This window comes from Musca autumnalis, unplaced genomic scaffold, assembly GCF_047663935.1.
Source record: "Musca autumnalis isolate F117 unplaced genomic scaffold, ASM4766393v1 scaffold_1, whole genome shotgun sequence".
Classification (NCBI taxonomy): Eukaryota; Metazoa; Arthropoda; class Insecta; order Diptera; family Muscidae; genus Musca; species Musca autumnalis.
Window position 1 is genome coordinate 165,692,693 of NW_027411644.1, and position 72,089 is coordinate 165,764,781.

The following is a 72,089-nucleotide window of genomic DNA, read 5'->3' on the forward strand; positions in this document are numbered from 1 at the left end:
AAATTTTATTTTTTGTCCATATTTTAAATCCTGGCAAAGTAGCCTACATGTGGAAAAATAACTATTGACCTTTCCCCTGATGCAAATTGTAACAATGTGTCTGTTAGATAACGGGCATACTGCCTAATATATAATGGATTTTGTGTAGAGAACCACAATTTCCTCCCATGCTACATGGGATTGTCTCTATGATGAGAGAGAAATTTTCAGTTTAGTTGTCCAATTGGATTTTTTACATAAATATTGCAACATGGGGTCGCCTCGCCATCTATTTTATACCTCAGGATTTACAGTAAAGGGGATACATACAAAATACGACCAAAGATGTGTCTCATCGAAATAATGGTATGTTTGAACGAAATTCGTTTAGACAATTTGAAGTCGATTTAGCCCTGTCCGTTCATCTGTCTCTCTTACGGATCTCTCGAACGGATCTACCGATTCGAACCAAATTTTATACTTCATAAAATTTTGCCCAAACTTAGTTTAAGTTTGAATATAGGCAATATAGGTCCACACCTCCCCAACAAAAATTCAAAATTTTTTTCGAAAAATTGTGTGAACGATAACTAGCGAAGTGAGCAATCGATCGATAGATCGGGTAAGAAAATATCTGTCCACACCTTCGGGTACGTCCCACACAAAATTCGGAAAAGTGAAAATTAAGAGTCCTATCGAATAGTTTTGAATTTTTTTCAGCTGATTTTCCTGGCGGTCCCCTTTGCGATGGTACAATTGCAATGGCAAGTCCATACTTCCTGAGATTATGACCGAAAAGCTCCGAGAAACCCTGAAAAACAAATAAGAACCTAAATAAAATTGCAAATCCGCAAAATAACTGTCAAGAGGATTTTCTGATTGGTCCAAACTTTGCACATCGTATTATTTCATTCAGTCATGTATCATTGGGATATGGACTATATTGGTCCCCTCCTTCGAATACATCCCACACAAAATTTGGGAAAAGTGTTGTTTGAGGACTCGTATCGGGTCTATTGGAATTTTTTTGAAGAAGGTTCTTTTCACGGTCCTTATTGCAACGGTACAATTTTTCCGGATAAGTCTATACTTCCTGAGATAATGGTCCAAAAGTTCCAAAAACCCCTGCCGGGTCCAACTAAAATTACAAATCCGAAAAATAATTCTCAAACTTTTTCAAAAATCAGAAGTTAGCTTACTAAAATTGATTTGGTATAGCCCCACATTACGATACCTACAGATTCCACGTATTTTGAAGCAAACCCGTTATACAAAATCAATATATTTTTATACGGCATAATTATTGTGCTTGTTTCTTTCTTTGGTCAGAGGCTGAGGGTATAGCTGACTTATACTATCTTCTTTGGTGTGTAATTGAATATGAACAATTTTGAGATTTATAAATTTGTTTGCATGCAAATTATATGAATTTCTATTCATTATTAGTTATTTCTACCGCTATAAAATATATATATTTTTTATATCACAATATATACCCATAATGAACTACTTTCGAAATACCCTGAAAAGCGCAAAACTACGTGCATTATCAAGCATATGTGAGGTACAAGTGCACAATTTTTGGACGATAGATCTTCAATAAACTCACAATTTTCAGAAATATCAAACATCAGAGATATAGTAAATTGCATTGTATATATATTTATTTATTTTAGGTCCAAAAAGGAACCTGATATTCAAAGACAATTTGAAGATGTAGGAGGAGGGGCTAATCACTGTGAATTTTCCAATGTTCGAATATTTTTTAGAAATGTATAATTTATATAATTGTCCAACAAACATCCCAGTAGGGACAACGGAGGCTTCTCTTATATCAATGGATTCATATTAAGTTATTGATATGTGACCTAGTTTTTATCGCCGAGTCCGAACGGCGTGTTCGAAGATGCTGTAGAGACGTTTTTCATGGCTGAAATACTCAAGAAATATCACCAACATTACTAAGGGGTATTTTGCCACCGTTAAAAATTTGATGTGGTCAGGCGTAAGAATTGAACCTGGACATTCAGCGTGCAAGTCGGTTCCACATAGCTAATTCCTAGAGGTTGTAGGGTATCACATGGTCGGCCCCGTCCGACTGTAGCCTTTGCTTACTTGTTTTAATATTTCATAGGAATTTGTGAAATAACTATTATTTAATTAGCGCAGTTGTTGTGCTGCTTACCGATCCCATGCTATTGATCGGCAACTGGAAAGTTATTTCTGATGCTGGTGACGACTAAATCCACAAGGGTCTTTGCTACGGGCGACAAAAGTGAAATCGGTCTGTACAATTCACATTTGCTGGCATACTTGCCAGGCTTCAGTAGCTGGGAAATTAGGCAGTCTTCGGGAACGATGTGGGTGGCTAGCGACATGTTGAGAACTTTAGTCGTCCGGCTGTTGCAGGTTTTCCTCCGCAATTGATTTTGATTCATCTTACAAAAGGTTTTTACTTCCCATCACCAGTGCAGCTTTCGACATGGACTCCAACTGTAAATTACTATTTCGTAAATTTTAACAACACCTGGAAATTTATACTCTTGTGTTTTGTAGGGATCTACAAATTGATTTGCTTATAAGGTTCTGTAGAGCAAGGTTCTCTAGACAAGGTAAGGCAACTTTTTTAATACCATAGAGTGCAGTCCGACTCTATTTTTAGCTCAATGATTGGGATTTCCTAGCATAATAAATCTTATATAGCTTTAGACGTACCCAGAAAAATTTTGGTAAGCACATGTCATTACTTCCTGCATTACCTGGTAATGATAATGCGGAGTGTAATAATAGTTTACACATAACTAGTTACTTCCTTACTTACTACTTACTTACTAAGTAATGAGTATGGTGACACAAATTCTAGAGTTGTGTGTTCAAAGCTCAGCGTCGGCATGGGTGTTTTTTGTTTACAAAATTACAAAAACATGTTGATGTACATGGATGAGTTAAACCAACCATTGTTGTTCGTGCGAGTGGCCTAGTGTGTAGTGTGTTTGGCTACAAATCAGAAGTTCCTTTGTTCAAAACTAGCAGGTATCGAATGAAAAAGAAAAAAAAAAAAACAAAAAAATGTGTAGTGTTGAATTTAAATATAATTTCACCCCAATTTTTTCTAAAAATAGAACTATGCTTTTTAGCTTCTTTTCGACTGCCGGTATGTGGTTAAGTATGTACTTAAAAAACATATTTAAGGAAGTACTTCCTTCCTATGACATCCCTATGTAAAAATAATCACTTTTACGTTATATTTGTAAGTAGTTACTGCTGCCAAATTTTACTGAATGACTTTTTTTGCTGGGTATTTAGATAAATAAAAGAAAATATACATGTGTATAAATAAAAGCACAAAATTCATCTCTATTGGATCGGTGGAATGGGTTCAAATGCTGATCAAAAGGTTGGATCTCTTACGACTTCATTTAAACCAAATGCAAAAGATCCATTGAAATCATGACATCTCATGGAACCACTTCCATAAAATTTTGCTGGGTAACTCTACATACCGTTAAATAACCAATGTCGAATATACAGAAAAACCAAACATATTTTTTTCTGAACCAAGACTGAGGAAACATCAAAAAGGACGATGAAAACGAGACAATATTGATTTGTTGTCAAAGAGAACCGTACCTAAAATCATTTTTGCACAATATTTGGATGGTGAAAAATCTCTATTTTCGCAAGGATTATAGGGGAAAACTAAAAAATGACATCACGCGATATCTCAGAAACTTGACCTATGGCAAACATTTCCTTTTGAGTTCTTAATATACTCACCAAGGGCTTTCCACCCCACAGACTTTGTGTCACAGTGTTATTAATCGAGCTATATGAACTAAGGGGATTCTATTGCAAAATTGATACGATTGTTTCGTTAATTGGTTAGGTTAACATCATCAGGCATATTAGATATTGTTGTTGCTAGACAATTTTCGTCGCTGTATTAGACATTGTATTGAATACTGAATTAATCTCATGCACAGTGTGCTGTTTTGTGTATAACAATCTATTTTTTATTGTATTTGCATAAAATAACATAACATACTTTTAACAAATGATTCCCCAGCAATTTTAATGCTTTTGAACTGGTGGCAAATAAGCTGAAGAAGTGGCACTTTGTTGCAGACCATCCAAAATGCCGATAACAGATTTCACAGCGGAAATACCTTCATCAGAAACAATGGTACTACCACCCAAATGATCATATTCAGCCTGGATGTGGTGTTGAACATGTTCAGCTTCTTCGTTGGTGCGATATTTGATGAAAGCAACTTCAGGTTTGCTGGTAGTGGTTACAGGTTCTTGAACAAATGTTTCAACAATGGGAGCATCAGCTTTCTTAGACAGAACATAGACGGCAGTCTTTTCCTCATTAACAGCTGGTGTGACACGCACCTTGACTTTTTGCTGTTTCTCGGAAGGAACCTTAACAAAAACAACATTGAAGTTTTTGCGTGGTGTGCCAACAGCAATATCATGTTGTTGAACATCTACACCCCCTTCTTCAGGTGCTGAATGGATAAAAAATCGTTTAGTAATTGTTGCTGGTGCTCCATAAAGACCACTGCTGGCAGCATTGTTCTGATTAGGATAGTCGTATCCTTGATGAGAGGCGGAGCAAAATGCAACCAAGCACAAGAGCTAAAATGTAAAGTATATTTAAATATTAAAACAAAAATGTACAATGTTTTTTTTAATTCTCACCATAAATTTACGCATTTTTATGAGTTTGAAATTAAAAAAAGACTATAAATTGTTCTACGAACACTTCGAACTGAAATATGTTTTATCAGTTTGAACACTGCTGTATTTATATTAGCACCAGATAAACATTTAGGTATTGTTAAAAAATCATTTAAATGACCCTCGAAAATTTTCTGTGTTGCCGAGGTTAATGGCTTTAACTTTCGTCTTTTTATTTTGCTTTAGAGGTTAAGCTAAAGTTCTGTGTAAAACATTAGGCTTAATTGTGATTATAGAATATACATAAAATTGTTGCACGAGTATACAGTGTTCGAAAATATTTTGGTAGAGGTTTTGTCGTAATTTGTGTTTTTAACAGCAAGTGTAACTTATTTTGTGAATTAGACTAACGAAATAATAATTTCAGATAATTTGGAATATTTTTAGCCCATCGCACTGTGGGAGAAATTCAAATCTAGCGGGGGAAAAGTCCGAAAACTGACCAAGAGTAAAATTCATTAGTGCTGTATTATTTCAAACATAAGCTCTGTTCCTTGACGTGCAAGAATCTTCAAGTTTTACCACTTTTTACTCGAACAGCGTTCCTTTACTTCAGACACCCTAAACCACTGCCCCTGGGAATTAGCTTTCAGCAAACCAAAATTCCTTTATGGAACAAATAAGCTTATTGTAAACAAGTAGGAAAAGCCTTAAATTCGGTCGGGCCGAACATTTTATACCCTCCACCACAAATTTCAGCCATTTCGGTGGATTAATGTGGCCACAACCTTCAAAATACCGAAAATCGGAAGGTACCGTTCTATGGGGGCTATATGATGGCGTGGACCTATACCTAAAAATTTCTGGGGGAAAGTTTTATACCCACAACGAAGACTAAATACCAAATTTCAGCCATCTCGGTGTGATAATGAGGCCAAAACCTTCAAAATACCGAAAATTGGAGATATTGTCCTATGGGGGCTATATCAAAACGTGGACCTATATAAACACTTTACGGTGGAAATGTTTCGTAGCCTCTGGAAACACAAAATACAAAGTTACAACCGATTGTGTTGTCAAATGGGACTAATACATTCAAAATATATTAAAATGACGCGTACTTTATATGGGGCGTTATATGGGGGCTATACCAAAACGTGGGCCTATATAAACCAACTTTGGTAGGAATGTTTTTTGTCCTCTGGAGACACAAAATACCAATTTACAACCAATTCGGTGGTAAAATGGGACAAATATCTTAAAAATTCCTTAAACCGATGACGCGTCACGCGTTATTTTGTATGGGGGCTACACGAAAGCGTGGACCTACGTATCCCGCTTTCAATACCAAAAGTCCTACGTACATATAATAGATTTTCCCAAAATGTCATCCACCTACGTTAATCCGTTCGGACGCTAGAGTGATTTCCACAGACGGACAGACGGACGAACATGGCTATATCGGATGTAGAATTGCACGCTGATCAAGAATATATATAGTTTGTGGGGTCTACAATGATTGTTTCGAGTAGTTACAAACGTAGTGACAAACTTAATATACCCCCATCCTATGGTGGAGGGTATAAAAATAACTTTGTCGATTCTGCCACCTTATCACATTAAGCTTGGGACCTACAGTTTATCGCAGAGTCCGAACGATGTGTCCTAAGACAACACTTTTAGAGAAGTGTTATATGGGTGAAATACTCAGAAAATGTCGCCAACATTACTGAGGTGTATTTTGCCACCGTTGAAAGTTTGATGTTACCTCGCCGGGGAATCGAACCCACGACATTCTGCGTGCAAGGCGGATGTGAAGTTGAAATATAGCTCCACTCTATGGAATAAAACTAGAAACGAAGATACGTAATGATTTTTTTGCTTTGAGCATATTAAATGTCTCCGAAGTCTATTCTTCAAAAATCAAAAAATGTAAAATTTCCATGTTTTGACATATCTAATTGTGTGTCACCGTGGTCCAATGGCATGCACACGCGTCTGAATTCCCGGGTTCGGTTCCTAGGCCAGGCCACATGAAATTTTCAACGGTGGCATAATACCCCTCAGTAATGATGGTGACATTTTCTGAGTATTTCAGCCATGAAAAACTTCTCTACATGCGGTGTCTTAGGACACGTCGTTCGGACTCGGCAATAAACAGTAGGTCCCTTATCATTGATCTAGTATGAATAAGGGTGCACTCATTCATATGAGAGACGCATCCTTTGTCCCTACTGGGATGTTTGTGGAACAATTATGTATATCATTATACATTTCTAATAAAGGTTTCAAAATTAGAAAATTGACACTGGTAGTCCCTTCTGATATATCTATAAATTTTCTTTGAATATCAGGTTCCTTTTTGAAAAATATACCCAATGCAAATATACCCAATTACTGACCGTGAAATTTTCGACAGACGGACACTGCTCCAATTTTATTGAACACTACAAATGCTATATACAAATTTTCAAAGGGAACATTGTGAGTTTAGGTGACCTAGGGGATGGAAGATACCAAGGAACGGTCCTGACCGGTTTTAACATGGCAAAGCCCAGGATTTATCTTGGTCCCTCTTTCATCTCAAGTGGAAACTGCCTTTAACACCCGTTAAAGGTAGTGAGTTAACATGTGTCGCGCGTTCACCGCGCACAGCCTACTATGAAAAAACGAAATAAAAGAAAAACAAACCCCTCTAAAGTTGACGAACTCCGCACACGTTTTAAGGACCATGATCTGCGAATCTGCACCTGGAATGTTCGAACTCTTTATAGAGAAGGTGCAGTCTTCGCATTGGCAGACGTACTTGAAAAGTACAAGGCCGATATTACTGCCATACAGGAAATACGATGGACTGGGAAAGGCGTCACAACAACACCTAAAGGTGACGCACAGTATTATAGCTGCCATGACGTAAAGCATGAGTTTGGTTGCGGATTCGTCGTTAGTCGGAGACTAAAATGTCTGGTATCCAACTTCACCCCAGTGAATGAAAGACTTGCTGCAATTCGATTAAAAGCTAAATTTTTCAATATCAGCTTTATTTGCGCTCATGCTCCCACTGAAGAAAAGGACGAACAGACCAAAGATATATTTTACGAGCGCTTAGAAGAAACATATGACCGTTGCCCTGCCCATGACATTAAAATCATTCTAGGCGATTTTAATGCCAAAATTGGAAAGGAGAATATCTTTGGCCCAACAGTCGGGAAATTCAGTCTCCACAGTGAAACATCTGACAATGGTATGAGGCTGATAGACTTTGCAGCTGCAAAAAACATTGTAGTTGGCAGTACCAGATTTAATCATCTCGATATTCATAAGGGCACCTGGCTGTCTCCAGATCAAAGAACAAGTAATCAAATTGATCATGTTGTGATAGATGGAAGACATTCATCGAGCGTGTTGGATGTACGATCGTTCTGAGGCGCAAACGTCCATAGAGCTCGGACCAACTGTGGAAGTTGGTACCTGTAATTTTGAGGTAGTTAAAGACTTCGTCAACTCGGCACTGCCATAAACACAACAAACAACATTAGTTGTGAAATAAGAAGAAGAATTGTATTGGCCAACAGATGCTACTATGGTTTAAGTAAACAATTTAAAAACAAAGCCACATCTCGTCAAACAAAATTAACACTATCCGTGCTAATGTATAGCTCCGAAGCATGGGTACTTGCGCCAGCAGATAAGGCAGTGCTTGGTCTGTTTGGGAGGAAAATTCTTCGAAAGATCTACGGGCCGATTTGCGTGGACGGTGAATATCGACGTCGTATGAACCACACGCTATATCAGCTATACAAAGACATGAATATAGTTAAACGTATCGAGATGCAACGATTGCGTTGGCTAGACCATATCATAAGAATGAGCGATGATGAAGGCGTATGAATACATGCCACTTGGCGGTGCAAGCAGAATTGGCAGGCCAAAGAATAGATGGCGCAAACAAGTGGATGAAATGTTCTGTAATGGGCCAGCTAAGTAAATAAGTAACATTGTGACTTTATTGAAGATCTATCGTCCAAAAAAGTGCACTAGTGCCATACATATGCTTGGAAATGCACGCGATTTTGTGCCATTTAGGGCATTTCGAAAATAGTTCATTGTGGATATGGTAAATTTCAAATTTCCTTTACAATTACATAGAAAAAAAATTAAAAACTTTTTTGCCGAGCACATCCGCCATTTTCGGTACATGGGTTAGGAAAAAAATCGTGGTTTCAAATCTGTTCGCGTTCACAAAATGGGATGCTGCACTCAAAAGTTATATGCGGTTTTACTCTCTTGTAAAGAAAAAATATTTAAAAATTCCTATTGTGTTGTAATAAGAACATGTATATATGAATCGTTAGCAGCATTTGATATCTATCCGTAGATGCTAAAATAGTTGCTAAATTTATTTTATTTTCGCGGAAAATCAAAAAATATTGAAGAAATCTTGGAATAAATTTTATTTATTCTAAATCAGAGTACAAAAAATCTCCAAAACAATAATTTAAAAATACGTACAGAATCTAGACAACGCGTAGAAAAATGTGAGACCAAAATTATAAAGATCGCGTTTATAACTTACATATTGCAGCAACAACAAAGAACGGAAAATTATTGTTGGAAATTTTTTCAAAAATATATTTTTGGTAAAATGCGAAAAAATTGAAAAATAAATTTTGGGAGTTATTCTATTATTTCGCTAAATTTCGATTCAAATCCTGAAGTATTTTGCTTAAACTTCTACGAGAAAATTAATTAGTCATCGTGAAAGTATATGTGCTTTCTGTGATAAGCAATAGAAATAAGAAGTAGAGAGTAATATTGAAATTACAATCAAAGAAAAAACATAGAAGTTAAAAACCGTATAATTCGCGAATTGGTTTAAATCGGTTGAGGTGCATGTGCTTTTCGGATACAGGGAGTCCATGTCTATCAATATGCATGGATTTTCCCATGTTTCATTCAGCGGCCAAAGTGTGCCATCAGTTGCATCTTACTATTCACAAAACCTTCAAGTGGGCAAAAATTACGCGATGTGCATATGATTATAAGGTGCATCCGATTTCAATGGTCGCCTATTAAAAATACGTCAATATAAATTATTTTAGACAGATTCGTCTAGAACTGCGGATGTGCCACCGCATTCTATTTTGGGATAAATAGGGATATTACTCCTGAATCTTTGTAATTTGTGACACACCTTTTTGGCAAATATTATAAACGCGTATAAAGATTTACATTTATGCAAATATAATCAAAGAAAATCGCGGTTCAATTCGCGGAATTGTCAAAATATATTTTTGCAGATTTTCCTACTTTCAAGGTATCTATATCCGGCGTTTTAGTGGATGGATTTGACCGCAGAAGAGCTCATTAGATCCGGCACGTAAAAAAAACTAAAATTACGCGGGGTTCAGGGGTACCTGTATGACAGTTGTAAATTTTAAAGCCAAAAAATAGGTTTTTTTCAGAAAATTTACGCACCAAATTTTCGCCTTTGGACTCCTATTACTAGGAAGCTGTACGGAGCACACTCATGAGATATACATCAACGACGTGGAATCGCGAGTTCTACAATCCTATAAACTAGTTTGGATTATTATCTAGTTGCACCATCTAGTTATAAGAAAAATTCGAAAAACACTGAAATCAAAACTTCAAAATGTCAGCATCGATTTTAGGGGGATGCAGTGTATATATCCAAAAGTCATACACTAGAACCATGTTGCCCAAGTGGTATTGTTTAGTTCTTTCTTTGAGCACTGGTTCGAATTTTGAGTGGTTTGGCCAGAAATCAAAAAAGAACACAAAAAAACATGTTTACTTCAACACATTTTTCCCATTTTTTATATTACCACTAACGCAGCTTCCTCGAAAACTATTTGTTATGGTCCATATTATGAGATCGTGACTAAAACACTTCAATTAATATAAATATATTCATATTTTATAAAATATATTAACAGTTCGCGACTTATTAAATCGTGAACCTCAACTTCAACGATTGAACAACTTTTTTGAATATTACCATATATATTGTAATATCAAAAATATATATTAACCGGTAAAAAAAAAACAACTAATAATGAGTAGAAATTTAAATAATTTGCATGCTATCAAATTTATGACTCCCAAAAGTATGTCCCAATTTACATTAGGCGAGTTTACTTGCGGCAATTGCCAGTTTGATGGAGAGAGGGGTGAGGCATATGGTAACCCTTTGCCTCTCAGCCCCCTACCTACACCTACAAACTGACAATTGCCGCAAGTAAACTCGCCTAATGTAAATTGGGACTATTCATATTTAATTATATGCGAGGAGGGGGTGGGTGCCTTCACAAAATATAATATTTCAAAATCAAAAAAAATTTAACGGCAGCGACACCGAGTGCATTTTGGAAAAATCGTGGCGAAGCGACCCCATGCTGCAATATACATACATATGTATAAAAAATTCAATTGGACAATTAATATGCTAGGGCTCCACGTAATTTGCAATAATGCCGGGAATTTCTCTATCATGATAGAGACAAATTGTAGCATGGGAGGAAAATGTTGTATTTAACACAAAACCTATTATATATTAGTCTATAGGGCCGTTAGTTACCCAGGAGACTCATTATTGCAATTTGCATCAGGGGAAAGGTCAGTAGTTCTTTATCCATATGTAGGCTACTTTGCTGGTATATGCCCTCCAGGAAGTAAAATATATACCAAATTTTTCATTTTTTATATTTTTCATTCAAAAGTAATGGTCCATTTAACCTACTAGATAATATGAGATCATCATCCAAAATTGTAGGCATGTTCTTCGACCTAAACTCTTACAGCGTGCAAAATCTCGTGGCCATTGATCTATAATAGCGACCTCTAGTGTGCTCCTGATTACACTACAAACAAATAACTGCCCAGGGGGAAAATGGAGAATGTATTACATTGAGAATAAATAATTTATTGCATTATATGATTTACATTATAGAATTTGTCAAAAATAATTGAGAAAAGAATGGAATTTGAGCAAAAATTGATTTTAAAACTGTTGTTATAGGATGCATTATATTATTCATCCCAATTGAAGCGAAATGGTAATTTCATTTGACGAAATTTGCAAGTTGATTACCGCCTATGTATATTCCAGAATCATTATATGATGGAATGTGTAGTTTCATAGTTTGTTTTTTTCTTGATTTTGGTGTCCCGTTATTTTCGGGCGACTTCATGTCGTGTCATTGTTAAAATTTGTAAATTTGTTTAGTTTTGTTTCATTTGTGTTACGGTGAAGACGTAAGTTTTTGAAATGTATTCAAAGCGACATTGGAGGCGCTTAATAGCAAATAAAAAGAAACGTTGTGCAAGTGCATCAAATGAAAGCAATAGTGATAACTTAATTTGTGCAAGTGAAAATAATATTTGTGTAGAAGAAATTCCTACTTTGAATATAGAAAACGTGAAGAAGCAGAAGAAACAGAAGAAAGTTTTGACAGCAAACTAACAAATTGGGCTTTGAAATATAATATTTCCAGACAGTGTTTTGATGACTTATTGAAACTTATATCTTCCCAAAGTATGTCAGTTGATTTGCCAGAGTCATCTAAAACCTTAATTAGAACCCAAACATGTACACTTAGGACGGTGCCACCTGGTTCATATCTGCACATTGGACTAAAAAATCAGCTAATAAAATTAGAAAGCATAATAAAACATTGCGATGACATTTATTTAGATATAAATGTAGATGGACTACCACTCTATAAATCTTCTAGTTTGGCGCTGTAGCCAATTTTAGCAAGAATTGTCGATAACCCGAGAGGTAAAGTTTTTCCAATTGGAATTTATTTAGGAACCAAAAATAATAAGTATGTAATTAAAAAAAAAATTAAGTAACAGTGTTTTATTTATAAATGCACTTAAAAGTAGAAAATAATTTTGATGATGGAATCTCTCAAATAAAACGCTTGCATTTAAATTAAAACTTGTGATAATATTGAACGGCAAGCGTTTTATTTGAGAGATTCCATCATCAAAATTATTTTCTACTTTTAAGTGCATTTATAAATAAAACACTGTTACTTAATTTTTTTAATTACATACTTATTTTCTAGTTTTTAGTGCATTTAAAAATAGAACACTGAAACTTAATAATTTTATAATTATTTTTAATTTTTTTGTAAATACATTTTTTTAAGATTTTCAATTTTATTTGTATATACTTGAGATTATAAATGATATTTAATGATGGTGCCCATATAGCGGTACCACCTGATTTAAGTTGTTTTGAGGATTTTGTCTTCGAGTTCCCAGTTGTACAGAAACGTCCCCACCAAAATTGTGTACATGGGTCAGATTTTGAAATAAGTATTTATTTTTTGACAGTTTGTGTGCTTGTGTGTGTGGATGTGTGTAGTAGTGAACAAGTTAGACTGAATGTGGAAAAGGCAAGTTGAGAAGGGGAAGTTCGGAGAAGGTTGTTTAGAAGTTCGGAGGGGGGTGGAAGTTCCTAACATCCACTTTCATAACACCACCCTTTCGAACAACCTCCACCGATCTTCCGAACAACCTCATTCAAACTTCCGCAAAATCTCCTCCGGACAAACTCATCCGAACTTTCAAACAACTCCTCGGAACTTCCGAACAACATGCACTTTAACTCCTAACAACTTACACCGAACCACCGAAAAACCACCGCCGAACTACCTCCTCCGAACCTTCCCCTCTCAACATGCTCTTTCAATTTTCAACAGAACCCCATAACCAATTTAGGCCGAAAATGTAGATACAAACTTTAAAATGCCTGAAATTGGGCGGTACCATTTATAGGGACTATATCAAAACCTGGACCTATGTCCACAATTTTTGGTGGAGAAGTTGGGAACTCGAAATCAAAGTTACAGCCATTTCGGCCCAAAAATTAAGACAAAAACACTTGAAATCGTGTGGAGCCGTAATATGGGGGCTATACCAACACCTGGACCTATGTCACAATTTTTGGTGGAGAAATTTCTGTACCACTGGGATCTCCAAATGGCAAGTTACACGCAAATCGGTATAAAAATGAAGATAAAATCCATAAAATACTTGAAATCGGGCGGTACCGCTATGTGGGGGCTATACCAAAACCTGGACCTATGTCCATAATTTTTAATGGGTACGTTTCTGTACCTAGTTGTCAAAAAGCAGCCAATGCGGGCTTAAAATGACAATAAAATACCTTAAATCGAGTGGTACCGCTGGATGGGAGCTACAGGAAAAAATGGACCCATATTGATTTTGGTTTCATATTCATGTATTGTTATCCAAATCTGAAAAGTGTACAAAGTTGTAGTTCGCTTGGTCAATTACAACTGTGTTAAAAATGAGTTACCCGATTTGAAAAGCATGTAAAATTGAACACTGTACAACACTGTAACAATGGACCAATATTGGTTTTGATTTCATATTCATGTATTGTCATCCAAATCTAAAAAGTTTGCAAAGTTTTAGTTCGATTGGTCAACTGCAACTGTGTGCGAAATGAGTTACCAGATTTGAAAAGAAAAATACAGGAAATCGTGTGGTACCGTTATATGGGAGCTATAGGAAAAAATGGACTCATATTGATTTTGGTTTCATATTTACGTATTGTCATCTAAATCTGAAAAGTGTGCAAAGTTTTACTTCGATTGGTCAACTGCAACCGCTTTAAAAATCAGTTACCCGATTTGAAAAGGGGGTTAAGTTAGACACCGTAAAAACACTGTAAGAATGGTCCAATATTGGTTTTGATTTCATATTCATGTATTGTCATCCAATTCTGAAATGTGTGCAAATTTTAAGTTCGATTGGTCAACTGCAACTGTGTGAAAAATTAGTTACCAGATTTGAAAAGCAAATTAGATAAAACACTGTAAAACAGTGTAAAAATGGACCAATATTGGTTTTGATTTCATATTCGTGTATTGTCTTCCAAATCTGCGAAGTGTGCAAAGTTTTAGTTCGATTGGTCAACTGCAACCGTGTTAAAAATGAGTTACCAGATTTGAACTAAACACACACCAAGGCAAGTTAAATAAAACACTGTAAAAATAAGAAGCTTTATCTGTGATACCCCTGCACGCGTTTCTTTGCCAAACCGTTGGTCACAATGCCTTAGACGGATGTTGCAAATGCACGCAAAAAGGTAGGCGATTAAATAATAGAACGGTTTTTAGTACGTCATCTGGATCTCCCCGAACTGATGAAGATTTTAAAGTTCGAAAAAACGATAGATTCCATAGACAAACGGTGGATGCAAATTTAGGGTTAGAAGATATTGGAATTGGTATGATAAGTCAATTCCCTTTAGATCCTATGCATCTAATTGATTTAGGTGTGACAAAAAAACTTTAATCTTACTTTTAAGTGGCAAAACTAAAACAAAACTAAATCAGGAGAAGAAAGAGCAACTCTCGGTGAAATTAGTATCACTTGTCCCATTTATAGTAGTAGTAGTAGTAGTATAAACTTCTTTATTTAGTAAATATTTTCATAATACAATTAATTTACATTCATAAGATTTGAGAAGTTGTAATAAAATTGCGACAATGTTAATAAATACGTCTGTCGCATAATTTAGTGTGAATATTTAGTTTATGAAATATATTTAGTTGAATTCATTTAAAAGTAGTTTCCGGTATTTGAAGCTGACTTCAATATAATTTGATAAATTATCCCAGTCGTTTTCATCTTCTCCGTTAAGTATTCTGATTATTTCGACTTCATTATGTATTGGCTTTTGGAATGTCGCGATTCTAAATTCTCGCAATATCGGGCAAGTTCCTAGAAAATGCTCCATTGTTTCTATCTCCTGCGTATTACAAAGTTTGCATTCTCTGTTTACGTCTCCAGAGCCGAACTTGTTATACTCCAAAGGGATCATTCCACTACGCGCTTTGAAGATCCTCGTGAGAGTACCTTTCATTTAAGTAAAATTTGCCTCTGTTTGGGTTTAGATGTCTATTTTCCAAATCCTTTTTTCATAAATTTCGTGCTTTATGTTCTTTACAATATCCTGGCAGAAAATCGTCCAATCATTTGCGGAAATCATTGCCTGTGACCAATCCAGATTAAATTTTTGAGACAATGATTCTATTTCGTTTTCCCAGAATATGTTTTTACAATGTATGCGTTGAGTGAGCTGCTGTGGAAGCCTGTTTTGTGAGTATTGAAAAAGTGTTTTACCTATATAGTTAATATGTAGCTCCAGGGTATATATTTGCGTATCTTCCACTTCTGTTTCCAACATCAATACATGATTTGGTGTGAAACTGGGAACTTTCAGAATACGTTTCAAAAAGAATCTCAATACTGCATTTACTTCTTCGAAATAGGCAAAACCCCATACCTGGGCCGCATATGTCTGTATGGATCTAAAAATAATTTCCATTTTGTGTTCATACTTATATCTGGTCTACCAATTAATTGTTTCCATGTTGAGTTTATTGCGTTTTTTGTCTCATTATTCCTATATTGAACATGCTTCAGAAATTTCATTTTCGGGGTGAGTGTAACGCCTAAATATTTGAATTCGTTTGTTATTTTAATTTCTTTGCCATCATAGAACCATTTTTCGTGTTTGCTTAGTTTTCCTCCATTTCTAAAAACCATTATCTCTGATTTGGACAAATTAACTTCCAAGCTCCATATTTTGCAGTATGTTTCAACTTTATGTATCATTTTTTGAAGTATTTTAACATCATCAGCCAGAAGAACAATATCATCAGCATATAAAAGGAGTCTGATGTTAATATTGTCCACAAACAGTCCACCTTCAACGTGCTCATGGAGATCATTAACATAAAGGGCGAACAATAACGGAGAAAGGGGACAACCTTGTTTTACACCTTTCGTAGTTTCAAAGAATCCTGAATGCTCTTTCCCGTTCCATACTGCCGATTGGGTGTTACTGTATATTCTTTCTATCAGCGTTACGATTTTATATGAAATTCCCATTTGGAATAATTTATAAATCAGAGCTTGCCTTGATATATTATCAAATGCCGCCTTAAAGTCGATGAAAAATGAGTATACCTTTTTCTTTTCTGATAATTTGAGGTTGAAAATCGACGCTAAGTTGTATATATTATCAATTGTGGAATAATTCCTTCGAAAACCAGCTTGGTATTCATTAAGGATGTTATGTTTTTCAATCCAATTGTATAGTCTCTCATTTATTAGACCCATAAATATCTTTGCCGCACAGTTCATGAACGAGATCCCTCTATAGTTTGAAGGTTCGTTGAGGTCCACTTTTTTATGTATGGGGAAGATTACAGTTTTTGTGAATAAAGGGTCAATTTCTCCACTCGCAAGAATGGTATTGTATATACCCAGTAGTTAGTTGTGCAATTCTTCTGTACCATATATATAAAATTCGTATGGAATTCTATCCTCTCCAGGAGCTTTATTTCGTTTTAAACTTGCCAACATTTCCTCCAATTCGAGCATCGTTATCGGTCTGTCTAGATCCATATCCTCCTGATATTGTGGTGCATAGTAAATGGGTGTTGTTTTATTCCCATTATTTAGCAAATCTATATAGTAGGACTTAAAGATATCTGATGTTATATTTGAACCTATGAGACTTTGATGATTCCGTAGTTCCCTTGCCATTTTCCACCATTCTCCGGAGTTTCTTATGCAGTTTAGGTTATTACTGATGGTTTTGTAGTATTTCGATTTACTAGATTCACATATGATCTTGTATTTTTTTTTTGTGCAGATAAGTATCTTCTTCTGTCTTCCACATCATTCGTTCTTCTATATATTTTGAGCAGATTGAAACTGTTAATACGAGCTTTATTGCAGTTGTTATCGTACCATCTTTGTTTTTGTTCAAAAGCTGGTTTATGTATATATTGTTTTGATGAAGATTTTATTATCACATTGCAAATGTCCTTAAGAGTTATCTGCTGTGTCTCTGCAATTACGTTTAGATTCATGTTTATTCTTCGCTGATAGTTAGTCTTATCCTTTTCATTCCAAATAAGTTTGGGCAACAATGACATCTTTTCTCCAGTTTGTGTATCAGATCTTACATTTATCCTTGCTAAAATAGGAAAGTGATCGGACCATATCTTTTCATCAACCCTAAATTCTTGTCCCATTTATAACTAGGGAGTTTTGTAGAAAACCTAGAGGTTTAGAGGAAGTACATCGTTGGAAAGCTACTGAATTTAGACAGTTCGTTTTATATACTGGGATAGTTATATTGGCTGATATTGTTGATAGCGATTTTTATTATCATTTTTGCTTGTTACATTGCGCATACAGAATTCTGATAGCAGAACAAAGTTATCATAAATATTTAAATACAGCATCACAAATGATACAATATTATGTTGAAACATTTCCAATGATATTTGGGGAACATTATGTTTCGTACAATGTACATTCACTTCTTCATCTTACAGAGTGTGTAGCAAAAGTAGGATTTTTGGGAAGTTTCTCAGCCTACGACTTTGAAAATTATTTGCAACAGTTAAAAAAACAAGTAAAAAGCCCAATAAAGATACTGGAACAGTTAAATAATAAAATTTTACATGATGAATATATAGAAGATACTGAGGAGAATACAATAAAATATAATAAAAATGGTGTGATAACATCGCTAAATCTTCCAGGTTTCTTTTTAAGTTTAAAAAGTCCTGATAAATTTTGTTTTGTCAAATCTGGATTCGCAATAGAAATAAAACAGTTCTCAACTGTCGAAAATAAACTTTATATAGGGGGACATAAAATTTTGAATTGCACAAATTTTTATACAGAGCCAATGCAATCATTAGATATTGGAATATTTTTAAGCGAAGGATCCACTTGCACAACTGTTGAACTTTTTAACTGTGACGATATTTTATATAAATTGATTCGATTGCCATACCAAAATAAATTTGTATTTCTTCCCATTCTCCATAAGCAGAATTAAATTCTCAAACCTGATATTAAACCAAAACTTAAAATGTCTGTAATAAAAAAACAATTTGCTACACCTCTTGCACCGCATAACGCAATACTTCAAACTGACGAAAATAAAAAAACAGGTAAACCACTTTTAATATCAATATATTAATAAATAAATAACAAAATTCTTATATTCCATGAACATTATATTATAATTAATAAATAATTTTATGTATATTAATGCCAACATTTTAATGTTTTACTATTGCAGATAAATTTGATACATGCTTAAATGTGCTTGCAAAAATTGAATTAAAATTGGATACTCTACTGACACAGGATGCGAAAAAAATATACTTCCCCATAAAAACTGAGTCAGATCTCCACAAAGTTGACAATAAAATTGGGAAAAACTTCGATTCATTTGTAAGTATTTAATTCCAAGATACTAATCTTAACTTTAACGACAAATTCTTTTTATTATCCAGATCCCCATCATGGAGAGAATACTGTTACCTTCAGGAGTTACAAAAAATTTAAGTAGAGTAATTTCCGAAGAATTATTTATGAATTATAACTACGAAGGAATAAAAGGAAAAATGGCTTTTAAATCCTTTGAAAATTTAAATAAATTAATTTTTGGTAAGTAAAATTGTTCAACATTTTTAAATTAAATACTTTTTTAACATAAACATTAATATAAATTATTTATTACAGAAGTGTCAAAGCGCGAGGAATATAAAAAGGAAATTAAAAAGGCATTCCATCTAATTAAACTAAGACAATTTAAGAAATCACACCTCGCCAAAAAGCTTAGCGAGAAATAAATATATTTATTTAAACTATATCCATACATGAATTCTACTTTATGTTTTATATTAATTCACAATGAGTTTTTTTGTTTTTGTATTCTAAGAATACGTACATTCATATATGTATTTATAAACATGTGATTATTAATAATAAAAAATAAATTAAAATATATATTTTTCAAATTAAAAAAAAAACATATTTTTAATGTATTCTGGGGGAATGAATTAGATAACTAATTTTAAAGTATTAATAATTTAACGCATTGAGACACATCTATTATATAATGTATTCTTGAAATAGTGTCCAAACATGTATTATATTGAATGCATTATATTATGAATCACTTAGGCAAACAAAAGGAATGCATTATTTTCCTAGGACATGCACCGTGTTAACAATAATGTATTCTGGAATCAATAAATCATAGTGTTTATGCATTACCTCCTCGTTTACCATTGCTTCCATTTTCCCACTGGGTGGATATATTAGTCTGTAACTCTGCTATCTGAGCACGTAAATCAACATAATTGGCATCAATGGAAAGGCCAAGAAATGGCTTTCCAAATGTTATCTACGTGGGCGGAATGTATCTTTCAGGAATACACAATCACAATTTTCACACAAAAGTTGAGGTCCATTTAACCCTCTAAATATTAACTGATCACTATATAAAATTTAAGCTTCTTCTTTGTCATATACTCTTACCTTACTAAAAATTTCACGTTGATCGGACTATTATTGCGACCTACAGAGCAGCTACAAAATCGGATAAAAATTATGTTTTTGGTCCATTTCACCCGCTAAATATTTCACGATCATCACCAATAACAATAGGTGTCTATTTTGGTCTGAATCCGACCTCCATGCAAAATTTCGTGACGATCAGTCCATAATTGCAGCCTGGAGTTTGATTACAATTTATAATGGACAGGCGGTCGGACACACATCTCAAAATCGCTTTATCTAGTCGAGATATGAAGATTGGTATACCACATTGGGGGTCTATGATCGATATTTCGCGGTGTTACATTCGTTTTTGCCAAAACAAACTTATAATACCATTTCCACACAGTGGTGTAGGGTATAATAACATAGTCCGAGGTATCTATTCCAAAAATTTCGTCTGCCTTTTTTCATGTTATCAACAATTTTATAAATCCATTTTACGTAGATTCAAGTAGGGCATTTGTATGGGGGATATACCAAAAAGTGTATCTAAGTGAATAATAATTTTGGTGTGTAGATGTTTTGTCAATTAAAAAGCCGAAAACCATATTTATACCCATTTCCGTTGGATATTTTTGCTAAAATCTTCTAAATTCTGGAAATCGGGAGATAACTACATATATATTGGAACTATATCAAAACGTGGATATAGTACGTCGAACATTTCTGGTACGGAGGTTTTGTGTGTACTTAAAACCCGAAATACCAAAAAACATCCAATTTGGTGGGAAAATGTGAAGAATAACTTCAAAATAAATAAAATCCCGGGCCTATGGCCCCCATAATTGGAAATAATGTTATATACCCCTGGAGACCCTAAATACCAAAATACATCAAAATTAGCAGTGAAATGTGGTCCACATACCCAAAATACCTTATATGCGGAGGTACTCAGTGTAATCGTACCTATACATATAAGTAACATCTGTACTAAATTATAGCCGCTTACCTCAATTATTTTTCCCCGCTGGATTTAGATTTAGCGTCGGACCGCACGATTTGGTCCAACATTTGGGCCTCGTAACGGTTTGTTCAAACATATATCAAATACGAAGACTGTCCATATCGGTACGCAACCTCGGGTACCTCTCCCACAAAATTTCCAACATTTTCGCTAAGATGGCGTGAACGACAGTGCTCGAAGGGAGTAACTGATTTGGTCCATACTTTTCACATAGTAATATTTTTACCAGACGTACATAAGGAAAAGTGCAGTTTAAGTCCTCTTCTCGACTCGTTAGTCCCGGTCCACACCAGAGTGATTTCATTGAAAAAAATGCATGAAATTGTGCGTCTCTAGATCGACCTCCATAGTAGAGTAAAATCATAAAATTGCTGTAGTGGGGAATTCGATTTAAGAACACCTCATTTCACGAAACTTTTTAATGAAATTCAAGCTAGTGTGGACCGGGACTTAAGTTTTTTTTGCAACAACGTGTTCTTGCGGCCCCTACAAGCAAGAGTGTAAGACAGTGTTAAATATATTATGTTGAAAAATTTTAAAATTTGGTTTCATATAAAGTTTTGAACTGTTAGCTTTTTGCATACGTCTATATAAGGCTATTTATTTATGGACACACGCTCTGTCGGTTTGTGTCAATTTGCCCAATCATAAATTAGGATCACTGCCTTGTTGCAGCAAAGATTGTCGTCCTCAAAATCCCGAAAATCAGTAGGTAACGTTATATGAGGCCTATACCAAGAAACAACTCAAATTTCATATTACAGCTAGTTCGGTTAAAGATTAAGCTAAGATTCTCAAAATACAATACATGGACCTATATTGACAATTTTTGCTAGCGCAGTTTTGTGACAATTGGGAAACTCAAATGTCAAATTGCAGATAGTTCGGTCAATAAATGTATTTAAAACCCTCAAAGTACCGAACATCGGGAGGTGCCTATACCAATATATGGGGACTATACCAAAACATGGACCTAGGTTGATAACTTTAGTGAAAAAGCTTTGTGACTGGAAAAATTGTAAATAAAATCTTAAAAATACCAAAAATCAGCAGGTAACCGTGGGCCGATATAGCCCATCTCAGAATTTTACCTGTCCATGGAAAAATGCACTCGGGTGCAAAAATATAGCGTTATTGTGGGCGCTAGAATGATTACAACAGACGGTTATGGTCTCAGTATTTTATCGTGATCAAGAATATTTACTCTTTATAGGGTCGCAAATGATTATTTATATGCGTTACAAACGGAAAAACATACTTAGTATACCCTTCATACTAAAAACCCTTATAAAAAAACCAAGTATACAAGGAGCAGTCGGCTTTGCCAACATCGATAAAGCCTCAGCCTGTATGAATTTAAACTTGAATTTTTCGAATAGATCCGGGTATTTTGCATATAAATTTGACTTGGAATAATGCGCAAAACAGTTGAAATTTAGATGTTTCCTGAAGGACTTGACAGACATACCCTTTTTAGATGTGGATCAAATTTTGGGATTCATTCATTTCGGTAGTTATCGCGCCCACCAGCCATTTAATTGGTCATTGTAAGATTTAAAACTTTTGAACCAGGAAAAACATTATAAAAACTTCCAAAGGATGCCGAAAACCCCTTTCATCGCCTTTAAGCGAAAATTTTGAACTTTTGTGAGGAAGGTACCCAAAAATTTTGTCCGATATGGCCACTTATAGAACTTGATGTACGTTAGGAAGAACATTTTACGATTTGCAGTTTTGCCAAATCGGATACTCAATTTTGTTTGTTGCCGACAGATCATTATTGCCATTATCTTAGGAGGTTTGGACTTGCCCCCGAAAAAAAACTGTACCATTGCAGTAGAGTTCGTTCGAAAGTTAATGTGCGATCCAACCATCAAGACCAACGAACGAACGGACATGACTAAATCGATTCCAGATTGTCTGTAACTGATTTCATTCAAACATACAGTGTCGACCAAAACTAAAGCACCCCCTCAGTACATTTTTTTAAATTATATATATTTTTTTTAATCAAATAAATAAATTTATTTTTTACAGTGTTTTATTTAACTTGCCTTGGTGTGTGTTTAGTTCAAATCTGCTAACTCATTTTTAACACGGTTGCAGTTGACCAATCGAACTAAAACTTTGCACACTTCTCAGATTTGGAAGACAATACACGAATATGAAATCAAAACCAATATTGGTCCATTTTTACACTGTTTTACAGTGTTTTATCTAATTTGCTTTTCAAATCTGGTAACTAATTTTTCACACAGTTGCAGTTGACCAATCGAACTTAAAATTTGCACACATTTCAGAATTGGATGACAATACATGAATATGAAATCAAAACCAATATTGGACCATTCTTACAGTGTTTTTACGGTGTCTAACTTAACCCCCTTTTCAAATCGGGTAACTGATTTTTAAAGCGGTTGCAGTTGACCAATCGAAGTAAAACTTTGCACACTTTTCAGATTTAGATGACAATACGTAAATATGAAACCAAAATCAATATGAGTCCATTTTTTCCTATAGCTCCCATATAACGGTACCACCCGATTTCCGGTATTTTTATACCCTCCACCATATGGAGGGTATAATTAAATTTGTCATTCCGTTTGTAACACATCGAAATATTCGTCGGAGACCCTATAAAGTATATATATTATTGATCAGCATAAAATTCTATGTCGATTTGACCATGTCCGTCTGTCCGTCCGTCCGTCCGTCTGTCTGTCTGTTGAAATCAAGATACAGCTCGCAATTTTAAAGATAGAGAGTCAAAATTTGGTACAGAAGTTTTTATTACATGCAGGATGGTTGGTATTGAAAATGGGATATATCGGTCCACGTTTTGATATAGCCCCCATAGAACGGTACCTCCCGATTTTCGGTATTTTTAAGGTTTTAGCTTCATTATCCTACCAAAATGGCTGAAATTTGGTACGTAGTCTTCTTTAGGGGTATAAAACTTTCCCCCAGAATTTTGTCGGTATCGGTCCACACTTTCATATAGCCCCCATAGAACGGTACCTCCCGATTTTCGGTATTTTTAAGGTTTTAGCTTCATTATCGTACCAAAATAGCTGAAATTTGGTACGTAGTCTTCTTTAGGAGTATAAAACTTTCCCCCAGAATTTTGTCGGTATCGGTCCACACTTTCATATAGCCCCCATAGAACGGTACCTCCCGATTTTCGGTATTTTGAAGGTTTTAGCTTCATTATCACACAGAAATGGCTGAAATTTGGTATTTAGACTTTGTACAGGGGTACTCAAACTTCCCCCTTAACTTTGTCGGTATAGGTCCACGCCTTCATATAGCCCCCATGGAAAGGTACCTCTCGATTTTTCGTATTTTGAAGGTTGGGTCTTCAATATTCCACCAAAATGGCTGAAATTTGGTATTTAGTCTTCAATGTGATATAAAATTGTTCGCCAAAAATATGTCTGTACAGGTTCACGCTTTCATATTGCCCCATTTCTGACTAAAATTCGTCGGTATAGGTCCACGTTTCGATATAGCCCCCATAGAACGGTACCTCCCGATTTTCGTAATACTGATGATTGCGACGTCAATATCCAACCGAAATGGCTGAAATTCGTTATTTCGTCTTCCAAGAGTTATAAAATATTCCAGAAGAGTATAGGTCCATGTCTTCCTATATCCCCATAGAAGCGTACTTCTTGATTTTCGGTCTTTTTTAAGTTTTAGCCACATTCTCTTACCGAAATATAGGAAATTTGGTATTTAGTCTTCTTTGAGCCTAAAAACTTTCTGTAAGAAATTTGTCTGTATAGTTAGACGTTTTGAAATAGCCCCCATGGTGCCTCACATTGTTTTACCGAAATTGCTGAAATTTAGTATTAAGTCTTCTTCATACACGAAAGGAAACTAATTATTCCATTTTACTTCAATACAACTTGTGGTGGAGGGTATAACAAGTTCGGCCCGGCCGAACTTAACGCCGTTCTTACTTGTTCTTTTCAAATCTGGTAACTCATTTCGCACACAGTTGCAGTTGACCAATCGAACTAAAACTTTGCAAACTTTTTAGATTTGGATGACAATACATGAATATGAAATCAAAACCAATATTGGTCCATTTTTACAGTGTTGTACAGTGTTCAATTTTACATGCTTTTCAAATCGGGTAACTCATTTTTAACACAGTTGTAATTGACCAAGCGAACTACAACTTTGTACACTTTTCAGATTTGGATAACAATACATGAATATGAAACCAAAATCAATATGGGTCCATTTTTTCCTGTAGCTCCCATCCAGCGGTACCACTCGATTTAAGGTATTTTATTGTCATTTTAAGCCCGCATTGGCTGCTTTTTGACAACTAGGTACAGAAACGTACCCATTAAAAATTATGGACATAGGTCCAGGTTTTGGTATAGCCCCCATATAGCGGTACCGCCCGATTTCAAGTATTTTATGGATTTTATCTTCATTTTTATACCGATTTGCGTGTAACTTGCCATTTGGAGATCCCAGTGGTACAGAAATTTCTCCACCAAAAATTGTGACATAGGTCCAGGTGTTGGTATAGCCCCCATATTACGGCTCCACACGATTTCAAGTGTTTTTGTCTTAATTTTTGGGCCGAAATGGCTGTAACTTTGATTTCGAGTTCCCAACTTCTCCACCAAAAATTGTGGACATAGGTCCAGGTTTTGATATAGCCCCTATAAATGGTACCGCCCAATTTCAGGCATTTTAAAGTTTGTATCTACATTTTCGGCCTAAATTGGTTATGGGGTTCTGTTGAAAATTGAAAGAGCATGTTGAGAGGGGAAGGTTCGGAGGAGGTAGTTCGGCGGTGGTTTTTCGGTGGTTCGGTGTAAGTTGTTAGGAGTTAAAGTGCATGTTGTTCGGAAGTTCCGAGGAGTTGTTGGAAAGTTCGGATGAGTTTGTCCGGAGGAGATTTTGCGGAAGTTTGAATGAGGTTGTTCGGAAGATCGGTGGAGGTTGTTCGAAAGGGTGGTGTTATGAAAGTGGATGTTAGGAACTTCCACCCCCCTCCGAACTTCCAAACAACCTTCTCCGAACTTCCCCTTCTCAACTTGCCTTTTCCACATTCAACTTGTTCACTAACTTGTTCACTACTACACACATCCACACACACAAGCACACAAACGGTCAAAAAATAAATACTTATTTCAAAATCTGACCCATGTACACAATTTTGGTGGGGACGTTTCTGTACAACTGGGAACTCGAAGACAAAATCCTCAAAACAACTTAAATCAGGTGGTACCGCTATATGGGCACCATCATTAAATATCATTTATAATCTCAAGTATATACAAATAAAATTGAAAATCTTAAAAAAATGTATTTACAAAAAAATTAAAAATAATTATAAAATTATTAAGTTTCAGTGTTCTATTTTTAAATGCACTAAAAACTAGAAAATAGGTATGTAATTAAAAAAAATTAAGTAACAGTGTTTTATTTATAAATGCACTTAAAAGTAGAAAATAATTTTGATGATGGAATCTCTCAAATAAAACGCTTGCCGTTCAATATTATCACAAGTTTTAATTTAAATGCAAGCGTTTTATTTGAGAGATTCCATCATCAAAATTATTTTCTACTTTTAAGTGCATTTATAAATAAAACACCGTTACTTAATTTTTTTTAATTACATACTTATTATTTTATTTATTTATATCTTTATTATTTGAAAAAACAAACATGAGGAATTCAGAATTCAATAAACAAAAGCTAAAGTTTAAAAAACATTTTAGGACGCTTTTATGACAAAAATGAACGGCCACACTAGCAAGCACCAAAAAAACTGTCATTCAAAACTGACAATGTGTACCCAGCTTAAAACCATTATTTCGATAACGCACATTTCGGTAGTATGAGCAGTACCCCAAGGAGTGGACCAATGACCATCTTCGAACTTTATCAAAAGACTTGGAGACATTTTACGATATGCAAAATTTGGAAAATGAAATTTGTAATGTCCGTACGAGTGTCTTACACTAACTGTAATATGAAATTTGAGTAGTCAATATAGGTCCATTTCTTGGTATAGGCCTCATATAACGTTACCTATTGATTTTCGGGATTTTGAGGACGACAATCTTTGCTGCAACAAGGCAGTGATCCTAATTTATGATTGGGCAAATTGACACAAACCGACACGCGCTCTGTCCATAAATAAATAGCCTTATATAGACTAAAGCTAACAGTTCAAACCTTTATAGGAAACCAAATTTTAAACTTTTCAACATAATATATTTAACAAACATACAAAATAAATTTTAAATTTTTTAAATGATTTTAAACAGATCTTTTACTAAATCAATGTTTTTTAGTGGGTGGTAAATATGCTCCTGAGGATGAACCTTGTTGGAGACCATCCAAGATACCAATAACAGACTTAACTTCCGAAACACCCTCATTCGAGACACTAGTACTACCACCAAGACGATCATATTCAGCCTGGATATGATGCTGAGCATGTTCAGCTTCTTCGTTGGTGCGATATTTAATGAAAGCAACTTCAGGTTTGCTGGTGGTGGTAACGGGTTCTTGAACCAAGGTTTCAACAATTGGAGCATCAGCTTTCTTAGACAAAACATAAACGGCTGTCTTTTCCTCACTAACGGCTGGAGTGACACGAACTTTCACCTTTTGTTGTTTCTCGACTGGAGCCTTGACAAACACGACATTATAATTTTTGCGTGGTGCGCCAACTTGAATATCATGTTGTTGAACTTCTGCACCATGTTCCTCAGGAGCTGAATGAATGAAGAAGCGTTTTGTAATCAAGGGTTGTGCTCCATAATTTGGAGCATTGTTTTGGGTGGGATAATCATATCCTTGGTGCGAAGCTGAACACAATGCAACAAAACACAATACCTAGAATCAGAAAAATGGTTAGTAAGAATTTCTTGATCAGAATACACATATTGAAAAAAACTTACCAAGAAGACACGCATTTTAATTTAACTCTGTTGGAATATTCCAATACAAATTTACCCAATGAGCTGTTGAAAATTGAATATAGTTTAAATGTTAAAATCGATAGTATTTATATTAGCTGTAGATACTAATTGAGTTGTCATTTAAATGATGGCATTCGGTAGACGTTCATTAGCCATAAATGACCGTCAAAATTTCAAATTGCTTCCAATATATAATGAAACGTTAACGTTAATGAATAGTAGCCCAGAAAAGAATGTGAAGAATGTGCCCTCAGGGACAGAGTAAAAATCGAAAGTATATATCGCAAACTATTACGGTTTTAATACCGTTATTACGAAGACATCGTCAAATAATTTCAGTTCAATATAATTACAGTTTACATGCATTAGAGTGTTTTATTTGACCTAAAACTTCTAATTACTTATTTAGATATTTTTATACTTAACAAAAAGTTTTATTTGATAAGGCTACTTAAGAAAAGATTTCCAAACGCAACGATCACCGATCATTCCTGCATCCAAATTTTCCTAATAAACTGATGCATACTCCTTATAAGTATGTCCCGGTCTTGAAAAGTTCGGCAGGCAGCACAGCAGCTCCCACTGCCTGCACGATATCCTTCAGTCTGGTGTTTTAAACTCTGGTAATATTTTCGGACTGATATCCTCTCCTGAACATCTGAGTTTCTTGCTCTTTCACATCTCTCCTCTTCCCCTGATATTTTTTCTAGGCACTTCGTGTTGCTACCCGCCAGCAATGGTCCATGTTTTGGTACACCCCCCATATAACATACCTACCTCCGGATTTTCGGTATTTTGAGAATTTTAGTTACATTTTTTTTGACCGAAATACCTGCAATTTTACGTTTGAGGTTTCCAGAGGTAACAAAATATCTCCACCAAAATTAGTCAACAAATGTCCATGTCTCGGTATAGCCCCCATATAACGGTACCTCCCTATTTTCGGTATTTTAACCGAACTACCTGCAATTTGAGGTTTAAGGTTTCCAGAAATCACAAATTATCTTCACCAAATATTGTCAAAATTTTTGGTATTTTGAAGATTTTATCTAACTTCCTTGACAGAAGTACCTGCAGTTTGACATTTGAGGCTCCCAGTTGTCACAAAACTACTCAACCAACAATTTTTAAGCATAGGTCCACGTTTCAGTATAGCCCCATATAACTGTTCCTCCCGATTTTCGCTACTTTGAGTATTTTAGCTACATTTTTAGCCGAACTACATCTAATTTAACATTTGACATACATAACGGTACCTCCCGTACGGTGCGCCTTAAAGTTGCTTACGCCTAGGAAGTTTTGCGGTTTCTGAAACTACAATGTTCATAGATGAGAAAAATCAAAAAAAAAAAAATAATCGCCGGAGGGATTTTCAAATAAATCACGGTCAAAGTTCACATTTTAAGGCTTTTTTAGGTTTTCACGAAATGGGGTTAAAGAAAATGTTGTAGCAGTGAAAATTCTCCACAAGATTGACATGAATGGTATTTTCGTAGGTTTTACCATTTTTGAGATATAGAAGTTCAAATTGGGACAATGTACTGACTGTACAAAACAATGTCATGCAGGGTACACCTTAACTAACTTTGAATGAAAACCGTTTACACATGGGAAGAGATGAGAACAATCCAAAAGCAAGAAAAAATCACTGGAGGGATTTTTAAATAAATCGCGGTCAAAGTTCACATTTTTAGGATTGACTGTAATGATTTGATCCCAGGTTTTATCATTTTTGAGATATAAAAGTTAAGGTCACATTTGTAGGTATTTTTTTTTTGTTAGTTTCTCACGGTTTGCTTGACGACGGTAAGTCCTATCAAAATGGGACAAAAATGCTATTACCTACGAAAACATCATAAAGTACAATCTTGTAGAGAATTTTCACTGCTACAACACTTTCTTTAATCCCATTTTAATAGGGCTTGCGGTTTCCAAATCGTGAAACCTAAAAAAGCCCTAAAAATGTGAACTTTGGCTGAGATTTATTTGAATATCCCTTCGGCATTTTTTGGTTTTTTGATTTTTCTCATCTTTGAACATTGTAGTTTCAGAAACCGCAAAAATTTCCCAGGTGTAAGCACCATTCATTTAAATTTAGTTAAGGCGCACCGTTCTCGAATTTCGATATTTTGAGGATTTAACTAAATTTTTTGACTGATCTACCAGTATCTTAACAGTTGAAGTTCCCAAAGCTCACCAAATAGCTCCACCAAACATTGTTAACATTGTCCACGTTTTGGTAAAGCCCCCATAAAAAAAAATTTCAACATAGGTCCATGGTATAGCCCCCATATAAGATCCTCTAATTTGACGTTTGAGGCGCCCAGTTGTCACAAAAATGCTCCACCAAAAATTGTCAACATAGGTTCATGTTTGGTATAGCCCCCATATAACGGTACCTCCCGTTTTCGGTATTTTAAGGATTTTTGCTGCATTTTTGGAACGAATTACCTGTAATTTCACATTTGATGTTCCCAGTTGTCACAAATCATCTCGACCAAAAAGTATCAACATATGTTCATTTTTTGCTATAGCCACCATATAATTGTATCTCCCGATTTTCGGTATTAGGCGGATTTTAGCTGCATCTTTGGATCAAACTACCTCTAATATAAAATGTAAGGTTCCCAATGGTCACAAAATATCTCCACCAAAAATCGTCATAATTGGTCCATGGTTTGGTATAGCCCCCATATATCGGTACTCTCCGATTTTCGGTATTTTGAGGATTTTAGCTACAATTTTCGACAGAACTACCTGAAATTTGATATTTGAGGTTATCAGTGGTTCCAAAACTTCTCCACCAAATATCGTCCACATAGTTTAATTTTTTGTTATAGGCGTACCTCGCAATTTTCTGTCACTTCCCTGAGAGAAGTGAAGTTACCGCAGATCCCAAACATCTGCAATGTAAGATGGAACTTGCGTGACATTTTAGATATTCTTTCGTTTATTCTGATTCCTGGTTGTGTAAAATCTGTTGAATTTTACAGTGTTTTATTTAACTTACTTTGGTCCGTTTAGTTCAAATCTGGTAACTCATTTTTAACACAGTTGCAGTTGACCAATTGAACTGAAACTGTGCACACTTTTCAGATTTAGATGACAATACATGAATATGGAATCAAAACCAATATTGGTCCATTTTATAGAGTTTTAACGGTGTTTTATTTAAATTGCATTTCAAATCTGGTAACTCAATTTTGACGCACTTGCAGTTGACCAATCACACTAAAATTTTGCACACGTTTTTACAGAGTTTTTACGGTGTTTTATTTAAATTGCATTTCAAATCTGGTAACTCAATTTTGACAAATCGGACTAAAACTTTGCACACTTTTCAGATTTGGATGACAATACATGAATATGGCCCAATTTTTCCTTCAGCCCCCATATAGCGGTACCACGCGATTTCAGTTATTTTGAGGATTTTATCTTCATTTTTGCCCAAATTAGCTGTAATTTGGCATTTCCAATGATACAAACACTTCCCAAAAATTGTGAACATAGGTCCAGGTTTTGGTATAGCCCCCTTATAGCGGTACCATCCGATTTTAGTTATTATGAGGATTTTATCTTCAATTTGAAGCTGAATTGGCTGTAACTTGGCATTTGGAGTCCCCAATTGTACAGAAACTTCTCCACCAAAAATTTTTGACATGGGTCCTGGTTTTGGTATAGCCCCCAAGCCCCCATATAGTGGTACCACCCGATTTCAAGGGTTGTAAGGATTTTATTTTCATTTTTAGCCAGTATTGGCTGTAACTTGGCATTTGGAGTCCCCAATGGTACAGAAACTTCCCCACCAAAAGTTATGGACGCAAGTCCAGGTTTTGGTATAGCCTTTATATAACGGTACTACACGATTTCAGGCATTCTAAAGTTTTTATCTAACTTTTCGGCCTAAGTTGACTATAATTTTGTTTTCAGTGGTCAAAAAATGTATTTACTAAAAAGTTAAAATTTAAATATAATTAAAAAAAAAATAAGTTTCAGTGTTTTATTTAGAAATGCACTTAAAACTGGGAAATAATTTGTCGGAATTTGATGTAATCTCTCAAATCAAACGCTTGCATTTAAATTATAAACGGTGGCAAAATTAAACGGCAAGCGTTTTATTTGAGAGATTCCATCATGAGAAAGAATATATTTATTGAGGCTAAGCAACAAATTATTTCCTAGTTTTAAGTGCATTTCTAAATAAAACACTGAACCTTAATTTTTTTAATTATATTTTATTTTGCTCATGAGCTAAACATTGGTTGAGTAGTCAGTCAAATGTTCAAAAAAAAAAAAAAATTGTGCAGTTGCAAAGAAGAACTCTTAAACTTCCGAGAAGAGTCCCGAATATAGACCATATTCCCACCTGATACATGACTGATACATGAATAATACGATGTGCAAAGCTTGGACCAACCAGAAACTCCCTGCAAGAGTTATCTTTCGGATTTGTCATTTTTGTTCGACAGATAACCTTTTCAGCTAGCCAATGCATCCAAAACGACCAAATTCGGTCTAGTGATTACAGAGGAATTTAATGTCAATGTAAACATTTGGAGTTCTTTCATATTTTGCATCAAAATATGTGTGTTTTTGAATTTATCATATACATAAAATATTCTTAATTAAAATGAAACAATTAGTTTCCTGTCCGCAATTTTTGGTGCAAACATTTTTCGACAGCGGATAACCCAAATGCCTAAATTATCTAATCTCAGAAATGTATTCAACCAGGTGAATGTACCACCTATGGGGCTATATCAAAGTGTGGACCTATCTTGACAGTTCTGTAACTGCAGGAAATCGGGTAGTTCCTTCAAACAGTGTTGCTAAAACCCTCAAAATACCGATACGATTTTTATTGAAAAAGTTTCGTGACCACTGAGAACCTCAAATGTCAAATTACAGTTAATTATGTTTAACATTTTAGGAAAATCCTCAAAATACCGAAAATCGTGAGGTACCGTTATATGGGAGCTAAATCAAAACATGGACCTATGTTGACGATATTTGTTGGAGAAAATGCATGACCACTGAGAACCTCAAATGTCAAAATACAGTTAATTCGGTAAAAATTGTACCGAAAATCCTCAAAACACAGACAATCGGGAGATACCGTTATATGGGTGCTATACCAAAACGTGGACGATATAGCCCATAATCGAATTTGACATCCCTGCAAACAAAAGACGCATCTTCCAAATATTTCAGCGCCTCATCTCCACACGCAAAAAAAATCGGCCTCTCTAACATATGTCCCAAACATATTTTGCAGCAAACATATATATGTTTGCAACAGTCCCAAACATAATATATGTTTGGGTCTGCAAACAAATATATGTTTGGGTGGAAACAAATATATGTTTGGGTGCAAACATATATATGTTTGGGTGCAAACAATTTTATGTTTGGGTGGAAACAATTTTATGTTTGGGTGCAAACATTTTATATGTTTGGGTGCAAAAAAAATACAAACCCAAAAGGCACAAAAAAAAACAAACACATGCATCAGTGGGCGCTTACTGAGAGCAAGGGATCGTAAAATTCAATGTAAAACACTTTAAAATGTGTGCTCACTTGCTCTCAGTAAGAACTCACTGGCTATCTCCATAGTATACACACAAATGTTGAGGTTGTTTATTGGAAGGCAAAAGAACAACAAACACATAGGTACATACAAAATTCCAAACACAATTTAATAAAAGAAAAACTGATTGAAATAATTTGTAAATAGTCACACTTTTAAAAAGAAACAAGTAAGAACGGCGTTAAGTTCGGCCGGGCCGAACTTGTTATACCCTCCACCACAAGTTGTATTGAAGTAAAATGGAATAATTAGTTTCCTTTCGTGTATGAAGAAGACTTAATACTAAATTTCAGCAATTTCGGTAAAACAATGTGAGGCACCATTCTATGGGGGCTATTTCAAAACGTCTAACTATACAGACAAATTTCTTACAGAAAGTTTTTAGGCTCAAAGAAGACTAAATACCAAATTTCCTATATTTCGGTAAGAGAATGTGGCTAAAACTTAAAAAAGACCGAAAATCAAGAAGTACGCTTCTATGGGGATATAGGAAGACATGGACCTATACTCTTCTGGAATATTTTATAACTCTTGGAAGACGAAATAACGAATTTCAGCCATTTCGGTTGGATATTGACGTCGCAATCATCAGTATTACGAAAATCGGGAGGTACCGTTCTATGGGGGCTATATCGAAACGTGGACCTATACCGACGAATTTTAGTCAGAAATGGGGCAATATGAAAGCGTGAACCTGTACAGACATATTTTTGGCGAACAATTTTATATCACATTGAAGACTAAATACCAAATTTCAGCCATTTTGGTGGAATATTGAAGACCCAACCTTCAAAATACGAAAAATCGGGAGGTACCTTTCCATGGGGGGTATATGAAGGCGTGGACCTATACCGACAAAGTTAAGGGGGAAGTTTGAGTACCCCTGTACAAAGTCTAAATACCAAATTTCAGCCATTTCTGTGTGATCATGAAGCTAAAACCTTCAAAATACCGAAAATCGGGAGGTACCGTTCTATGGGGGCTATATGAAAGTGTGGACCGATACCGACAAAATTCTGGGGGAAAGTTTTATACTCCTAAAGAAGACTACGTACCAAATTTCAGCTATTTTGGTACGATAATGAAGCTAAAACCTTAAAAATACCGAAAATCGGGAGGTACCGTTCTATGGGGGCTATATGAAAGTGTGGACCGATACCGACAAAATTCTGGGGGAAAGTTTTATACCCCTAAAGAAGACTACGTACCAAATTTCAGCCATTTTGGTAGGATAATGAAGCTAAAACCTTAAAAATACCGAAAATCGGGAGGTACCGTTCTATGGGGGCTATATCAAAACGTGGACCGATATATCCCATTTTCAATACCAACCATCCTGCATGTAATAAAAACTTCTGTACCAAATTTTGACTCTCTATCTTTAAAATTGCGAGCTGTATCTTGATTTCAACAGACAGACAGACAGACGGACGGACGGACAGACGGACATGGTCAAATCGACATAGAATTTTATGCTGATCAATAATATATATACTTTATAGGGTCTCCGACGAATATTTCGATGTGTTACAAACGGAATGACAAATTTAATTATACCCTCCATATGGTGGAGGGTATAAAAATATATAGAAACGTAGTTGAACGCTTCTCCTTTGTTGTGAAATAATACAAATTGTCCTCATAGATGAAATCATCAGCGGGGAATCGGCATCTAGAATCAAATGATTATGTAATGTAATAAATAAATATGGATATGCCATATTTCAAATATACATAAGTATGTATGTAATTACCAATATTAAATGCGATTTCTTCCTTGTCCAATAAAATAATTCCATTCAACTTTCCGATTCAATTATAAAATGTATTGGGCATTTAATTTACTAAAAAGCACAATTTCTTTAAGAAAACACAAAACACTGATTTATTCACTCACTTTACCGTCTTGACTCTACAAAGGCATCTAAAACACCGAAGAAAGAAATAAAATAGAATTCATATAATTTCTTCATTTCTTCTTCTCGTCCTAAGTTGGTTAACAACAACAAAACAAGAAACACACTAGTTTGTCACATACACGCCACCAAAGCCCCCTTCTTCGCTTCTACGTCTTCTATTATACAATACACACAACTCTTCATTATAAAACAGCAATCCACAGCCGCGAGAGCACTGTTATTACTCTCGTTGACAATCATCCTCTCTCCACCCATGAAAAAAATGTTCTAACATAAAAAATATGTTGGTACCCAAACATATCAAATTGAGATATGTTACAAAATGTTGCAAACATATATTTGTTTGGACCCAAACATATTATGTTTGGATCCAAACATTAATTTGTTTGCAACCGGTCCCAAACATATATTTGTTTGGATCCAAACCTATTTCTAACATAAATTTTTCTGCGTGCATTTTTGTGGATACTCGAGTGATTACCACAGTCGGACGGACATGCATAAATCGACTCAGAATTTATCCTGATCAATAATATTTATACTTTGTGGGGTCGCAAATGATTATTTCAATGCGTTACAAACGGAAAAACACACTTATAAAAACGATAATCAGTATGAGAAACGATATTGCAAAACACGTATTTTTACCGATGTACGAGTAATTATAATAAACTTTAGAAAGTGTAAAACTTTGTTCCATGCTATTCCCTAAAAGTTCTAGTCAATTAAATATGGAATTTCACTAAAATTTAGTATCTGAGAAAAAAATAGAAATAGCTCACTTCGTGTAAACGCTTCGGTAATTTCGGAAAACGAATCTAATATATAAAAGGCAATGTGTGTATGTTAGTATGTTTGTTTGTTTGTATGTTTGTATGTTCCGAATAGACTCAAAAACGGCTGAATAGATTTTCTTGAAAATTTCAGATAATGTACTGGGAACACCGGTGGTGAAAATAGGCTATATATTTTTTTGAATGGTCGTCGCGGAAGTGAAATATCGCGGTCATCCCAAATTATTCAAAAATGTATTATTTCAGATAATATACCTAATTTTAGTAAGCGTGACTACAAAACCGCTAAAACACTGGCTGCAATATGTGGGATAACGCGGTCAACGCCATATTTTGGAATACAGTAAAATCCCTATGAATTGAGATGTCACTATATAGAAATTCCGAAAAATTGATTGGGAAATCTTATGAAATTTTGTATGTGGAGTTTTTAGGTCTGAGAATAGGTCGCAACCTATTTTTTTATCCCGCTAAGTGTAGTGACCGGTGGTCCTCCCCACAATTTTTTTAAGAAAACCGCGAAATTCAAATTTTGTTTTAATATATTGTTTACAAATTGTTTGCAATGCTATGGTAATTACAGTCTTGACCCTGAATGGTCGTCGCGGAAGTGAAAATCGCGGTCATCCCAAAATTTTCAAAAATGTATTATTTCAATTACTGTCGTAAGCTGTTTTTATACGGCTAGGAGTAGTGACCGGTGGTCCTCCCCCACAATGTTTTTAAGAAAATCTGAAATCTTTGATATTTTTGAACGTATTGCTTACAGATTGTTTTCCCTGAATGATCGCGGTCATCACAAAGTTTTCAAAAATGTATGATTTCAATTAATATACATAATTTTAGTAAGCGTGACACAAAAATGATATAAACACTAGCTTGAACAAGTGGGATAGCGCGGCCTTGAGCTATTTTAATACGGCTAAGTGTAGTGACCGGAGGTTATCCTTCAAATTTTTTGTTTTTAAATCTGAAGTCCATGATATTTTTGAACGTATTGTTTACAGATTGGTTGCAATACTACTGTAATTACTGTCTTGACCCTGAATGGTCTTCGCGGAAGTGAAATATCGCGAAGAGTGAAATATCGCGGTCATCACAAAATTTGCAAACATTTATTATTTCAGATAATATACATAATTTTGTAAGCGTGCCTAAAAAACGCTATAAACGCTGAACACTAAACAATAAGTGGGACAGCGCGATCAACTCCACATTTTGGAATACAGTAAAATCCGGATAACTTGAGATGTCACAAGATCGAAATTCCAGAAAGATCCATTGGAAATCAGACAAAGTTATTGATATACAATACAATATCATCATTGGAATCAGAATACCGCGATCGTGTTCGATTTTTGAAAATATTATAATTACTGATAAAATCTCAAAATGTGGGAAGTGAAACTTCATGAGCATTGATTTCAGTCCTTGGAATAGCTAGGTAAAGATACATTTTTTAAATACAGCAAAATCTCGATAATAACAACTACAATTTACAGAAGTAATTTTTTTATGTATTATATAAATGTTGCCATACATATCCCGAAGGAACATACATTTCGCTGAGGGGTATTTTACCACTACTGCATATAGAGCGCGAAGAAAACAGGCGTTACGTTCGATCGGGCTGAATGAGGTTAAATCCACCAAAAATAGCGAAAATTAGGCGCCACCGTTCTATGGGAGCTATATCAAAACGAGGACGTATACAGAACAGTGGCTATATCTCTGAACTATCGAAAATCGGGAGGTACTGTTTTATGGGAGCTGTATCAAAACGTGAACCTATTACTGTTACATACCGAGCGCAAATAAAAAGGCGTGTCTTTCGGTCGAAACGAATACTTATGTTCTCCTCTTTAAAATATATTAAAACCAGATTTCAGCCATTACGGTGTGATAATGATGTTAAATCCTCAAAAATAGCGAAAATCAGCCGGTACCGTTCTATGGAAACGTGGACCTATACCTCCAATTCTTTGCAGTAATAATTACGACCCCAACCGAGACCAACAATCCAATATATAGCAATGTTAATTGACGTGCACCGACCATTATATGTGGGACACAAAGTTCTTTAAACTGTCGATTTATGGTGAAGGGTATAATAAAAGAGATTTTATATCTTAAATTTGGGGGATACCGTAATATGGAATTTATGTCAAAACATTGATTTATATTATGAAGTTTCTAGAGGGATGCCTAATTATGGGTGTATCAATACTGGATAGATAACTAAAGTTTACACGGAGAACCCAAACAACGGGCCAGCAACGCGGACCGGGTCAGCTAGTTCCATATAAAAATTAACAATCGGTGACGACCACAAATTGGGGGTTTGGCCAAGAAAATCGATTTCTGAACTAAATTTAAGAAAAGCTACGGGAGAACATATGAAATATGGTCATACTAAATAACCATACGTCAACAGCATATCGTCGGAGTCATGCTTATGTGTTCCATACGCCATTTTAGAATTTTTGGTCGGATTCCTCCTGTCTGCTCTAGTTTCCCATATATCCACTAATCGACGCGAAAAATTAAACTCTTTTCAGTTATAAAATTATTTGTTTAAAAACTTACAACTTTAAAAACACATTTCAAAAATCAGAACTTTAATTTTCCATATAGAAGTTTTTAATTTATTGCGGCAAAGATGGAAACATTTTTGTCACTTTGTTTCATATGGTGTACAATATTTCACATGTGTATGGCATAAGTGCGGATATGGAACAAATCGACAAAAATTCTAATTATTAAAAATTCCCTATAGCTTTTATATACCAATACACATTCCTCTATATTTTTGCAAATATGTTCTATATACTATTATTAATAATTCAAGTCAAAAGTATAAATATTTTCTTTAGTCAGCTCCACGCAGTTGTGACGCAAAACATTAAAATGCGATTATCTCAAAACGGACAAATGGTGTATGGAACACTTAAGCATGACACCGACGATATGTCAAATAACGATTTTCGAGATATGTATATGTACATCTTTATAATCCTGAAACTAAGCTGTGCAAAAATTGAGGGCTATGTTTCACGTTTTAACAAATGAAATTAGTGTTTATTGTATTTAAAACATTGATTTCGTAACAAAAAATTATCTATGAACAAAAAAAAATTAATGCTTCTTTCCGGGTGGCAAATAAGCGCTGGATGATGCAGATGCTACTGCTGAACCTTTTGCTTCATCTGACTGGAAACTATCCAATGCACCAACAACAGATTTAACAGGTGATACACCTTCATTTGTGACACTTGTGGAACCACCCAAATGATCGTATTCAGCCTGGACATGACGTTGAAAATGTTCAGCTTCTTCGTTGGTACGGTACTTGATGAAAGCGACTTCTGGTTTACTAGTGGTAGTTACAGGTTCTTGAACCAAAGTTTCAACAATCGGAGCATCAGATTTCTTTGACAGAACATAAATGGCAGTCTTTTCTTCGTTAACAGCAGGTATAACACGGACCTTGATTTTTTGTTGTTTTTCCACGGGTGCTTTGACGAAAACTATATTGTAGTTTTTGCGAGGCGTACCAATTGTTATATCACGATGCTGAACTTCCACTCCTTCCTCAACGGGACCGGAGAAAATATAGAAGCGTTTTGAAATCAAGGGCTGTACACTATAACTGCCCTCAGCGGGAGTGGCGCTGTGATTTGGATAATCATATCCTTTCGGAGCAGCAGAGGAAAAGGCAATAAAGCATAGTACCTGAAATTTGGTAAAAAACTTTACATTAAGAATCCTGTAAATGGTAATTGAATATTATTGCCTTACCAATAAACCGCGCATTTTGTTTTAATGTTTTGCTTTGCTGAAACAAGTTTGAAATTTGTTCAATGAATAGTTGATTCGAAATACAAATTATACATCAATATTTTCCTATTTATAGTAGCTCTAAATATGTTACTGGCAATAATAATTCTTTGAAGATATAATAAGACTACTATCATTAGTCTTAAATGTTTTTCAATTGCCCACATCAAAAGAGCCGGCATCATTTTTGAGTATTCATATTTAGCGGTTAGTACAAATTATGTTGCAGTCGCTTTAGCTGGAATTTCGTGAAACATAACTTACAAATTATATAATTAGAATTATGCAAAATTATTCACAATATCAATGAAATTGAGTGCACCATACTGCAATAGTGTAATTTTATACATAGCACTGTCATTTGATTAGTGCTGCATATATTAAATTCCGCTTAAATGATAAAACCGAGAAGTACCATCTTCAAATTTTGTTTAAGATTTGCAGACATATTACGATATGCAAAGCTTGGAATAAGATAGTATCCAGTTCGAAGATTGTTATGGTTTTATTAGCTTTCTGGAACTGCTCTCAGGATGTAAAGGCTTGCCCCTGAAAAAACTTGTACCGTCGTAATGGGGCAGCGAATACAAGTTGTTACAACAAAAATCAATCAAAGTCCTAATAAGACAACAATTAAATAAAACATTCATAGCTGAAGCATTCATTCATAGTTTGAACCTGGGTCCTCTCCAACAAACAGACAATGTTGTCGAGGTCTTAGCGTTCTAATCCACTGTCAATCTGTCAAAACTTCCGAACGGGAAGGCACACAAAAAAATTAATGAAGAAAAAATCTTCTTTATTTGAAAATTTTGCCTTTTTAGGCGAAGATCTTTTTTTTAGTATTAATTTTTTAATCGAGCTTTATGCTCTTATAATGTAAGTGAAAAAGGAAAGCCGACGATTCGAACCACTATGACATGCATGTTTCGCCTTCGGTAAAGGCTCTTCAGGTATATCGGATGTGAAGCGGCTTCGCTGTCCTCGAACTTTTCTTCTTTCAAATGCATTTTTTACAACAACAAAGAGGATTTTCCCATTTAGTTGTGCTTTCATGACAAACGCTTAGCGCTGCCTTTGAAAGTTATAAGTTTGGCTCGATTAAAAATTAATATTAAAAAATCTTCGATCGAAGACCAGAGACACTAGGCTGAATTGATAGTAAAAAGGCTTCAAAAATACATCACAACTGCAAATTCGCAATAATTTTAGTATATATACAAATTTCCAAACTCAGCCTTTGTCTAGCACCACATATAAATATGCCTGATGAGCTGAATTAAACTACCAGCGAAACGATCGTAGCATATTGGTTGGATGTGTGTGGATTTCGCTAGATATCACTTTTTCAATACAAAACCCCTTAGGTCATGATAGCTAAATTAATTCAATTAAATAAAACTCCTACAAATAAATGACCTTCGTCCTAATAAGACAAAAAATTAAATATAAAATTCATAGCATGAGCCCGGCTGCCCGGCTGAGGTTTAAACCTGGGTCCTCTACAACAAAAAGACAATGTTGTCGATGTATTAGCGTTCTAAGCCACTGCCAATCTATCAAAACTTCCGAACCGGAAGGCATTACAATTCCTGAAGGAAAAAAAAATCTTCGATTGTATATGTGTGTGTATTGAAGAAGGATTCTATGAAGACCAGAGACATTAGGATGACTTCATAGTAAAAAGGCTTCAAAAGTACTTTACAACTGCAAATTTGCAATAAGTTTAGTATATATACAAGTTTTCAAACTCAGCCTTTGTCTAGCACCACATATAAATATGCCTGATGAGCTGAATTAAATCACCAGTGAAACGATCGTAGCATATTGGTTGGATGCGTGTGGACTTTGCTAGATATCAATATTTCAATACAAAACCCCTTAGGTCGTGACAGCTCAATTAATTCAATTTAAAAAAAATCGAGTACCCTGAGCAGTGGACCGATATAGCCTGACCTATGTCGCACACAAATAATACGATTCGCAAAGTACACACATCTATACAAATAAAAATCAAATGTCGTCCGTTGGTAATGGCATCAGTTGAGACCGATTGAGGCTGGACCGATTTGGATAATTCTTTTTTGAAATGTTCGTCATAACCCAACTTAGGTCTTTATGCAAAGAAAATTTGACCACGACCACTTTTACGGTCACACTTTTAATTTTTAATCTCTTCTACAAAACTACTGAACTGTTTTTCCAATATTTTTCAGGGAATGTACATCAATGGCTCCCGGTGAAATTAGGCTACATATTTTGTTGATTTTTTTTAAATACTCTCTTATGGCTATAGTACACCACATTTTTTTTCACGTGTATGTTGTCACTTAGCGTATGCTAATATACAGACCAGCTGATGTAATACATTCGAAAAACATATGGTGTAATATAGCCAATATATATAAAAGACTGTTCCAGTACTGCAAGAATATACAATTTTTTACTACGATAAAATTTTTTCCTTTATGTTATCGAAAAAATAGTAAAAATTGCAACAGAGCAAATGTGTGTATGTTAGTATGTGCCGTATAGAATCAAAAACGGCTGAACCGAATTTCTTGAAAATTTCAGGGAACAACATTGGCGAGAATAGGCTATATATTTTGTTGAATTTTCGAGGGGGAGGTGTACTTCTCCTATGCCTAACTTCTTTTATACCCTCAGCCTTTAGGTTACACTTTGAAACGACCAAAAATGTGCCTCATCGAAATAATGGTTTAAGACCCCAATTATGTTTGTACGATATCCTATATGGGGATATAGGAAGACATGGACCTATACTCTTCTGGAATATTTTATAACTCTTGGAAGACGAAATAACGAATTTCAGCCATTTCGGTTGGATATTGACGTCGCAATCATCAGTATTACGAAAATCGGGAGGTACCGTTCTATGGGGGCTATATCGAAACGTGGACCTATACCGACGAATTTTAGTCAGAAATGGGGCAATATGAAAGCGTGAACCTGTACAGACATATTTTTGGCGAACAATTTTATATCACATTGAAGACTAAATACCAAATTTCAGCCATTTTGGTGGAATATTGAAGACCCAACCTTCAAAATACGAAAAATCGGGAGGTACCTTTCCATGGGGGGTATATGAAGGCGTGGACCTATACCGACAAAGTTAAGGGGGAAGTTTGAGTACCCCTGTACAAAGTCTAAATACCAAATTTCAGCCATTTCTGTGTGATCATGAAGCTAAAACCTTCAAAATACCGAAAATCGGGAGGTACCGTTCTATGGGGGCTATATGAAAGTGTGGACCGATACCGACAAAATTCTGGGGGAAAGTTTTATACTCCTAAAGAAGACTACGTACCAAATTTCAGCTATTTTGGTACGATAATGAAGCTAAAACCTTAAAAATACCGAAAATCGGGAGGTACCGTTCTATGGGGGCTATATGAAAGTGTGGACCGATACCGACAAAATTCTGGGGGAAAGTTTTATACCCCTAAAGAAGACTACGTACCAAATTTCAGCCATTTTGGTAGGATAATGAAGCTAAAACCTTAAAAATACCGAAAATCGGGAGGTACCGTTCTATGGGGGCTATATCAAAACGTGGACCGATATATCCCATTTTCAATACCAACCATCCTGCATGTAATAAAAACTTCTGTACCAAATTTTGACTCTCTATCTTTAAAATTGCGAGCTGTATCTTGATTTCAACAGACAGACAGACAGACGGACGGACGGACAGACGGACATGGTCAAATCGACATAGAATTTTATGCTGATCAATAATATATATACTTTATAGGGTCTCCGACGAATATTTCGATGTGTTACAAACGGAATGACAAATTTAATTATACCCTCCATATGGTGGAGGGTATAAAAATATATAGAAACGTAGTTGAACGCTTCTCCTTTGTTGTGAAATAATACAAATTGTCCTCATAGATGAAATCATCAGCGGGGAATCGGCATCTAGAATCAAATGATTATGTAATGTAATAAATAAATATGGATATGCCATATTTCAAATATACATAAGTATGTATGTAATTACCAATATTAAATGCGATTTCTTCCTTGTCCAATAAAATAATTCCATTCAACTTTCCGATTCAATTATAAAATGTATTGGGCATTTAATTTACTAAAAAGCACAATTTCTTTAAGAAAACACAAAACACTGATTTATTCACTCACTTTACCGTCTTGACTCTACAAAGGCATCTAAAACACCGAAGAAAGAAATAAAATAGAATTCATATAATTTCTTCATTTCTTCTTCTCGTCCTAAGTTGGTTAACAACAACAAAACAAGAAACACACTAGTTTGTCACATACACGCCACCAAAGCCCCCTTCTTCGCTTCTACGTCTTCTATTATACAATACACACAACTCTTCATTATAAAACAGCAATCCACAGCCGCGAGAGCACTGTTATTACTCTCGTTGACAATCATCCTCTCTCCACCCATGAAAAAAATGTTCTAACATAAAAAATATGTTGGTACCCAAACATATCAAATTGAGATATGTTACAAAATGTTGCAAACATATATTTGTTTGGACCCAAACATATTATGTTTGGATCCAAACATTAATTTGTTTGCAACCGGTCCCAAACATATATTTGTTTGGATCCAAACCTATTTCTAACATAAATTTTTCTGCGTGCATTTTTGTGGATACTCGAGTGATTACCACAGTCGGACGGACATGCATAAATCGACTCAGAATTTATCCTGATCAATAATATTTATACTTTGTGGGGTCGCAAATGATTATTTCAATGCGTTACAAACGGAAAAACACACTTATAAAAACGATAATCAGTATGAGAAACGATATTGCAAAACACGTATTTTTACCGATGTACGAGTAATTATAATAAACTTTAGAAAGTGTAAAACTTTGTTCCATGCTATTCCCTAAAAGTTCTAGTCAATTAAATATGGAATTTCACTAAAATTTAGTATCTGAGAAAAAAATAGAAATAGCTCACTTCGTGTAAACGCTTCGGTAATTTCGGAAAACGAATCTAATATATAAAAGGCAATGTGTGTATGTTAGTATGTTTGTTTGTTTGTATGTTTGTATGTTCCGAATAGACTCAAAAACGGCTGAATAGATTTTCTTGAAAATTTCAGATAATGTACTGGGAACACCGGTGGTGAAAATAGGCTATATATTTTTTTGAATGGTCGTCGCGGAAGTGAAATATCGCGGTCATCCCAAATTATTCAAAAATGTATTATTTCAGATAATATACCTAATTTTAGTAAGCGTGACTACAAAACCGCTAAAACACTGGCTGCAATATGTGGGATAACGCGGTCAACGCCATATTTTGGAATACAGTAAAATCCCTATGAATTGAGATGTCACTATATAGAAATTCCGAAAAATTGATTGGGAAATCTTATGAAATTTTGTATGTGGAGTTTTTAGGTCTGAGAATAGGTCGCAACCTATTTTTTTATCCCGCTAAGTGTAGTGACCGGTGGTCCTCCCCACAATTTTTTTAAGAAAACCGCGAAATTCAAATTTTGTTTTAATATATTGTTTACAAATTGTTTGCAATGCTATGGTAATTACAGTCTTGACCCTGAATGGTCGTCGCGGAAGTGAAAATCGCGGTCATCCCAAAATTTTCAAAAATGTATTATTTCAATTACTGTCGTAAGCTGTTTTTATACGGCTAGGAGTAGTGACCGGTGGTCCTCCCCCACAATGTTTTTAAGAAAATCTGAAATCTTTGATATTTTTGAACGTATTGCTTACAGATTGTTTTCCCTGAATGATCGCGGTCATCACAAAGTTTTCAAAAATGTATGATTTCAATTAATATACATAATTTTAGTAAGCGTGACACAAAAATGATATAAACACTAGCTTGAACAAGTGGGATAGCGCGGCCTTGAGCTATTTTAATACGGCTAAGTGTAGTGACCGGAGGTTATCCTTCAAATTTTTTGTTTTTAAATCTGAAGTCCATGATATTTTTGAACGTATTGTTTACAGATTGGTTGCAATACTACTGTAATTACTGTCTTGACCCTGAATGGTCTTCGCGGAAGTGAAATATCGCGAAGAGTGAAATATCGCGGTCATCACAAAATTTGCAAACATTTATTATTTCAGATAATATACATAATTTTGTAAGCGTGCCTAAAAAACGCTATAAACGCTGAACACTAAACAATAAGTGGGACAGCGCGATCAACTCCACATTTTGGAATACAGTAAAATCCGGATAACTTGAGATGTCACAAGATCGAAATTCCAGAAAGATCCATTGGAAATCAGACAAAGTTATTGATATACAATACAATATCATCATTGGAATCAGAATACCGCGATCGTGTTCGATTTTTGAAAATATTATAATTACTGATAAAATCTCAAAATGTGGGAAGTGAAACTTCATGAGCATTGATTTCAGTCCTTGGAATAGCTAGGTAAAGATACATTTTTTAAATACAGCAAAATCTCGATAATAACAACTACAATTTACAGAAGTAATTTTTTTATGTATTATATAAATGTTGCCATACATATCCCGAAGGAACATACATTTCGCTGAGGGGTATTTTACCACTACTGCATATAGAGCGCGAAGAAAACAGGCGTTACGTTCGATCGGGCTGAATGAGGTTAAATCCACCAAAAATAGCGAAAATTAGGCGCCACCGTTCTATGGGAGCTATATCAAAACGAGGACGTATACAGAACAGTGGCTATATCTCTGAACTATCGAAAATCGGGAGGTACTGTTTTATGGGAGCTGTATCAAAACGTGAATCTATTACTGTTACATACCGAGCGCAAATAAAAAGGCGTGTCTTTCGGTCGAAACGAATACTTATGTTCTCCTCTTTAAAATATATTAAAACCAGATTTCAGCCATTTCGGTGTGATAATGATGTTAAATCCTCAAAAATAGCGAAAATCAGCCGGTACCGTTCTATGGAAACGTGGACCTATACCTCCAATTCTTTGCAGTAATAATTACGACCCCAACCGAGACCAACAATCCAATATATAGCAATGTTAATTGACGTGCACCGACCATTATATGTGGGACACAAAGTTCTTTAAACTGTCGATTTATGGTGAAGGGTATAATAAAAGAGATTTTATATCTTAAATTTGGGGGATACCGTAATATGGAATTTATGTCAAAACATTGATTTATATTATGAAGTTTCTAGAGGGATGCCTAATTATGGGTGTATCAATACTGGATAGATAACTAAAGTTTACACGGAGAACCCAAACAACGGGCCAGCAACGCGGACCGGGTCAGCTAGTTCCATATAAAAATTAACAATCGGTGACGACCACAAATTGGGGGTTTGGCCAAGAAAATCGATTTCTGAACTAAATTTAAGAAAAGCTACGGGAGAACATATGAAATATGGTCATACTAAATAACCATACGTCAACAGCATATCGTCGGAGTCATGCTTATGTGTTCCATACGCCATTTTTGAATTTTTGGTCGGATTCCTCCTGTCTGCTCTAGTTTCCCATATATCCACTAATCGACGCGAAAAATTAAACTCTTTTCAGTTATAAAATTATTTGTTTAAAAACTTACAACTTTAAAAACACATTTCAAAAATCAGAACTTTAATTTTCCATATAGAAGTTTTTAATTTATTGCGGCAAAGATGGAAACATTTTTGTCACTTTGTTTCATATGGTGTACAATATTTCACATGTGTATGGCATAAGTGCGGATATGGAACAAATCGACAAAAATTCTAATTATTAAAAATTCCCTATAGCTTTTATATACCAATACACATTCCTCTATATTTTTGCAAATATGTTCTATATACTATTATTAATAATTCAAGTCAAAAGTATAAATATTTTCTTTAGTCAGCTCCACGCAGTTGTGACGCAAAACATTAAAATGCGATTATCTCAAAACGGACAAATGGTGTATGGAACACTTAAGCATGACACCGACGATATGTCAAATAACGATTTTCGAGATATGTATATGTACATCTTTATAATCCTGAAACTAAGCTGTGCAAAAATTGAGGGCTATGTTTCACGTTTTAACAAATGAAATTAGTGTTTATTGTATTTAAAACATTGATTTCGTAACAAAAAATTATCTATGAACAAAAAAAAATTAATGCTTCTTTCCGGGTGGCAAATAAGCGCTGGATGATGCAGATGCTACTGCTGAACCTTTTGCTTCATCTGACTGGAAACTATCCAATGCACCAACAACAGATTTAACAGGTGATACACCTTCATTTGTGACACTTGTGGAACCACCCAAATGATCGTATTCAGCCTGGACATGACGTTGAAAATGTTCAGCTTCTTCGTTGGTACGGTACTTGATGAAAGCGACTTCTGGTTTACTAGTGGTAGTTACAGGTTCTTGAACCAAAGTTTCAACAATCGGAGCATCAGATTTCTTTGACAGAACATAAATGGCAGTCTTTTCTTCGTTAACAGCAGGTATAACACGGACCTTGATTTTTTGTTGTTTTTCCACGGGTGCTTTGACGAAAACTATATTGTAGTTTTTGCGAGGCGTACCAATTGTTATATCACGATGCTGAACTTCCACTCCTTCCTCAACGGGACCGGAGAAAATATAGAAGCGTTTTGAAATCAAGGGCTGTACACTATAACTGCCCTCAGCGGGAGTGGCGCTGTGATTTGGATAATCATATCCTTTCGGAGCAGCAGAGGAAAAGGCAATAAAGCATAGTACCTGAAATTTGGTAAAAAACTTTACATTAAGAATCCTGTAAATGGTAATTGAATATTATTGCCTTACCAATAAACCGCGCATTTTGTTTTAATGTTTTGCTTTGCTGAAACAAGTTTGAAATTTGTTCAATGAATAGTTGATTCGAAATACAAATTATACATCAATATTTTCCTATTTATAGTAGCTCTAAATATGTTACTGGCAATAATAATTCTTTGAAGATATAATAAGACTACTATCATTAGTCTTAAATGTTTTTCAATTGCCCACATCAAAAGAGCCGGCATCATTTTTGAGTATTCATATTTAGCGGTTAGTACAAATTATGTTGCAGTCGCTTTAGCTGGAATTTCGTGAAACATAACTTACAAATTATATAATTAGAATTATGCAAAATTATTCACAATATCAATGAAATTGAGTGCACCATACTGCAATAGTGTAATTTTATACATAGCACTGTCATTTGATTAGTGCTGCATATATTAAATTCCGCTTAAATGATAAAACCGAGAAGTACCATCTTCAAATTTTGTTTAAGATTTGCAGACATATTACGATATGCAAAGCTTGGAATAAGATAGTATCCAGTTCGAAGATTGTTATGGTTTTATTAGCTTTCTGGAACTGCTCTCAGGATGTAAAGGCTTGCCCCTGAAAAAACTTGTACCGTCGTAATGGGGCAGCGAATACAAGTTGTTACAACAAAAATCAATCAAAGTCCTAATAAGACAACAATTAAATAAAACATTCATAGCTGAAGCATTCATTCATAGTTTGAACCTGGGTCCTCTCCAACAAACAGACAATGTTGTCGAGGTCTTAGCGTTCTAATCCACTGTCAATCTGTCAAAACTTCCGAACGGGAAGGCACACAAAAAAATTAATGAAGAAAAAATCTTCTTTATTTGAAAATTTTGCCTTTTTAGGCGAAGATCTTTTTTTTAGTATTAATTTTTTAATCGAGCTTTATGCTCTTATAATGTAAGTGAAAAAGGAAAGCCGACGATTCGAACCACTATGACATGCATGTTTCGCCTTCGGTAAAGGCTCTTCAGGTATATCGGATGTGAAGCGGCTTCGCTGTCCTCGAACTTTTCTTCTTTCAAATGCATTTTTTACAACAACAAAGAGGATTTTCCCATTTAGTTGTGCTTTCATGACAAACGCTTAGCGCTGCCTTTGAAAGTTATAAGTTTGGCTCGATTAAAAATTAATATTAAAAAATCTTCGATCGAAGACCAGAGACACTAGGCTGAATTGATAGTAAAAAGGCTTCAAAAATACATCACAACTGCAAATTCGCAATAATTTTAGTATATATACAAATTTCCAAACTCAGCCTTTGTCTAGCACCACATATAAATATGCCTGATGAGCTGAATTAAACTACCAGCGAAACGATCGTAGCATATTGGTTGGATGTGTGTGGATTTCGCTAGATATCACTTTTTCAATACAAAACCCCTTAGGTCATGATAGCTAAATTAATTCAATTAAATAAAACTCCTACAAATAAATGACCTTCGTCCTAATAAGACAAAAAATTAAATATAAAATTCATAGCATGAGCCCGGCTGCCCGGCTGAGGTTTAAACCTGGGTCCTCTACAACAAAAAGACAATGTTGTCGATGTATTAGCGTTCTAAGCCACTGCCAATCTATCAAAACTTCCGAACCGGAAGGCATTACAATTCCTGAAGGAAAAAAAAATCTTCGATTGTATATGTGTGTGTATTGAAGAAGGATTCTATGAAGACCAGAGACATTAGGATGACTTCATAGTAAAAAGGCTTCAAAAGTACTTTACAACTGCAAATTTGCAATAAGTTTAGTATATATACAAGTTTTCAAACTCAGCCTTTGTCTAGCACCACATATAAATATGCCTGATGAGCTGAATTAAATCACCAGTGAAACGATCGTAGCATATTGGTTGGATGCGTGTGGACTTTGCTAGATATCAATATTTCAATACAAAACCCCTTAGGTCGTGACAGCTCAATTAATTCAATTTAAAAAAAATCGAGTACCCTGAGCAGTGGACCGATATAGCCTGACCTATGTCGCACACAAATAATACGATTCGCAAAGTACACACATCTATACAAATAAAAATCAAATGTCGTCCGTTGGTAATGGCATCAGTTGAGACCGATTGAGGCTGGACCGATTTGGATAATTCTTTTTTGAAATGTTCGTCATAACCCAACTTAGGTCTTTATGCAAAGAAAATTTGACCACGACCACTTTTACGGTCACACTTTTAATTTTTAATCTCTTCTACAAAACTACTGAACTGTTTTTCCAATATTTTTCAGGGAATGTACATCAATGGCTCCCGGTGAAATTAGGCTACATATTTTGTTGATTTTTTTTAAATACTCTCTTATGGCTATAGTACACCACATTTTTTTTCACGTGTATGTTGTCACTTAGCGTATGCTAATATACAGACCAGCTGATGTAATACATTCGAAAAACATATGGTGTAATATAGCCAATATATATAAAAGACTGTTCCAGTACTGCAAGAATATACAATTTTTTACTACGATAAAATTTTTTCCTTTATGTTATCGAAAAAATAGTAAAAATTGCAACAGAGCAAATGTGTGTATGTTAGTATGTGCCGTATAGAATCAAAAACGGCTGAACCGAATTTCTTGAAAATTTCAGGGAACAACATTGGCGAGAATAGGCTATATATTTTGTTGAATTTTCGAGGGGGAGGTGTACTTCTCCTATGCCTAACTTCTTTTATACCCTCAGCCTTTAGGCTACACTTTGAAACGACCAAAAATGTGCCTCATCGAAATAATGGTTTAAGACCCCAATTATGTTTGTACGATATCCGTTTCAGACAATTTTGCTTCGATCTAGAAATGTCCGTCCATCTGTCTGTCTGGCTGGCTGCTGCGCATGATAACTCTCGAACGGATCAATCAATTCGGTTCAAATTTTGGGTGTCGAAATATTTTGTCCAGATTTTAAGTTTAAGTTCGAAGATGGGCCATATTGGTCCACTTCTTCAGGTACCTCCCCAACAAAAGTTCAAAAATGTTCGGAAAAATTGGGGAGGCGGGAACCTCCCCTCTGCGATATTTTTAAAAAATTCTATATTTGCAAAAATTAAGCATGTATCGGCTTAAAAAATTTACGGATTTATCTACAATCTATAGGGCCTAAAGACCCGACTACGGTTGTTTGTTTTCAAATAAGTTATATCTAAAATACTACTGAACCGATTTCCATCAAATTTACAGCAAAATCTCAATGTTTACCGTTGTTATGTATTTTTTATGAATTTCGGAGGAGGTAGGGTAACTTCCCTACGCCTTCCTTTTAAACACAATATGTATAAGGCAAACATATGATCATATCGATTTCAGCATAAAGAGGCAATGGGGTTGTGTGTACCCTAGGTAAATATTTAGAGCCAAAATACCGGACCACGCCCACTTTTTTAAAAATTTGTTATATCTTGAAAACTACTTAAGCTAATTTTATGAAATTTTCAGAAAATGTTCAGGAATGTCCCATGGTCCAAAATGCTACATATTTGTAAACAAATTTCGTGGGCGTATTGTTTTATAATCGCTATATTTAAGTGCATCGACTTTCAAATTATTTTTCGAGACAACGGTGGTTGCGCCCCCGATCAAGAAAAACGAAATATTTAGAAACATTCTTTAAATGGTGAGATTCAGCTGTCCATCAGCCATGAAAAACTAAAACATATACATAAGTCCTAATAAGCGGGAGAATTCAACTTAACGATTTTGTTTTTAACTTTTATGAATAAATCGCTTTAGGGTCATGGACGATAATAAATCCTAAACAGCATCAATGGGCGAAAAAACCCGCAAAGTCTGTAAGAGAAAATAAGGTTGATAAATTTAAAATCCTTCTCGGTTTTACAATAGACCCAAGAAGAGAGGTAGAAAATACCTATTTTGAATTTTGTCATTACGACGGGCCAGCAACGCGGACCGGGGTCTGCTAGTTAGTTACTAGTTTGAATTTTGTGGGATAGGCAACCGAAGGAGTGGACCTACATATATGGTCCATCTTCGAGCTTACACTAAGATTGAACAAAATATTACGAATGAATATTTTTTAATCAAATCGGTAGATCCGTTCGAGAGTTGTCGTGAGCTCCAGCCACTAAACATGATGACCGTAGTGGTTTTTACAGGCACCAGGCTGTTTGCTCACGGAGTATGGAGTAGAAAAACTTGTACGAGTACTCTCGTAATGTTGGCAGCGAATACATATTGTTGTAACAAATCGTTTACTACCTTAGATTTATTGTAGTGAAAAGTTTAGGGGAGGTACCCGAAAGAATGGTCCGATATGGCCCATCTTCGAACTTAAACTAAGTTTGGACAAAATATTACAAAAGCCAAATTTTGGACCGAATCGGCTGATTTGTTCGAGAGTTATCATGATGTCCAGCCACTACACATGGTTTATTTTACAGCTTTAGGCAATTTTGTCTGGAAGTATGGACTTGCCCTGCAAAAAAACTTACATCGTCGTAATGAGGGCAGCGAATACAAGTTTTTGCAACAAAAATCGAAGCGGTCCGAGACAAGAAGTGAACCTATGGACTATATTCGAACCTGATCTATGTCTAGTGGAAATATTGCGATGTTCAATTAATGAAATAAATTGGTTACTGTTTACTTCCTTCGAGAGTTGTCGGGTGCTCCATTTTATTAAATAGTTTTGAACTTCTGTGGGGTTGTTGCCTGAAGGAGTGGACCAACATGGCTCATCTTCGAACCTTAACTAAGTTTGGACCAAATATTACGAAGACTAAATTTCGTACTAAATCGGCTGATCCGTTCGAGAGTTATCGTGCTCCTGCCAGCCAGACTTATAAACAGACGGACGGACATTTCTCAGTCGTCCTTGACTAAAAATCATGAAAGTTAAAAATGTTGTGTAGTAATATATTTTAATTATTTTGTGTGCTCATATGAAATGCAAAGTTTCGATACAATTTTTTTTTTTATTTTCTCTGAAAATTTTCAGTCGAGATGGTAAAATTTATATGTATATCACTGTAAAGATACATATGTATTCACTCTTTCAAAATCAAACCACTCCACTAAGATATGACGGTTAATTCGGGACCTTTAGAAAATAGTTGTACAAAAATTTTAATTTTTTCATATATTGACACCTGTATTCAGTAGGTCGTATCTCTGATATGTGTGAGTTTCGTGACCACTGAGAACATCAAATGCCAAATTACGCCTAGTACGGTTAAAAATTGTAGCTTAAATCCTTAAAATACCGAATATCGGTAGGTACCGTTATATGGGGGCTATACCAAAACATGGACCTATGTTGACGATTTTTGATGGAGAAGTTTTGCTACTACTGAGAACCTCAACTGTCAAATTACAGGTAGTACGGTTTAAAATTGTAGCTAAAATCCTCAAAATACCGAAAATCGGAAGGTAGCGTTATATGGGGCTATACTAAAAAATGGACCTGTGTTGGCGGTTTTTGGTGAAGTTGTTTTGTGGCCACTGTGAACCTTAAATATTAAATTACAGGTGTTTGGTCAAAAAATGTAGCTAACATCTTCGAACTTGTCCTGACTATGGAGAGAACACATTCGGTTGCAGAAATATAGCGCTCTAGCTAAATTATTTTGGACGCTAGAGTGATTACAACAGACGGACATGGCTATATCGACTCAGAATTTTATCCTGATCAAGAATATATGTATATACTTTATAGGGTCGGAAATGTATATTGCAATGCGTTACAAACAGAAGAACAAACTTAATATACCCTCCATACTACGGTGGAGGGTATAAAAACCAAAAGCATTTAAAAATAGGTTTAGGTGATTTTTACCGACTTGACCAAAGAACAAGTAAGAAAGCACTAGGCAGCTGTGCTGACGGAAATATACCCTCAGTTTTTATATAAGATATATTGAATTTTTATCAGTATTTTGCTTCAAAATTTGTGGAATCTGTAGGTACCGCAATGTGGGGCTCAGACTGGTTTTAACTCAAAGGGAACGGATCGATGTCGGATTTTTCTATGCGACACCCCCCTAAAGTGTTTAGTTTTGATAGATTTTAGGATTGCCAAAGTTTGAGCACAATCGGAATATGTCTACACATGTCACTGGGGCCTTGAAGTTTCCATAGTAATTTGTATGGGGCCAAAGGCGAATTTTCACGAAATCGCTCTACAGACCGCATCGAAGAAAAATTTTACCAGTTCATTTCTGTGGCTAAAGAAGTAATCCTACAAAAAATTCTGAAAATCGGCTGGATTTTAATATAAGTTTATATTATAGGGCACCAATTGACAAAATATACCATTGGAGCTATATCAAAATATGTCTTCCAGTATTAAAGATACACTAAAAACATTATCAATTTGAACACAAATATTTTGGTCCACTTAACCCGCTAAATATTATCTGATCATCATATTAAATTGCAACCTTCTTCTTTGTCGTAAACCCAAACTTTACTTAAAATGTTCAGGCTATCCGATTATTATTGCTTCAAAATCGGACAAAAATTTAATTTTTGGCCCATTTTACCACCTAAATATTTTATTATCATCACCAAAACATAATCGTTTCTATCCTGGTCAGAACGCGACCTTAATACAAAATTTCCATACATAATTGCGGCCTGTAGTAATGGACGGACGGACACACATTTCAAAATCTCATCATCTTGTATGGATATGAATTTTAGTATACTACATGGGGGTCTACGACCAATATTTCGCGGCGTCACATGAAATTTTCGGAAAAACAAACTTATAATATCCTTTCCACATTGTGGTGTAGGGTATAATGATACTCTACATATTGTATTTCATACATTTTTAGGTAAACAAATCAATTTATTTGCCAGAAAATTGTTTAACAATTACGTTGAATGTCAGTTTTCAATGATAGTGTGTACTCCCATAAATGTATACAACATTTTGAAAAGATATCACTAAAATTGCGACCTCTAGAGTGATTACAAGGTTTAAATGGACAACATACGGATTAGATTTGGGCAATCTAGTTCCTGAAGGGGATTGGTCTTTCTAGTTCCGTTTCCCCACAGGAACTAGTCCCTTAATATAGTTCCAAATAGTTTCGGCCAATGTAATTCGATGAAACTTTATCTTTTGTCTTTCTTTTGTTTTCTTCGTTCCAAATGGTTCCAAAATCGATGTAATTAAATAATGAAACTAGTTCGTTCCGGAATTACACAAGTCTAATATGGATTGACAGATAGGGCTAAATCGACTCAGAATCCGGAGAGAATTCGATCGGTATAAAAAAGGTTTGGTCTAGCTCCATAATTTCGGTATATTACACACTTTTGGGCCAAACCCTAACTTATTATACCCTTCCACGTAATGGTGTGGTGTATAAAAATGGTCGGCTCCGTCCCACTATATCCCTCTCTTACTTATTTTCCTTTCACTTTGTCATTCCGTTTGGAACTCCTCGAAATAATCATTTCAGATCCCGCAAAGTACATATATTCTTGATTATATCCGTATGAACGTATGTGAATAGTGATGGTAAAATGTATTGTAGGTCCATAGAGCTTTTAGTTTTGAAAATGGTTTTTGAAGAGCCCCCATAAAACGTATCGAATTTTGAAGGTATTAGTTCCAGTTGCACCCCGAAATGGTTGCGATTTGGTATTCTATTTTTTTAGATGTTAGAAAACATTACTATCAAAAATTGTCTTTATTGGTCTGTGTTAGGAATTTAAGGTACCTTCACGCAGAGAAAAAAATATGATTGATCGATCCAACAATATTCGAAGAGCAAAATATGTATTGTAGAAGTATTGTTAGATTCCGTACGCATAAATGTGTAGCACATCGAACTAATCATTTGCGACTATATAAAGTATATATTCTTGATCAGGATCAAATTATAAGACGATCTAGCCAAGTCCATCTCTCCGTCTGTTATAATCACTATAGCATTCTAAATAATTGAGATAGAGCGCTATATTTGTGCACACGAGTGTCTTTTTTCCATAGGCAGGTCAAGTTCAAAGATGGGCTATATCGGACCACTTTCTGGTATAGCCCCCATATAACGGTGCCTCCCGATTTTCGGTATTTTGAGGATTTTATCTACAATTTTTGACCGAACTACCTATAATTTGACAGTTGAGGTTCCTAGTAATTACAAAACATCTCCACTTAAAACAGTCAACATAGATCCATGTCAACGGTACCTCCCGATTTTCGGCAGTTTTCCCCGATATCGGTTTTATTTATTTTAGCTAACATTTTGGCCCAAGTATCTGCAATTCGAGATTTGAGGTTCCTAGTGGTCACAAAACTTGTCCACCAAAACCATAGGTGCACACTTTGATAAAGCCCCATATAAGGTTCCCGACCGATTGAATATATTTTTTATGCTTTTTATCTTATTTAGGAAATATCAAAAATATCCGCCTAAAATTGTGGACAGGAAAGAAAATAATTATTCCATTTTAGTTCAGAATATTTTATGGTGGAGGGTAAAAAAAAATTCGGCCCGGCCGAACTTAACGCTTTTTTACTTGGGTTTATTTGTTTCTTCTTTGGGCTTTGATAGTTGAGTTATACCGGCACAATTTGAGAAGTGTTTTTGGGAAGAAACCTCTGCCAGGTCGTAATTTGTGTTTTCTTTTCATGTTTGTTATGGTTTTTAATTGTTTTTATTCTTGTGGAGGGTGCTTGGATGACCGCAATGGAGTAGCTCTGCTTATCTGTTTTGTCTGTCAGTTAATGCAGCAGCAAATCACGTATTGTATTTATCAATGCTCGTAATATTATACGTGACATTTATATTGAAGTAATGTGAAAAGTGTATATGGGCTGACAATAGTTTTTGTACATTATGATAGTTCGTACCATCGGAATTGTTAATGATTTTTACAATATTGCTATTCGACATTTAAGGACATAGGTCCACACTTTGATATAGCCCCATATAAGGTTCCCGACCGATTGAATACATTTTGTATTCTTTTTTACTTTATTTAGGTATCAGCGCACACTGGTCGAAACCACTGATCTAGCGGCGCGAAAGTAAAAAAATCTAACTATAAAATTGCGAAATATTTTCCATTGTATCGATTACAGACAAAGATTTTGTTTTTTAATTTTTGTTGTTGTAAATATTCACTCAGTTATTCACTATCAAATACAAGAGTTTTTGTTGCATCAGATTTTAAAAAATTGTTGCAAAAAAATTATCTTCATATTTGTTTAAATGTTAAATGTATTCGTAATGAAACTGGACAAGATTTATATTCCATTAATAGCAGAGGTTGTGATTTAAATTATAAAAATTAGTTTGGGGTCTGGAGGTACTTAGTTATATAGCAATAAATTTTCAAAAAATTAAATTTTTTAGTGTTTTTATGGGTTTTACGTGCTTGTTCCATAGAGTACATCTTGTAAACTTAGCCGAACTTAGGTCCAATTATTTTTTGGGGAATGAAATTGGAATCTCTGGGTAATGAATAACCTCATTCGGGCTGCAAATATTTGCAAATCTTTTGATGACTGCACTTTTAAAATAAGGGATTTTACATGAAATTCATACAAATTTAGCTGTGCATTTGTATGGGAGCTAAATCAAAATATGGACATATCTTGAGAAATGTTTGCAAGGAGGAGTTCTACCCCCGGAGACACTATAATACCATATTATAGCTAAATATGTTATTAAATATGGGATAACAAGTAAAAATTCAACGAATCGGGGGTACCATAAAAGGGGCTACATCGAAACATAAATCCGTATTGAAAATGTTTTGTAAGAAGATTTTATACGCAGTGAGAACACGGAATGCAAAATTACAGCCAAGTTAAATTAAAAATGTGGTCATCATATTCAAAATACCTTAAATTGGGAGGTACGGTTACATGGGGCTATATCAAAACGTGGACCTATGTTCATAATTTTTAGTGGAAATATTTTGTGACCACTAGGAACCCTAAGTACCAAATTACAGCTAATTTGCTACGAAATTGTGGCTTAAATCCTCAAAATACCGAAAATCGGAAGGTACCGTTATATGGGGCTATACCAAAACATTAGCCGATATTGTTCATATTTGGCCCATTATTACCCACAGGTACAAGCTGAGTTTGTGCAAAATTTCAGTGACGTATCTCAATTCGTTTGCAAGTCATGAATTTCGCGCCGCTAGATCAGTGGTTTCGACCACCGTGCAGCGGTCAGAAAATATCTCCGCTTAAAATTGTGGAAAGAAATAATTGTTCCGTTTTAGTTCAGAATATAGTGGAGGGTATAAAAAGTTCGGCCCGGCCGAACTTAACGCTTTTTTACTTGTTCTAGTTGTTTTTGTTTTCTATGTTTGGAGCAAATAGAAATAGATATTGTTGTTTAAACAAAAGAAAAACATATTTTTTCTCTGAGTGTTGAGGGCCTCGGACACATTTGCCCACCGAATTGGATATACCTTGGTATTTTGTGTTTTCAGATGTTAGAAACGCTTAGCGGTAAGGAATGTTAAAGGTATTATTTCCATTTGCCAGCTACATTTCTTGTAATTTGGGATTTTGTGTTTTTAGAGGTTGGAAAACATTTTCACAAAAAACTGTTTATATAGGTCCGCGTCACCGACGTGGGGCCCGATACAACCCGATTTTAAGTATTTTGACATTTTTAGGAATTACACGGAATTATTTCTTACTAGTGTTCATGTTTTGGAATAGCCCACTTATAACGTTACGGCCCAATTTCAAGTATTTGCAAGTTATTAACTACATGTTCGAACTAAATTGGATGCTATTTGGCATTTATAATAATAATAATAATTGTTCCACAAACATCCCATACGGGACAAGGGAGACTTCTCTCATATCAGTGAGTGCACCCCGATTCATATTAGCTCAATGATATGGGACCTACTGTTTATCGCCGAGTCCGAACGGCGTGTCTTAAGACACCACTTTGTAGAGAAGTTTTACATGGCTGAAATACTCAGGAAATGTCGCCAACATTACTTAGGGGTATTTTGCCACCGTTGAAAATTTTGATGTTGACTGGCCGGGGAATCGAACCCACAACCTTCAGCGTGCAAGGCGGGTGTGCATACCATTGCACCACGGTGGCACCCATTGGCATTTAGGGTTGAAAATAAGCATTTGGGGTTCACAGTAGTCAAAAGCTTCTCCACCTAAAGAAAGAAAACTAATTATTTCAAACAACTTCATAATATTTCATGGTGGAGGGTAAAAAACGCTCTTTTACTTGTTAAATTTTGATCTTTTATGCTAGTTTATACCCTAGACAGACGGCAGAGTTAATTTGCATTAAAAATGTCCTAATTTGAATTAATTTTTCACCCTGAAAGACGATAGTTTCTGCATTTATGAAACAGCTGTTTGTGTTGTTTGTTTGTACCCAGCAGACCATTTCATAAAGCTTTACAAAAGTTCGCCAAAATATGCGAAACAAATACACTTTCTACCATTGAACTTTTCACCACGATGAAGCAAAAATAAATTTAATTTATTCGCGATATTTTTGAGTTTTTTTTTTTAATATTATAAAAATATTGACGAAACAGATGGCAGCAGCAACAGGTCGACGTTTGTGCTTGGCGAAATTATTGTTATTGTTGTAATAGTTTTAATCACTATTTATCCTGATGATGTCTTTCGAAGAAAGACGAAATATCGAATAAAGTAATGAATAAATAAAAACAACAAACATCCAAGACCTCGAACTCGATTTATTTACTACATTTAAAATAATATTGCAAAACTTTAAAAAACATTTGAAGAAGATATAATTTCCGATAGAATTGGTATGGTGGGTAATGACATTTTTTGTGAAAATAAAAATTTTAAAAAGAGATTTGTTAGAAGGACTGAAAAACGATTAACTGCTATTCTACTCGCGAAAGACCACTACTTATTTTGAAGAAACGCGAAAATTGCTGATTTTTTCCTTTTTTATTTTCTTAAACATGGAAATTTGACAAAAGACAATTGATTTTCAACAGCATTGCCATATTGAAATTGCTAAATTCAGTTTAAATTTCCTTTGATTTTGTGCATTAGGAATGTGGATAATGCACGAATTAATTTGAATTAAGGCAGTTAATGCAAATTAACGCTGCCGTCTGTCTAGGGTATTAACCAAGAAATGATCATCAATGTATCGCGTTCTAAATAATCCGAACAAAACCTTTACACCACATAAATTTTGTAGTTTTTTGTTTTCATTAAACTAACATTGATGAATTCTTTAAGCATACTTTCCAATATTCTTTAAAGAATTATACAAAGAGGCAACCTACAACAATTTGTGAAGTCGTATAAGTAATAAAGGCTGCAAAACGCATGAACGATACTCTGAGGGTCACATATAACTAATGGGTAGTTGTTAATGAATGTATTTAATGATAGCTCACTTTGTATCAACCGTTACTATAAATACAATAATGAGAGGCAACCTATAACATATTCATCAAAAGTATTCTGAGCATATTCTGCTACTCTTCACAATTTTGTAAACATGCGTGGATTTATGGTAAATATTGACAAATTTAAATATACCTTCAGGTTTCTTTAATATAATTTTCATTATTACTTTAAGGTGTTTGGTTTGATTGCCTTGTGCTCAGCCTCCCATCAAGGATATGATTATGCTGCACAGACTAACGCTGCCAATGATGGACTTTACGGCGTCCGCCCATTGATTACAAAACGTTTCTTTATTCACTCAGCACCTGAGGAGCATGGTGTAGAAGTTCAACAACATGATATCTCCGTCGGCACACCACGCAAAAATTATAATGTAGTTTTTGTCAAGGCTCCAGTCGAGAAACAACAAAAGGTGAAAGTTCGTGTTACCCCAGCAGTTAATGAGGAAAAGACTGCTGTTTATGTTTTGTCTAAAAAGGCTGATGCTCCAATTGTGGAAACTCTGGTTCAAGAACCTGTGACCACCACCAGCAAACCTGAAGTTGCTTTCATTAAGTATCGCACCAACGAAGAAGCTGAACATGCTCAACATAAAATACAAGCTGAATATGATCGTCTAGGTGGTACTACCAGTGTTTCTGATGAAGGAGTTTCTGTTGTCAAATCTGTAATTGGTATCTTGGACAGCCTTCAAGAAGGAGGTGCTTCTTCGGCTTACTTGCCCCCACAACATTAATTTAAACTGTTGTATATGTATGTGTTATTGTTATATAATAAATAAAAAACATTAGGATTTTATGATTTTTAAACATATTGTTTTGGTTAATTTAACCCTTTGTGCCCGGACGTTTCCCGTGGGCAATTTTGCATCTTTGTGGATGCATATTTTCCACACCGTTTGAGATATTTATATATACTAAGTGGGTGTTGGTAGGTTGATATCGGAAGGATAAAACTGCAAAGTGTTTTTAAAGAAATAGCTAGAATGGGGAAGTTAAGCTTGTTTAGGTATAAATAGTCTGCTTAACATTTGGGCATGAAATATTTTATTGATTTTATAAAATGCCGTTAAATGTCAAATTAATTGAATAATTGCAGTCAACTCTTTTTAAAAAATCTCTTTGAAATTTACAATTCCAATTACATAGAATTATACTAATATTCGTAATGGTAATTATACCCTACACCACTATGTGGAAAGGGTATTATAAGTTTGTTTTGGGAAAAATTCATGTAACACCGCGAAATATTCGTCGGAGAACCCCAATGTGGTATACCAATCTTCATATCTCGACGACATAAAGCGATTTTGAGATGTGTGTCCGTCCGTCCGTCCGTTTGTTTATTAACAAGTGGGAAAAGCGTTAAGTTCGGTCGGGCCGAACTTTTTATACCCTCCACCACAAATTTCAGCCATTTCGGTGGATTAATGAGGCCACAACCTTCAAAATACCGAAAATCGGAAGTTACCGTTCTATGGGGGCTATATGATGGCGCGGACCTATACCTACAAATTTTTGGGAGGGAAGTTTTATATTCCCAACGAAGACTAAATACCAAATTTCAGCCCTCTCGGTGTGATAATGAGGCCAAAACCTTCAAAATACCGAAAATCGGGAGATATCGTCCTATGGGGGCTATACCAAAACGTGGACCTATATAAACCAACTTTGGTAGGAATGTTTTTTGACCTCTGGAGACACAAAATACCGAATTACAACCAATTCGGTGGTAAAATGGGACAAATATCTTAAACATTCCCTAAAACGACGACGCGTCACCCGTCATTTTGTATGGGGGCTATACGAAAGCGTGGACCTACATAGCCCACTTTCAAATCTAAAAGTCCAACGTACAAATAATAGATTTTTCCAAAATTTCATCCACCTACGTCAATCCGTTCGGACGCTAGAGTGATTTCCACAGACGGACAGACAGACAGACGGACGGACGGACATGGCTATATCGATGTACAATTGCACGCTGATCAAGAATATATATAGTTTGTGGGGTCTACAATTATTATTTCGAGTAGTTACAAACGTAGTGACAAACTTAATATACCCCCATCCTATGGTGGAGGGTATAAAAATTGTAATAAAACTCCAGGCCGCAATTATGGACCGATCGTCACAAAATTTTGTATGGAGGTCGGGTTCAGACCAGAATAGATCCCTATTTTTATTGGTGATGATTGTAAAATATTTAGCGAGTGAAATCAAACAAAAACACAATTTTTTAGCGATTTTGTAGCTGCTCTGTAGGTCGCAATAATAGTCCGATCGCCGTGATTTTTCAATAAGGTAAGATTATATGACAAAGAAGAAGCTTGCATTTTCAGATGGTGATCAGATAATATTTAGATGGGTAAATGGATTACAAATTTTGTGTGAAAACTTCGAAACTTTTTAATATACAGCTTTTATCCTTATTCCCTAAAGACACATTCCGCCTCTCTATATAACCCTTGACCTTTCAATTATGTTGATTTACGTGGTCAGACAACAAAGTTACAGCCTAATATATCCAGTTTGTAACGCATGGAAATAATGGTCGTAGACCCATACTTATATATACCAAAATGAATGTCCGACTGTCCGTCTGTCCATCTAAACCTTGTAATTATGCTACAGGTCGGAATTTTGATCGGATCGTCACCAAATATTGGGTGCTGATGAGGGTCCCGGAGGGGAAGAAGCCTATTGAGTTTGGTGATGGTCGGATAATATTCAGGGGTCGGAATGGGCAAAAAACTTATTTGGAGAAAAAGTCAACGTTTTAGTCAAATCGAATATCTCCGCATCTATAAGGGGTATATCAAAAGCAAAACCTACTAATGAAAATAGAAAATATCACCTTTACAAATGTACAGTAGGTTGTCGTACGACGAAGATATCGCAATAGTCGCTAATACAACCCAACTTTTAATTTTTGCGATTTTAATAATAATTAAGAATATCACAGCTTTGGTTGGGGAGCTTCCAAAAGCAAAGCCTGACTATGAAAGTAGAATATCTCACCTTAACAATGATGCAAAGTAGGTTGGCGTAGGTGGCCAAATAACGGAGATAAGTTGTTTGACGGTCGGATAATATTCACGAGTCGGAATAAGCAAAAAGCTTATGCGAAGAAAAGTCGACGTTTTTTTCTTATGCGAATATTTCCGCTTCTGGTAGGAGTATTCCAAAAGGAAAGCCTGTTAATGGAAGAAGAAAAGATCTCCTTTATATTGATGTAAAGTATGTTGGCGTAAGTAGGCAAACAAACGAGATATCGCAAAAGTCAGTAATATATCCAATTTTTAATTTTTTGTAATCACGCTACAGGTTGGAATTTTGATCTGATACACATAGAAAAGAGGCGCCTCTAACATGTGTCCCAAACATATTTTGCAGCAAACATACATATTATTTTGCAATCAGTCCCAACATAACATACTTACTTACTTAGTTGGCCCATTACAGAACATTTGTTCCATAGACCGAACTAAGAAAAGATCTCCATTCCTCTCTGTTTTTCGCTTGACTTTTTGGAATACCGCGCCTTTTCATTTCTTCATCCACTTGTATGCTCCATCGAAGCTTAGGCCTGCCGATTCTGCGTGCACCGCCATGTGGCATGTATTCATACGCCTTTTTAGCGGGTTCATCATCGCTCATTCTCATGATATGGCCTAGCCAACGCAATCGTTGCATCTCGATACGTTTACTGGTCGGAATTTTGATCGGATCGTCACCAAATATTGGGTGCTGATGAGGGTCCCGGAGGGGAAGAAGCCTATTGATTTTGGTGATGGTCGGATAATATTCAGGGGTCGGAATGGGCAAAAAAATTATTTGGAGAAAAAGTCAACGTTTTATTTCAAAGCGAATATCTCCGCATCTATAAGGGGTATATCAAAAGCAAAACCTACTAATGAAAGTAGAAAATATCACCTTTACAAATGTACAGTAGGTTGTCGTAGGTGGTCAAACAACGAAGATATGGCAATAGTCGCTAATACAACCCAACTCTCCATTTTTGCGATTTTAATAATAATTAAGAATATCACAGCTTTGGTTGGGGAGCTTCCAAAAGCAAAGCCTGACTATGAAAGTAGAATATCTCACCTTTACAATGATGCAAAGTAGGTTGGCGTAATTTTTTTTTCCGAAATCGCGATACAGTTCGCAATTTTAATCGAATCGTCATGAAATTTTTGGGGTTAATGGGGAACCCTCAGAGGAAGAAGCCTATTGATTTTGATGATGGTCGGATAAAATTCAGGGGTTGGAATGGGCTCAAACTTATTTAGAGAGAAGGTCAACGTATTATTTCAAAGCCAATATTTCTGTTTCTTTAAGAGGTACATCAAAAGCAACACCTGGCAAGGAAAGAAGAAAATATCACCTTTACAACGATGTAAAGTAGATTGTCGTAGGTGGTCAAACAACAGAGATATCGCAATAGTCGGTAATGCAACCCATTTTCCGATTTTTTTTGTAATCACGCTACAAGTCGCAATTTTGATTGGATCGTCACGAATTTTTTGGGAGTTGATGCGGATCCCACAGAGGAAGAAGCCTATTAAGTTCGTTGATGGTCGGATAATATTCACGAGTCGGAATAAGCAAAAAGCTTATGTGGAGAAAAGTCAACGTTTTTTTCTTATGCGACTATTTCCGCTTCTGGTAGGAGTATTCCAAAAGGAAAGCCCGTCAATGGAAGAAGAAAAGATCTCCTTTATATTGATGTAAAGTATGTTGCAAATAAACGTATGTAGGCAAACAAACGAGATGTCGCAAAAGTCAGTAATATATCCAATTTTTCATTTTTTTGTAATCACGCTACAGGTTGGAATTTTGATCGGATACACACAGAAAAAATTCCTCTCTAACATATGTCCCAAACATATTTTGCAGCAAACATATATTTGTTTGCAATCAGTCCCAAACATAACATACTTACTTACTTACTTAGTTGGCCCATTACAGAACATTTGTTCCATAGACCGAACTAAGAAAAGATCTCCATTCCTCTCTGTTTTTCGCTTGACTTTTTGGAATACCGCGCATTTTCATTTCTTCATCCACTTGTATGCTCCATCGAAGCTTAGGCCTGCCGATTCTGCGTGCACCGCCATGTGGCATGTATTTATACGCCTTTTTAGCGGGTTCATCATCGCTCATTCTCATGATATGGCCTAGCCAACGCAATCGTTGCATCTCGATACGTTTAACTACATATATTCATGTCTTTGTATAGCTTATATAGCTCGTGGTTCATACGACGTCGATATTCACCGTCAACGCAAATCGGCCCGTAGATTTTTCGAAGAATTTTCCTCTCAAACACACCAAGCACTGCCTTATCTGCTTGCGCAAGTACCCATGCTTCGGAGCCATACATTAGCACTGGTAGTATCAGCGTTTTGTATAGTGTTATTTTTGTTTGACGAGATGTGGCTTTGTTTTTAAATTGCTTACTTAGACCATAGTAGCATCTGTTGGCCAATACAATTCTTCTTCTTATTTCACAACTGATGTTGTTTGTTGTGTTTATGGCAGTGCCGAGGTAGACGAAGTCTTTAACTACCTCAAAATTGTAGGTACCAACTTCCACAGTTGGTCCGAGCTCTATGGACGCTTTGCGCGTCGACACCATCAATTTGGTCTTTTCGCCGTTTACCGCCAGACCCACTTTCGCAGATTCTGCTTCGACCTTCCTAAAGGTATCAGTTACTTCCTTTACTGATCGTCCCATGATGTCTATGTCATCAGCATAGGCAAGTAACATGTGGCTATTGGTGTAAATTGTGCCATTTCTTTTGACATTTGCATCTCGTATTACCTTTTCCAGCAAAATGTTGAATAGGTCACACGAAAGGCTGTCTCCTTGTCTGAAACCTCTTTTGGTACAAAATTCTTCGGAGAGGTTCTTTCCAATTTTAACTGAGGACCTAGTATCAGTTAAAGTCATCTTACAAAGCCGGATAATCGGCAAAAAGGTGAAATGTGTCGATCTGCATCTCTTGGGTCTTCTCTAGGATTTGCCGCAGGGTAAATATCTGTTCAATGGTGGACTTGCCAGGTCTAAAGCCACATTGGTATGGTCCAATTATTTCGTTGACCATGGCTTTAGTCGTTCGCACAATATCCCTGACACTATCTTATAGGCAATAGGGAGAAGACTTATGCCCCTATAGTTGGAGCATACAGTCTTATCTCCTTTCTTGTGGACGGGACATAGGATGCTCAGGTTCCAATCGTCGGGTAGGCGTTCTTCCTGCCAGATGGTGCTAACTAGCTGATGCATACACCTTATCAGCGCGTCGCCTCCGGTTTTAAACAGTTCGGCTGGTAAGCCATCGGCTGCTGCTGCTTTATTATTCTTCAGAAGGTTGATTGCTGTTTTTACCTCATCTTGGCCGGGCGGTATACATTCTATACCATCTTCTGGGATTGGATCTGTGGTATCATCGTCTTCGCTACTATTGGATACCAGCAGATTGGAGAAAAATTCCTTCCATATCCTGAGCATGCTAAATGTATCTGTTACCAGATTACCTTGCTGGTCTCTACAGGAGGATGTGCCTGTACCAAAGCCATCTGTTTGATGTTTCACTTTTTGGTAGAATTTTCGGACTTCATTCTGGCTCCTGTACATCTCGATTTTTTCACACTCCCGCTTTTCCATTTCTCTCTTTTTCTCGCGGAAAAGACGTTTCTCTTCTCTCCTTTTCTCCCGATATCTCTCTCGTGCGCTACGCGTTGCTACTGATTGTAAAGTAGCTCTATATGCCGCATTTTTCTATTCGGTAGCAGCACGACACTCCTGGTCATACCATGAATTCCTTTGTGAAGGTCTCGGGTATCCAAGTATGGATTTTGCCGCTGTTTGCATGGAGTGGGCAATATGTTGCCATTGTGTTGTTATGTTATCGGGACAAGGAGTGCTCGCGTTAAGCAATTGGGCTAGTTGAGTGGAATATGCTGTGGCTATCTGTTGTGTTTGCAGCCTATCGATGTCCAACTTCCGCGTTGCTTTATTTGCAACATTTAGACGGGTACGTACCTTTGCTGCAACAAGGTAGTGGTCCGAACCAAACATAACTTATGTGGGGACAAATTCAAAGTTTTATTGTTTGTCAATATATGTATGGGCTTCTAGTAGGGGTATTCCAACGGCAAAACCTGTCAATGGAAGAAGAAAATATTACCTTTACATTGGTGTAAAGTAGGTTGGCGAAGGTGGTCAAACAAGGGAGATACCACAATATTTGGTAATGCATCCAAATCTTCCATTTCTGCAATTCTGATCAGATGGTCACGAAATTGTGGTTGCTTATGGGGGTCCCAGAGAGAAAGAGGCATATTATGTTTGGTGGTAGTCGGATTATATTCCCTAAAAGAAATGTTTACCTGTGAAAAGCTTATGCACAGGGGTAGAGCTGTAGGGTATCACATAGTCGGCCCCGTCCCGACTATAGCCTTGCTCACTTGTTTTGGTCCATATTTTAAATCCTGGAGGGCATATGCCGATAAAGTAGCCAATGGAAGAAGAAAATATTACCTTTACATTGGTGTAAAGTAGGTTGGCGAAGGTGGTCAAACAAGGGAGATACCACAATATTTGGTAATGCATCCAAATCTTCCATTTCTGCAATTCTGATCAGATGGTCACGAAATTGTGGTTGCTTATGGGGGTCCCAGAGAGAAAGAGGCATATTATGTTTGGTGGTAGTCGGATTATATTCCCTAAAAGAAATGTTTACCTGTGAAAAGCTTATGCACAGGGGTAGAGCTGTAGGGTATCACATAGTCGGCCCCGTCCCGACTATAGCCTTGCTCACTTGTTTTGGTCCATATTTTAAATCCTGGAGGGCATATGCCGATAAAGTAGCCAATGGAAGAAGAAAATATTACCTTTACATTGGTGTAAAGTAGGTTGGCGAAGGTGGTCAAACAAGGGAGATACCACAATATTTGGTAATGCATCCAAATCTTCCATTTCTGCAATTCTGATCAGATGGTCACGAAATTGTGGTTGCTTATGGGGGTCCCAGAGAGAAAGAGGCATATTATGTTTGGTGGTAGTCGGATTATATTCCCTAAAAGAAATGTTTACCTGTGAAAAGCTTATGCACAGGGGTAGAGCTGTAGGGTATCACATAGTCGGCCCCGTCCCGACTATAGCCTTGCTCACTTGTTTTGGTCCATATTTTAAATCCTGGAGGGCATATGCCGATAAAGTAGCCAATGGAAGAAGAAAATATTACCTTTACATTGGTGTAAAGTAGGTTGGCGAAGGTGGTCAAACAAGGGAGATACCACAATATTTGGTAATGCATCCAAATCTTCCATTTCTGCAATTCTGATCAGATGGTCACGAAATTGTGGTTGCTTATGGGGGTCCCAGAGAGAAAGAGGCATATTATGTTTGGTGGTAGTCGGATTATATTCCCTAAAAGAAATGTTTACCTGTGAAAAGCTTATGCACAGGGGTAGAGCTGTAGGGTATCACATAGTCGGCCCCGTCCCGACTATAGCCTTGCTCACTTGTTTTGGTCCATATTTTAAATCCTGGAGGGCATATGCCGATAAAGTAGCCAACGTATGGAAAAATGACTACTGACCTTTCCCCTGATGCAAATTTCAATAATGTGTGCTCTATAACGGACCTACTGCCTAATATTTGATGCCAATTATGTTGATTTACGTGGTCTGAAACGTGAACCATCATCGAACTAGACTTGCCTGTAAACAAAAGAAACATTTTCCCGAAGTTTCAGCATAATATCTCGATATTTATTGATGCTAGAGTTATTACAACAAACGGACGATGAGAGGACATGCATAGATCGACTCAGAATTTTACCCTGATCAAGAATATATCACAAATATTGTCAATTATTTTATATTCCATTTCAAAACAAGTAAGAACGTGTTATACCCTTCACCACGAGTTGTATTGAAGAAAAATGGAACAATTAGTTTCCTTTCGTTTAAGAAAAGGACTAAATACCAAATTTCAGCAAGTTTGGTAAAACAACATTCAAAATACCGATATTCGGGATGTACCGTTTCATGGGGGGTATATCAAAACGTCGTTATATACCTACAAATATCTGGCGGAAAGTTTTTAGAATCAAAAGGACTAAATACCAAATTTCCGATATCTCGGTAAAACCTTCAAAATACCGAAAATGAAGAAGTACGTTTCTATGGGGGAAATAGGGACCCGCGGACCTATACTGATAATTTACTTCTCGAATATTTTATAATCCCATGGGAGACTAAATAACAAATCTCAGACTTTCGGTGGGATATTGAAGTCACAACCTTCACACTGAAAGAAAAAGCTACGTAATATGAATGAAATCCTACGTTGTATCAATGAAATTTTTCATTGATTTTGAGCCAACGTAGAGCTTCATTGAATAAATGAAAAAAGTTTCACTGAGTTTCATTGAAGTAAAATTAACGAAATTGTTCATTAATGCAATGGAACTCCTTTATTTATGCAATGAAACTTTTTTGTTAATGCAATGAAACTTTTTCATTAATGCAATGAAACTCCTTCATTGATGCAATGAAACTTTTCCGTTAATGCAATGAAACTTTTTCATTAATGCAATGATATACTTTCATTGTTGTAATGACACTTCTTCATTTATGCAATGAAGCAACGTTGGTTCAAAATCAATGACAAATTTCATTAATACAACGTAGGATTTCATTCATGTTATGAAGTCATTTCATACTCACGTAATGAACAAAAATGAAGTCAATGCTAAATATGTTTATTTAATTTTATTGCAATTAGTTTTGACCATTAATACAACGAGTCATATTTAATACCTCATTAATGATTGGGCGTTGTCATCTGTAAGTAAAATTGAAACAATAAACAAATTGCTAACAAATTGACTGGTTTTCTAAACAATAACTTACCTCCAGCTTTTTCCGCTGAGTCATCCCCTGTGTACGTCCACGATGTTAGGGTACAGCATTTTATTCATAAGGGAATAGTGCTTCACTGGCCACGGACAGTCTCCGTAATTCCACTGATCATTGGATTTCTTATCTCCCTTGCAACTATAAATGAAGATTAAAAAAGTAAATAAACGAACACATAAAAACTACAAAAAATAATTTAACCAATATTTGAATTTTCATTTCACATTACTAAACACTTCATACTTACTTTCAGCGAAGTTAATTATTCTTTTTAAGCGTTGTCATCTGTAAGCACAATTGAAAACTTTAAAACAATTTTTAGTATTTTATCTGGTTTTCTTTCAAACATTAACTTACCTTTAACTTTCGCCGTTGGACAGAAAACTATACAACATTTTCTTTTTCTAAGTAAGAGATGCTTCGTTGGCCAATTGTATCAGTTTCTCCTCCATTCCACTCATCTTTAGATTTTCTATTGAATGCTTCCATTACAAGAAAAATATAAATGAAAACTTACTTAAAAGAACAACTGAACGCCTAAAAATAATATTCACATTTTCTTTTCATGCTAAACACATCACAGTTTTTAAAGTTGAAAACACCAGACGTAAAATAACTTTTTTATCCACACTTGACTGTGGTTTGCGCAAACTAAAACAATAATCTTCAACATCGTTTGATGTAGCTAAGAAACCGGTGGTTGTTTTGCCAACACTTGTTTTTTCTGCTCGTTAAATACTCACACACAACCACAAATGGAATTCAATGAACGACAATACAAACAATAACAAAGAAC

At 35.5% G+C, this 72,089-nt stretch overlaps 5 protein-coding genes and 1 long non-coding RNA gene across 6 annotated transcripts; 2 read left to right on the forward strand and 4 right to left on the reverse strand.

The window, feature by feature from the left end:
- Positions 1-4,050: 4,050 nt before the first annotated feature.
- On the reverse strand, positions 4,051-4,698 carry LOC141389214 (uncharacterized). The gene is made up of 2 exons (XM_073960420.1): positions 4,684-4,698; positions 4,051-4,620 (listed from the first exon to the last, which is right to left on the reverse strand). The coding sequence occupies exons 1-2, from the start codon at positions 4,696-4,698 to the stop codon at positions 4,051-4,053; spliced, it is 585 nt and encodes a 194-aa protein (XP_073816521.1).
- A 13,891-nt stretch (positions 4,699-18,589) lies between these two features.
- Positions 18,590-19,154, forward strand: LOC141388695 (uncharacterized). The gene is made up of 3 exons (XR_012408922.1): positions 18,590-18,710; positions 18,842-18,996; positions 19,059-19,154. It is a non-coding gene; the product is annotated as an uncharacterized lncRNA (long non-coding RNA).
- An 8,231-nt stretch (positions 19,155-27,385) lies between these two features.
- Positions 27,386-28,026, reverse strand: LOC141389215 (uncharacterized). Its single transcript, XM_073960436.1, has 2 exons — positions 28,012-28,026; positions 27,386-27,946 (listed from the first exon to the last, which is right to left on the reverse strand). The coding sequence occupies exons 1-2, from the start codon at positions 28,024-28,026 to the stop codon at positions 27,386-27,388; spliced, it is 576 nt and encodes a 191-aa protein (XP_073816537.1).
- Positions 28,027-39,467: 11,441 nt separating this feature from the next.
- On the reverse strand, positions 39,468-40,145 carry LOC141389219 (uncharacterized). The gene is made up of 2 exons (XM_073960449.1): positions 40,131-40,145; positions 39,468-40,064 (listed from the first exon to the last, which is right to left on the reverse strand). The coding sequence occupies exons 1-2, from the start codon at positions 40,143-40,145 to the stop codon at positions 39,468-39,470; spliced, it is 612 nt and encodes a 203-aa protein (XP_073816550.1).
- An 8,148-nt stretch (positions 40,146-48,293) lies between these two features.
- On the reverse strand, positions 48,294-48,971 carry LOC141389228 (uncharacterized). The gene is made up of 2 exons (XM_073960461.1): positions 48,957-48,971; positions 48,294-48,890 (listed from the first exon to the last, which is right to left on the reverse strand). Exons 1-2 carry the CDS (start codon positions 48,969-48,971, stop codon positions 48,294-48,296), a joined length of 612 nt encoding a protein of 203 aa, XP_073816562.1.
- Positions 48,972-61,446: 12,475 nt separating this feature from the next.
- Positions 61,447-62,091, forward strand: LOC141389232 (uncharacterized). The gene is made up of 2 exons (XM_073960475.1): positions 61,447-61,461; positions 61,528-62,091. Exons 1-2 carry the CDS (start codon positions 61,447-61,449, stop codon positions 62,089-62,091), a joined length of 579 nt encoding a protein of 192 aa, XP_073816576.1.
- The last annotated feature ends 9,998 nt before the right edge of the window (positions 62,092-72,089 follow it).